The sequence below is a fragment of the Coffea arabica genome, chromosome 2c, assembly GCF_036785885.1.
Source record: "Coffea arabica cultivar ET-39 chromosome 2c, Coffea Arabica ET-39 HiFi, whole genome shotgun sequence".
Lineage (NCBI taxonomy): Eukaryota > Viridiplantae > Streptophyta > Magnoliopsida > Gentianales > Rubiaceae > Coffea > Coffea arabica.
This window is the reverse complement of record NC_092312.1, coordinates 6127926-6192549: the sequence shown is the minus strand read 5'-3', so window position 1 is coordinate 6192549 and position 64624 is coordinate 6127926. Positions and strand designations below refer to the sequence as shown.

The following is a 64624-nucleotide window of genomic DNA, read 5'->3' as shown; positions in this document are numbered from 1 at the left end:
TTGCCACAAAGCTATCTCTTCAGTCATAGACATACATATACATATACATATATATATATATATATATATGTATATATATATATATATGTATATGTACGTCGCTTGTGCACCGAAGAATACTACTCGGAAGGAACAAAAGAAGAATTATTGGCTATTGATTCATGATCTTTTTCCCCTTTGTTATCCAGAAATATATATGTTTATATTCTCCCCTTTATTTTAGTGGCATATAGAGGGTGGTAACGGTACCATGTGCTAAAACTTGGTCAGGGCTAAATGGTACTTTTCAATTTCCTTTTTTTGTTTTATTTTTTATTCTTGCTCTGTCTTGATAATGTAATTTCCTGGTTAGAAATCGTAGAAGCAAATGATTTTGTCCGGATTTGTCAGCTATGTGCTCCACACGGGTGCCGTTCTTGGAGCCTTAATCACATCGTTTTCTTTCTTAAACTTGAACGGGACAGCATATTATTTGATGGCTGAAACAAAATTTAAGACGACGCAGAGGGTTTCTGATAAATTTTTTTCAAATAAGAGGACATTGTTTGGATAGGAACGAATAATGTAGATCAAAAGAGTCAATAATGGGTAATTTACTTATCGGGACAAGGAGAGTTTCTTTTTGTTTTTTTTTTCCCAAAAAAAAAAAACTATCATTCAACACGCTGCCAATAAACCACTGAGCATAGTTTAGTGGCCACTAGGAAGGGATTTAACTTCCTCCTTGAGTTGTAGGTGGGAGTTCAAACCCCACCTGCAATAAAAAAAAAAAATTTAATAGCGGTGCCATAGCACTCTTTTGATTTAGTCAGGTCTGCATATCTACTAGCCCCTACATACAAGTTTCCTTGGACTCTCCCTCCCCTATAGATTAGGATAGAATAGATTGTATAATTGTTATCGTTCTCAGAAAATCTGGCTGCCAATAGCAACCTTTTTTTTATTTAATTTATTAGTGGAAAGACTTCCCAGTGGCAAAGTCAACTCAATTGGTTCAGGCTTGAAAGTGGGAAACCGTATTGCAACCCATTTTGTGTTTGGGTTCGGTCCAACAAACTTAAATACAGCCCAATTTGTGAGCTGCATTGACTCTAAATATCAAAATTTGACCTGGCCCAATGGCCAGTATTACCAAGGCGTATTCGACACCCAATTAACACTTTCTTGTCTTAGGTTTTTGAAGCCGGTAAGGACATTAATTAGCATATGGGATCTGCCAAGTTCCATTTTCTACAAGTTTGTCTTTTGGTGTAATTGTGTTGAAAAATGGTGTGACAAAAGTTTAAATGTGATGCAATTAAGTTGGAAAATGATGTAACAATTTTGAAAATTTTAATTTATCCCACCGTGGAGTAGAATGAAACTTGTGAGGCTACGAATCCAATTCATTAGGTAAACGTGAAGTTCTTAATTTGACTAATAAGTCCTCTATTTTGCCATTTTCTCCTTTTAAGACCTTTAATTTCCCTTTAAATCCAAAAGGAAGGAAGAGATAGTATATTCTTTCCAACGTTCATTATATCGAAGCTCTTATTTAGCATTGTTTACTTCATGGCACTGTTTGAGTTAGGGGTGGGCAAAATTATCTGCTGATCTGAAAACTCGTCATATTCGATCCAATTTGATTAGAAAATTAGGATACCAGATTTGTATTATTTGATCAGGTACCTATTAAGATGCGGGGCGAGTTAGAGTCACATAATTAAAAATTCGCGGGGTACCCGACCCGCCCAGCACATATATATATTTATTTATTTTTATACACATACTATAAAATAATAATTTAGAGTTAAATAAGTAATTTCATTGAACAAATTGCATCACAAATATGAGAGACTATAGTTTATTTACAAGATTCATTTGTAGAGGTCATAATCTTATGTTTTATTGGAAAGAGTTTAATTAAGTGGAACATATATTTTAAAAAATGTGCTACTTATTACAAACTTTTATTGATTTTGAATTCTTTTAATTTTTTTCCTTTATCTTATATTCTCTTCGCATGCTTGTTCCTTGCTGGGAGACTTTTTTGGAGAAATTTTTTTTTTATTAAATCTTAGATGAATGTATAAAATATAAAATTAAATTAGTATAAATTATTTTTTTAAAAAATTAAATAATAAATGGGGCGGGACGGGTATTCGTTGATCCGATCCTATTTTATAACTGGGTATCCACTGATATGCAGGATGAGTAAAGGTCAGAAAATGATTGACCCGCAAGATGTGAGTCGGATCAGTCAAATGATGGATGGAATGGGTATCCGAACTGCACACACCCCTAGTTTGAGTGTCTTTGTGCATTGCTAAGACCAAAAATTAAGGCTCCGTTTGATAACACTGAACCTGAATTTTGAATTCTGAATACTGAAATAATTAATTTGCTGAATTTTAAGCACTGAAAAGAGATATATGAATGTCTGAATCTTAATACTGAATCTATTTATACTGTTTGATAAATATTCATAACTTAATGCTTAATAAGCTAAATTGTACAATTTTACCCTTCTATCTTTTAATCCAAAAAGGAAATAGAACCTATGATTTAATTAACTTAAAATTGTTAAGTATGAAAATGACAATAATTGTGAAGAGCAATGTATACAATGACAATGTTTCTTTGTGTGGAAAAAGGGTATGGTTTCATCGTTTTGAGAATGGGAAAACGAACTTTTAATACTCCAAAAGCACGTTCAATTACATTTCTCAATCTTGCATGTGCTTGATTAAAGCGTTCTCCTTTTGATCTTGGACGAGAAGCATTTCGAAAATCAGACAACCAATATCTAATATTTCGATATGGTGTCATAAAGCCACGTGTGTGTGGATAAGCTACATCACATAAATAATATTTATCTGCACAAAAAAAATATATATATCAAAATATAAATGTTTGTGGATGAAAATTACTGCAAAAAAATACTATTGTTAAAAAAATTTTAAATAGAGAATATCAGATTGTTTTGTTTAATTAGATAAGGATTTTGAATAGGGAATATTAGGTTGTTTAATTAGATAAGAATTTTGAAAGTAATTAACAAACAGGGATATATTTGGTAGATAAGATAAAGTAGTTGAAGTAAATCTCTTGATTCTTATCAAATTAAGCATTCAGCTACGATTCTTGTGCTGAAAAAAATACATACAAATTCAGCACCACTTAATAAGTTCAGCAGGTGAATTTTTATTTATCAAACATCCATAAATGAATTCAGTTTCAGCACTTTTTTATGTTATCAAACAGGCACTAATACTGTAACAGGGTGGTTAGTGCCTCCACCCTCCATGGAGTCTATCAGGGAAAACTGTACTCATTTAATGTCAGTTAATGTTGGAAAGTAATCAAAACAAGAAGTATACAATCAAGTGATCAGCTGGTTTGATTTATTCATGAAATTCGAAGTGACAAAGGAATCTGACCTAAAACTGGCTTTTTCTTGTGCTTCTTCCTCCTCCAAATTGCATTTCCTCTGAGAGACTATCAATGTTTGCTCCAAACCCCCCCCCCCCCCCCCCCAAAAACAAAAACAAAAAAAAAAGCTTTTCCTCCAGTATTTTTCTCGTTAGTGCCACGGACAAAAATAACCCAACCCATGAATTTAATCTCATTCCGCTTTTTCTCATTTTACCTAATGCTTCACTGACAGGCAATTGGATAAGATTCACGGGTAGAAGTACCTGTGTATGCGCCGTAAAATCAATAGTATAGAGAGTGCCAATAAAAATTCGCGACCCAAAAAGAAAAAACTTTGTTTTTATGTGCATATAATAACACAATGACACAAATGTCTCTTTCCTCTTGTGGTTCCCTCCCACTTCATTAAACTTAATGCTTTAAAATCAGTCAGAAAGCCAGAAACAGATAAAGCTAAAGCTATGTTATGATGGGTAGAATAGAAACGATTATCAGTATTCTGGGAGAACACGCTCTCTTGTTCTGCAATACACTGCTAGAGTCAAGGAACTATCAGTCCAGCTTTAATTCGTTCCCTCATCCAGTATTTATTAGGGGAAAAAGAACTTGCTATAAATGTATTTTTATGATCTCAGAGTGCTAATGTCGCCAGGTCTGCTTTTCAAATGTGACAACTAGTTCAAGAATGGACTCAAAGACAGAATGAGAGGCAGGCGTCTAGAAGACGGACAAGGGCGGCTAGCAAGCCTACCATAGCATGCGGAATTGTGCATATGATGAACTCATGATAGGGAGAGACACTTACATCGTTAAACTCGAAAGTGGAAATGGCTCCTCTCCACCATCCCATGTTATACTTTTGTTCCTTCCATCCATCTTAGTACTCGTGCATTTATGCCAACTTTCCATTTAAAGACCCAAGAAAACTTTGCCCTTGAGAAGACTTCAAAAAAACATTTTATTTTTTTTTAATGTGTTGATAACTCAAGGAAAATGACTTTAATCTTTCCTTTCAACTATCTTCTGTTTGGCTGTTTCTCTCTGTGTTCCACCACAGAAGAGAGGAATGGACGAAGCTGTTTGCGGCTTTTGGGTGCGCTGGTAGATGAGTAGGTGGCCGTCATTCCAATGACCACCGACCCATGATACACATCGCTTGAGTGGCAAACAGCCAACCAAGGGAACCATTTACTAGCAATTAAAGTACTATATATATATGCATGATGATGCAGAAAAAAGAAATATCTACATGCGTCTAAAACGATTCCTCAATGAATCATGCAGGCCATATGAAATATATATACAAGCTGAAAGACTTGAGCCCAGAAAAAAGATAACAAACTAATACTGTCAGAATATCAGATTCGCTTGAGCGAGCTAAATTTTGAGAAGGATTCTCAAGAAAAAGAATGAGGGAAGATATGATATGTCAAGCTGGATGGATGAAAAGATTGGAGAAAAGTTCTTCACCTAGTTCATGATTAGTCTTCTACGACATAATACTCCAAAATCTTGTCCACCCTTTTTCTACTTTCGAGCAAGCATTGTCGAACCAAGTCATTATTGTAGAATAAAGGGGTTCTTGTACTTTGTCTGAGATACATTAGTATTAATTAGGACAACTAATTGGCAATCATTTCACACTTACAGAGGTTAAACATATAAATATGGCATCACACTGTCAAATTCTTCGAGATTAACTGGATAAGCCACTTTAATTAAAGACACAGATCAGGAAAGTTTACCCATTTTGCGAATGAAAATGCTGCCCACAAAGGAGACCTAAAAGAAATTACTTTTCAGGTAAAGTCTGGAATGTCTCTTAGCCATAATCAAACAAACGTGTATAACCCTATTGGGCTGTGATTATAAAGCTTTCAGCTCACCCCTGCATCGAGTTAATCAAAACCATTTGAAAGCTGAAAAAAGAAAAAGAAAAATACAGATAGAAAAGCTTACGACAATGACGGGAATGGGCTCTTCTTGTGGAGCATGCAAGTTCTTGAGAAGAAGGTGCACAATAGAATGTGTGTTTGCTCCTTATTTCGGTTACGAACAAGCAGCTAGTCATTTTGAAGCAGTGCATAGGGTGTTTGGAGCTAGCAACGTCTCCAAGTTATTGCTAAATCTTCCAGTTCAAAACCGCGCTGAAGCTGCTATAACCATATCCTATGAAGCCCTGGCCAGAATGCAGGATCCCATATATGGTTGTGTTGCTCACATCTTTGCGCTCGAACAGCAGGTTGTTGTACTTTTTATGCACATTCATTTTTTAACTCGTACTGATTAATAGAGGCCAATAGATTATACCTCTTTATGGATGGATACCTAAATTAATAAGATTTTACATCATTCAGGTGGCCTGCCTGAAAGAGGAGATCGAAATGATTGAGACTCAAATGGCTAGTCTAGCAGTGGATGTCACGTCTAGCTGTGAAAGCTATAATGTCGCAGACTACTCAAATCCTGAGATAGCCTTTGGGTGTGATCAGTACATGAATCTAGCGAATTTCATAAATCAACAACAGATGGAACTGGACCCAATTACATACACAGAAGTTAAAGCTTGTGATGACAGCCAAATGATGGTACAGTTCCCTCCGGGAAATGGATGGGAGGATGCTATTTCCCAGCTCTCTTCTTCCAACTCGAACTTATCGGAGCCACTCTTTCAGGAATTTACGCAATCTATATATGAGCAATGCCTATGGCCAGAGTATTGCAGCACCTTAAACTGACGCCCCATGTCACGTTAAATTAAATAGTAGAGCCCTCCTCCTACCACGACACAATTTTGGGCCTAACAGTACGGCCTATAGTCCTACTATGACTCTCCCGGGTGAACCTCAATCATCAACGTATATGCATTTTATATGGAAACTCTCATGAATTATATAATTCAAGAATCTAGAATCTTTGTACACAAAATTTTGCCACACACGATCACACCACCCCTTTGGATATGTCATCATCCTATTATGATTTTGATTTCTACTTGTGAAAAGATCTATATTCCATGGCAAATTTCTCTTCAATGTTGCTTTCAAGTTTTTGATGGTGAATAAATTCTCAATTGGGGGCCAGTTATGGTCAAATCTGTAGCATTTAAGGCAAAGGACTCTAAAGCACTCGTGATAAAAGAGGGCAAGGAGAAGGGTAGAATAGATTGTGTTGTCAAGAACACGCCTTTAGATCCCTGTTGTTTGCTTTGTATAGTCCCAAATTTTTGGGTTAGGATTTCGGTCAAAGTCCAATGAATGGTTGCTTGCTAAAAATATTTCCAAAATTTGGTGATGGAGTGGTGGGAAAGAAGGACAATTACATAGCTTACCATTTTTTGATGTCCGAAGCCCAAAAGGTTGCAAAGGGAGTGATTAGTTGTTTTCGACAAGAAAACTAAGGTGATTTTTACCTTTACCTAATTCCATCATTTTTTATAATCTCGATCCACCCTTTTGCCTTTTCCCAAGCTAACAATTTTGACCATTTTATTTTAGATATAAAACCAAACAATAAATTTCAACTATATGTTTAAAAAAAAAGGGGAGGGGGGCCAGGGAAGTTGGCGATTTCTTTATGGTAGATTATTTGGGATAATATATTAAAAAAATAAATACAATAACACTTTTTTAATGTGATATACATGAGACAAAAATGTGATCACAAAATATATTAATGATGAAATAAATAAAATTTTACAAATAATCTACCATCCAAACAAATGTTTAAGGACCTTTAACCAAATCATCTTGCTTACGCTCTGCTCTGTCCTGGCAATTGGAAGAAAGGAAAACTGTTGAGATTTTCAGCGACAAATAATTGAAATGGCTTCTTCGATCACGCAAATGGCTCCCCATGACCATAGTTCTATAACCACGGTGACAGCAACGTTATCTTGAGCCACTGCAATGGCTGCTGGAGATAATAGCCAATAGCCGACCATCACCGATGACAAAGTCTTCATAACTGACGTGGAGTTGAGCTAATTTGCACCAATACAATCACCGATTTCAAATGGTAGATAGGGATATTGAGCCTAATTCAACATTTGACCTATTGTTAGGTCAGAATAGAGAAGACGGAGGACATAGAGAATCCACAACCACCTCTCATCTACCGTGGCTAGAAACAAAGGTACCAAACCAAGAACACGCATCTAGCGTCTTGGCATTCTATCTCTCCCTTTCAAGAAACTATCCACGACTAATTACGACATCTTTGGTGCTTACGCCACAGAGAAATTGCATCTGCAAATGATGACTGTCGCCATTTTCCTTTTCTTTGGTGCGGTCTTCGGAGCTAGCAATTCATGTTAAGCCAGCGCACACGGACAAAGAGCCTGGTCCCCGAATGGAATCATACGCTGTGCCCTACAATGTTGTTCAACCTACAAAAATGATCTAAAATATTTGTCAAAGTAGGGGTTAACCGATCCAGTCCGGCAGCATAAACCTCCGACAAGGGAAAGTGTGAATTCTACAAGCATGCAACCCAGCATGGATCCTAAACTGGTTAGATCACACATATGACAACATGTTAATGGGTCCATGCAGACATTTAACCACTAGCTAACATCTTGAAATCATGGCCATTAGAGATTATGAAAATGAAATGTTTACCAACAAGAATTAGATCAAGAAAACCCTAGACTTGATGATGCAACGCAGTTGGTGACACTGAATAACAAAACTTATGGATACAATGCACAAGCAAAATCATTTTATAGCAGCTTACAAATTACTGTCCCTACAAAACATGCAACACCCCGTGAAGAAAAGAAAAGGTCATAGAGCACCTGAAGTATATAAGCCTGAAATGTGTGAATACATTTTCTTCTTTTAACACTAGGAAAAAGGAATATAAGCATATTCCAACAGACACATCTAAGCTTGCCTGGAAAATTGAGTCGCAGACCACGGTTCTCAGCAGTTCTGAAACAGGAAACTCAATCAAGATTAACTAAAAAATCTATCTTGCTGCTGATATCCCACTTCATATTTTTATGTTCTGCTAATTGATTCAGATATTTTAATGACGTTCTGAGAAGTTCACAGCAGCAACAGTTTCACGGACACAGAAAAATCAGTGTTCAGCCTAAACAAATTATGGATGAAACAGTAGGAGAAATTCAAAGATAGAATGCTCATGCCAATTCGAGTTTTCCCTCAAAGTAAATCCTGCGGAAAAGATAAGGTAAACAATAAGCTGAAGAGAATCTAGCATGCATTCTAAGAGAAAACAAGCTGTCTCTTTAATCTTCTCTTTTTCCTTTTCTTTCTCTTTTTCTTTCAAGTCTCATCTTATTAACTCTAGACAAAATGTAATACATACTCAGAATCAGAAGTTCCCAGTCATTTTAGAGGAATAAGGAGAATCATCGATGAATAAAGAGAATCAAAGAATAAAATCGATCAGCTAGCAATCTTTTCAACTTACAACAAAGTGCATAACTTACACTTTCTTAAAGAAAATTTACATGGATAACCAACTATTAGATAGTTTTTATATGCCGCTAAATACCAACAGAGGAATCTTAATACCATGCCCCCGAATAGCATCCATGCGTACAAGCTGTAAACACAAGTTTCCCGATCCAAACTCCAAGCAGCTTTGCTTTGTACTTTAGACTATATCAAATCAAAGAACATGCAAGTTGATCACAAAATTTATTTGCACAAGGCACAATATTTGACCACCCCCAGACAAACACACAAAAAATAAAAAATAAAAATAAAAATAATTCTGGAATTTTAACCTTCAAAAGGTTTTCTAGAGCATTAACTAGGGCTGATTACTTGTAAAGTGTCATTAGCGCTGATTACTTGTAAAGAGCCACCATTTTGCTCACCTTATAAGCCAAAAGTTTCCAAGTAATCTGAAGTATTGGTTCTTTGTTTGCATAAAGCCATAAGAGAACGTATATCTAAATCTGGTCACTTTGGTACTTTATCTGCTACACTAGAGGGCTGGAGGACATAAAAAACTGCTAAGACAAAAATATTTTATACATAGCTAAAAAATTTCCCTGTCTATACTTCTATGTGGCATGGATAGTAATTACCACACTTTCTGTGAACCTATACAGATGATGGTTGTGACTCCTCTCTATCAAGTTTTTTTTTTCCTTTTCTCCTTTTTGGGGTCTTGGTACGGGCATAAATCACGTGAATTGAATAATATGTCTCCTTTGGGCTAATGACTACCACTAATGCATTAAAACTTGGTGGGGTGGGTCTCCCACCAATTTGACACATTAAAGTGGCTTTGCTCAAAAAATCCAGGCGGGTGCATAGTGCACCCGTCTGATCCAATGGTGGTTCACTCCCCTCCGGATTACCCTGAGACCTCTTTAGATCCTCCCCCTCCCCCCTAGTGTAGGATAATCTATCGTATTGACAAAAATATATATATGTCTCCTTTAAAGTATTATTAGAAAAGAAGCATCATGATTAGGGTTGTAAATGAGTCAAGTTTTAATCCAATTGAATCAAGTTCGACTCAAATTTACAAAGATCGAACTCAAATTGATGACCTTTCAATGTAAAACTCGAGTTTGACCTTAAATTCAAGTCTAGTTAAGCTCAAGTTCGAGCCTGCTCAAGTTTTAAAAAATAAAAAAAAATTATTATTTTTAAAAATGAATAAAATAATCATTTTTCTTAATAAATAATAAAATATTAAAGATATACATGTAATTTCACTATTAAAATAATATATGTGTATTCGAGCCAGCTCACGAGTCGACAAGCTAAGTTTCTCTATGCTTGGCTCGAGTTCGATGACTTGGTCGACTCGAATTTGACTTGAACTCAATGTTGACTAAGCTCAAGTCGCTTTAACCGAGCCGCCTTGTGAACTTGATTCGTTTGTAGCAGTAGTCATGACGTCAAGAATGAACACATGCTATCACTATTAGTAGTCATGACGTCAAGAATGAACACATGCTATCACTATTAAGATGGGAGGAAACTCAATGAAATAGGAGGACACAGCAACCAATGATATATTGCAACCTAGATAGGACGAAATGTTGCTAAGAACGTGACCTCTTTCAAACTTATTTGCTGCCCAGACACAAACATATAAAGAAGGGTCCAAGAATTATGTATTTGTGGATAAGGGGTTTGCTAATACACTAAACATGCTCAGAATGTACTCTAAGACGTGCATATGCTGGTGAGTGCGTGCACATATATTCAAACACATACATATATGTAATGTGCAACCTGCATAGTACGCCCTCCTTCACGCATCTCCTATTCAACAGAGTACACACAAACAAAGAAAACTGTCTGTTCATGCCAACAAGTATGCTGCAGCATTGATGTATAAACTTTGCAAGAAAAAAATAGTACCTAAAGTTCATGTCCGTGAATAATTGACTTTTATCTGAAATGAGTTATATTTTAGTTGAATATGTTATGATTTTCTCCCTATACAAAGAAGAGTACATTGTGATATTAAATCACATGGTGAATTATGAAATTTATTAGACAAGAGATACTAGACACTTAGCACTATAGGTGTCAAGCAAGTATTTATCAAGTTGAGAGTCAATGTTAACAACATTGGGAAAGTTACGCTTCAGGTTTAAGAATGTTGGTGCTTCATTAGGATATATGAGATCCATAAGCCAGCACTGAGTTCAACATAGGTGAACCATATGATTAGGAAGAACACTAGGAAAGAAGTCCTCCTCCCCATCTTTTGCACCAAGCATACAACAATCATTTTCAACCTCAAGTCAGCAATTGCTAGCTCAATGGAAGCATAGACTTTGAGTTTATGCAAGAGAAGACAACCTTGATCCTACTACTAAGCGGATTACATAGACATATTCCACTACTGCAGCAAAATCAAAATGTTTCCTATTCTTTGCACCCAACACTTTAATTGCTAATACTAATTAGCCAAGCTTAACTCCTTTTTTTTTTTTACCCCTTTTGCCAAAGTGGATTCGTATTATATGGAATTTTATCATTTGATGGTCTAAGTTTTTGTTTTCGAAAGTTAATGGAAAACCAAGAACAAGTAGACATATAATCTGCACTAGGTTAAAGCTAGACGGACGTGTATAAAGCGTCTGAATTGCAATTGTGGTTGCTTACCTAAAAATGGAAAAAAGAAGAAATGGCAAGATGATGTATAAGAACTATTACACTATTAGATTGTTTGCTGTGTGAGAACAAATAAAGGAACATTTTAACCTAATTTACTCCACTCCCCCCTCAACACCCCCCCCCCCAACACTCACAACAACAAAAAAATTAAAAGAGAAACCCATGCACACAATTAATGAACACTTGTAGCCAACCATATTTCATGTAATAAACGCACATAATTATAGGGCTAATTGATTGTAATTGAGAAACCACCCATTCTAAACGAGTGCACAAACACACTCAATAGCACTGGCAAATTAACTCACACACTAACTAGACAAACTTGTTTATGAGGTTTTTGACATATCAAAGAAAATTGTCAAACACAATACTCCAACATTTGTTTCTTAATATCATCCTTGATAAACATGGTACATGAACATGAGTTAATTGCTTGGAATAGTTAACAGGTCCTAAAATTTTCCCATTTAGTGATGCTCAATTTGGAGACGGTAGAGATGAAATCAAACAAAATTTCTGAACCAAGTTGGCAGAAAAAAAAAAATAAAATTAAGATCAATCCTAAGCTCAATTATGTTAAAGCATGCAACCTAAAAGGAACCACCTTTTCCAGCCAATTGAGTTGAGAAATGACAGATTCATGAAGAATGCAGATGAACTAAACCATCTCTCTCTCACACACACACACACGGTGACAAACACAGTAAAGTTACAATAAAGTTATCAAGCATTCAACTACACCAGCTATTTTATTGAAGAAATCATTGTTTTTATTAAAAGATTCGAATTAAAGAAGAGTAGTACTTCTTCGAAGTACTTGTGAAAGATTAGTAACATACTTACGTTACCATATTTCATGGACAACATTTCTATGCCAGCATCTCCACCACCTGTCTAACCCCTGAATAAGCCATTCACTAAAGGAAAAGATGAATTAAATAGTTATTGCTCAAAGAAGAGAATGGAACTTATAAAAACAAAAGTTACATTCATTAAATACAAAAGCATCCATCAACCTAAATATCCAATTGGAAAATGCGATTCACAAGGAATACAAAAGGGTCAAGTAAAAACTAACCTTGCTACTACTTCCTAAGTTTACGAGACCTAGAGCTCGAGAACAAACAAGTGACTAGTAAGTATAGTTCATCTACCACTTTTCATTTGACCTTAATAAGATGGTGGGGGGCGAGGAGGAGGAGTCCAAAAGACCTCGTGACCCATTTGGCCATTGGGAAGCATATTAGGTGGTAGATTGAATAAAGGCATAGAGGATGCAGGATCAGCCATACCATGAGATTGAGAAGCTGAAGAAGCACCAGTGATAGTTCCAGTATTAACTCCTGATGCTGCCTGCAATTGAATCCCTTCACCGGCTGGTTCCTCCTCCAGAGGTAACCTCTCATAAGTTGCATTTGTAAACGTTGCAGCTATAACCATTACCGGCCCAGATGCCATCAAGGGACCAACAACTGTTCCACCAACAACTTGCCCTTGACCGCCCGCTAAGTACACTGTCAAACCAGTAGCTCCAGGAGGGGAAGGAGCAGGCAAGAATGCACCTGATAAAGACAATATCTCGAATCTCCCGTGAAGGGTTATCACCCCACCAGGTGCAGCCGGTTGCCGCAGAGTCACATTCGTCACAATACCACTTCCACTCAAAACCGAGACGCCCCGATGGCGCCGTTGGGCAAAGGCAGCAATGCACTCAGCAACATCATTCCCACTGCTTATTTCCAACACATGACTTCGGAGAGCATTAGGACTTTCTTTTGTTATCACAATGGGCGGCTTTGGCTTGTTTTTCGAGCCGGGTGGTCTGCCTCTAGGTCGCCTTCCAGAACTTCCACCGCCGCTACCCGGCTCAGAGATTTCAAGTGCTCCGGGATTTTCCTCAGCTTCGGGCTCATTTTCCCGGCTATCTTCTTCATCAGGGTTTTGGGAGGTTGGGTTAGGGTTGGGGTTATTGTTGCTTCCGCTGCTGTTAGTGGCAGTGGTATTGGTGGTGGTGGTGGTGGTTGTTGTAGTGTTATCCAAGAAGTCTTGGTCTCTCCTTTGCTGTCCAAGCCTGTTTAGCCCAGCAGCATTCTCATCTTCTGCAGTAGCACTGTTTCTTAGGTGAAGAGAAGGAGATGGAGTCGATGGTGATACTAACGGATTCATAGCCACGTTTCCAGCCCACCACCTGTTCGCCATGCTTCGTTCTTCAGGGAGAAAGATTTTCTAACTAGTCAAGAATGCGGTCGGAGCCCAAGATAACGCTTTTTTCTTTATCAAGAAACGGAACTGAGCTAAGCTAGCTGCTAACACTTGCTTGACCTTCTTGTTCTCTTCCACAATGTATTAACAAACAAACAGCCAAAATTGCTTTTTGGATTGGCCGCATCCGTTACATCGGTCTACTAGTGGAAATGAAAAATAGCAAATAGCAAATGGTTTCTTCTTTGCCTTGCTTTTTTTTTTTTTGGATGTGCAAATACGAGATCTAATAAATACACCCCTAAATCCAACAGAGAAACTCCAAAAGCGTATGTTGGACCAAACTTCTTGTACCCAAAAACGGAAAATCACCCGGCCCCAACCAACCACAAAACCAGCTACCCAATACTCTTTTGCCTTCTTCCTCAATTCCCAGTTCTCACCCGCACTCAATACCTCTCTTTCTTTGCTTCTCTTTCTAGGATAAACCCTATCCAACAATATCTTAACCTCAACTCTCAATTCCAATAGGAAAACCCAGATCTGCCGTAGCTTCTCACAAAATACCCACAAAGCCCAGCTGCCAAAAACTCAAGAACGCAAGCGGAGATCTAAACAAAAGAGGAATTTGTTGCCTCCACCGGCAGCTCAACAATAGACTGTGAAAGTGTCAAACACTTTGCATTAAGCTACAGTTTAAAAAGTTGAAAGAAACCACGCACCTAGAATAGATTAACAGTATAAGTACTGAACTAATCAGTAGTATATGGTGTTTGCGTGTGTACATGGTACTGAGTGCTAGCAACTTTTGCTTCTGAATTCTGAGTTGTTCTGAAGAAGAGCAGAAAGAGAGAAAGAAAGGAAGAAAGAAGGGAAGAGTCTTAGGAATTAGGAGCACCTCAGTTGGCACGTACGTTAGGCTTAGGTTTTTGGTACTGAGGTTACCTTTCCCTTTCCTAAGCTTTCCTTAGCTGTTATGACTAATAATGTGGTACTGGTAGTACTAGAAGTACTAGTAAAGGTTTGGTGTCTATCTGGGTCGGTCTATCTGATCTGATGATGCTTGAGGGGGTTAGCTTCTTCTGCTGCCTTGCTCCCGTTCTGCCCCGTGGTTGTACGTGTTTGCAGAGAGTGACGCTGGTGCGTTAAGCGGCTGAATACCGTATTGGGACTCGTATAAGTAGCTTGACAAATATCACTCTGTTGTACAATATACTACCCGTTTCCGGCCTCCTCTCTAATACTATCTTAAATACTCTATCCCCACCCCACCGCACCACGCCCTTTTTTGGCGGTTTTGCAGTGAGTGGTTTTCTCGCTGTCCCCTCCGCAATAAACGGTTTGTTGGACCGTCAAGTTTGACGAGGGCTCAAGTTCCAATTCCCTGCGCTCAGTTCTAACGCAGGCTCTTTGACCGTAAAATAGAGATTTGCACCACCCCGGAATATTACCGAATTATCACTGTCCCGTTTGGAAGGTTAGTTTTTTAAGTATTTGTATAAAATTTTACTGTAGATCGCTGTAAAAATTATAAAAAAATTTTTATGAGATGAAAAAACTTTTTTTTCTTTTTCTTTTATTTTTTTCTTTTTCTTTTTTTTTCTTTCTTTTTTCTTTTCCTTCCTCCCTTCCTGCTTCTTCTCTCTTCCCCTTTCCCTTCCCCCGTTCCATCTCCCCAAACTGCCAGCAGAAGCAGCAACTTTCTTTCTTTTTTTTTTTTTTTGCTTTTTTTCTCTCCCCCTCTCTTGCCCGCCACTCCCTCCTTCGCCCGCCTCTGCAAAAGAAGACCGGCACCTAAAAGGGGCGTGGCTTGACTTGACTCCTACCTGTTGTGAAATATGAAGGTGGAAAAGATAAGGTTGGGCTATGGTAGGGCCGGGTTGGAGCCCGAGAAGAATGGTGGGGGAGAGGGAGAGGGAGAAAAAAAAAGAGAGGATCAAAATCGGGCAAAGGGGGAGGATGGCAATGGAGGAAGAGGGGAAGAGGAAGAAAGGGGAAAAAAAAAAGAATGGCACCGGAAGAGGTAATCGGCGCCGGAACCAGCGGCGGAGGTGGTGGCTGGCGACAGAGGTGGTGGTGGGTTGGGGTGGGGAAGGAAGAAGAAGAAAAGAGGAAGGGAATTTTCTTTTTTTTTTTTTGTATTTTGAATATTTTAAAGTGTGTAGGTTAAAAACTTTGATTAGTTTTTGGGGTTTCTGTAGTAAAAGTTGTTAAAAAACTAATATTATACAAACTTGCCTAAAAACTAAGGTTCCAAATAAGGGCCACTTTGTCAGTTGAAAATTTGGGATTTCACTCAATTGTTATGTTATTTTTGGATTCTTATTTTTAAGAGTTTTTTTAGAAAAAAATATAATATAGAGATTTAATGTATGTGAGGTAAAAAGTTGATTAAAAAATGTGTTTACGAATTATTAAAAAAATTTATTGTGTTTACAAAGAAAATGTAAAAAAAAATTGTGAAAAACCACAATTCAAAATAATATCAAAAATCTCATTTGAGGTTTCTCCTAATATTACTTGACACTCCTAAAATTTTAAAAACATCACTTATCTACTCTCGAAATTGTAAAAAGTCTATATTAACCCTTATTTGATACATAATTCACATATCCAATAAATAGATCTCAAAATTAAAAACATAAATAAAAGTCACTTTCTTTTCTCTTTTTTTTTCCAACATTCTCTCCTACTCATTTTTTGGATGACTATGCAATATATTATTGATAAATTATAATAATTTGAATTTTGTTTTTTTTTTATTTTTATGATTGTGATAGAGTAAGATATGATTTATTTGCTTATTTTGAGTTGATTATTATAATTATTGGTACAATTTAAATGTTTGGACATTGGTTCAGAAGAAGTTGGAAAAAATATAATGTTTATAAGAATTTGATTTTGAGCATATAGAGTTAAATTAGTACAAGTATACTTCTTTACAAATATCTTTTTATTTTTCATATTTATATTTTTATGGGTTATAGCATTGTGATGTGGTAGTACTACTAGAGATTATTTTTTAAGTGATAGCTTTCTTGAATTAAACAAAGTGGTTTAGGAATATTTTTATTTAGCAAGTAAATGGGGTAGTTTAGGGTTTTTAAATATTAGTGTAACAAAAGTAAGAGAAATAAATGATATTTTTAAAATTTTAAAAGTACTAAATGATATTAAGAGAAATCTCAATTGAGGTTTCCAATATTATCCCATTTATTTGATGGCATTGTATAAAGATAATGTGGATGTGGATTGCAATTTATATTCTCTTCGGAACCTCATGATCACCTCGATGTGTATATATATATAGACACACACATACAAGACATCTAAAGTTTGACCTTGTTTTCAATATTTTTTTAATTGATGGGTATTAGTTTTAATTAAGGACATAAATCTTACCTTCTAATTTTAACAAAGTGCACTTAAGTTATAGCGTTCTAACTTAACACACACAACGATAATAATAAGTGTGTTTGGACAGGAGATAAAAGCATTTGATGTCAAAATTAATGCTAATAAATACTAAAAAAAAAAAATCTTAATTACGAGCGTCGAAAAGCTATACACAACACCGGAAATTTGTGAATAAACAATCGAGTTTCATTAAATACGGTTGCTTTTCGATTGAGTGATGATATGTAGCTTCTTTCCGAGTAGATTATTTTCACGACATCTAGATTAAGATGAAAAATAGAAAATGACATCAATTCTATATGCGAGAAAGGAGATTATTTGAAACAACACTATAGTACTTTTTATTATATGATATATTTAAGACAAAAAAGTGTTTAAAAATAAAAAAAATATTTAAAAATTAATATACATGATGCATGCAAAAAAAAATTTACAAATGAAATGATATACAAACTATATGATTGTCAAAAATTGATAGGTAGTGAGTGCATATGCATTACTCCAACCGAACCACAAAAAAATGTTCCTTTGATCTAACGCGAAAAAGTTAACAACTCACTAGCCTATCACAAAACTTGACACTGTAGTCCAGCACTAAGAAGAGTAAATAATTCACCAGTTCATCACTCAGATAGTCTTTTACCTTATTGGTCCTTTTTATTTTATTTTATTTTTTTGGGAAAAGGACTTAGGTAGAATTGAATTGATTGGAGGACACAGCCACTTAAGGAGCGCTTAGAGTCCAATGGTTGGATTTGGAGTCATCTCGAACCAAAAAATAAAAATAATAAATGCATTTCTTCTTTAGCAAAAAAGGTTCAAGAAACATTTAAATCCCCCTTCCTTTCTTCCTTTCCCCTCTGTTTTCTAAAGCAAGGGCTCCTGTTATTATTATATATTATTATCCAAATAATTTGGAGGTTAGAAGGAATTTTCAAACCGGAACGAAGGTTTGACCAGACACGTCAACGTCAGTCTTTCCGGGAGACAGGTGGCATAATATGATTGGGTTTTCTTTGGTTGGAGAAGAGTGGGAGAAGAGCAGCGTACTTAAAAAATAAAAAAGAATTAAAACATGATGTTTATGAATGAAAAATAATAATATAATAAAAAATGAGACAGAGAGTGGCATAGGGTGTGGGACAGAAGATCCGTTGCGACTTAAAACCCATGGTCCTAAGTCACCTCTTGGTATTTGGTAAAAGGCTGCGGCAGGAGTCAGGAGTACCGCGCGCGAGCGCACCACAGACGCTCGCACTCTCGCTGGAGACAAATCGGTCAAATCCCTATCTCCATCTCTATCTCGAAATGGAAAAAAGAAAAAGAATGCAAGAAATGGGGGGACTGCAGGAAGTGAGTGTGGGGTAACGTGCGCACGAGGCCCTGAGGGGGGAAACCAAGCAAGCAAATGGTAATTCGGACAATGGGCAAAGGAGCAAAGGAAGAAGGTGGGGCGGGGAAGCGAGGGGCTGGTAATGGAAACACGTCACTGTTTCCGACTCCCGACAAAAGTATCTAATGCCAAGGCTCTCTCTGGAATCAAATCTGTATGGATGGATGGAGTAGTCTGCAATTGTGCGACATCTCATCTCTGATCTCTCTCTCTCTCTCTCTCTGCCCCATTCACCTAGCCTGCATTATTAACTCCGAGTAGGATGCTAGTAGCCGAGTCGCACTTCCCTGCCGCTCTTTTCTTACAGTAGTATTAGTGCCAGTATACGTCTTTTTAGTTTTTACTGCTGCATGTTTTTACTGATACTCGCGTTCATCTGGCATCACAGACGGTTTTCGGCAACCGCTTCTTTGTTCAATGGTAGCATTATTTGAATAAGTTACATTTTATTATTATTTATTTATATAATTTAAAACTCCCAGTCTCATTTTGATACGTTTATTTTCCTTTTTCATCGATTTCAAATTATAGTATATTTTTCAACTGAAAAATATAGTTAATTTATAACACCTCTCAAATGCCCTTATCTTATTTAATATAGATTATTTTTTATTATAACTTAAATTATTTAATATAAAACTAATTAATCATACTCCATTTGATATAAGGGTATTTTAGGAAGATAGTTAACTAGATTTATTCTTCCAACAAAACTAACTAGCTTTTTTTAAATAATATGAAAAAAAAAAACTAAACCTATCAAAATAGGAGGAGGGAGTGATAGAATTATAACACTCAATTACTATTTATGTAGGTCTCCTACGTGTTAATTACATTTTTTGATAGGAAACTTAATAATTATTCTCTTGTTTGTTGTAATGCCTCAACAAGATCCAAATTGATTAATTTTTTTTGTTTTAGTTCGTGGTTGTGATTTATTGTTTCTGAGTGAATTTTAACAAATCTATTCGTGGAATTTGTGACGTTAATATACAGAACGTGATTAGGAGCAACCCATGGCAACTGACGTACATCTGCACCGTGCTTTATTCTGATTCCTTAGACCCCCAACACAGCTGCTAAACACTAGTGTTTGACACGTCCTAATGTTTATGCTCTTGCGAGTCCCTCGGCGCTTTCGGTGATGTAGGATCGGGTGGCTCGACCCGAGCTCGTAAACTACTTGATCAATGGCTCGATTTGAGCTCATTTTGCTCGAGATCGAGCTACTTAAAAGTACTATCAAGTCGATTTTGAGTTTAAACATAGGTACTCGAAAGTTCAACAAATTATACTGACAATTGCATTAAATAAATACACATATGCATGAGATAACAAATACAAGCTTGACATTGTTCAAATTTAGTGTTTGAACTCAATAAAGTTCGTCATTGTTTGCGAACCTTATTGAGTTAAGCTCAAATACTTTTGCAACTTTCTCGAATCGAGCTCAAATTTAAACCCCTTGACTCTATCAAACTCAACTAACACTCATACCCGTCAAGTTCGAACTCGAGTATGGTATTACTCCAACTTGACTTGACTCAATAGTACCCCTGCTTTCATTCTTCTCCTACGCTTGGATTTTACGACGCCAAGGGCTCCTCGTTTCACAATCAATGCTTGAACGAAAGCTCAATTTCAATAATCCCGGCCATCGTCAATTACGATTCATCACTTCTCTGATGAATGAACCACATTATAGTTTTTCTTAATTAAACAAGATAATGTTTGCTGTTGTGAATCTGGAGTAGGACTGTAATCGAGTCGAATCGAGCACGAGTATCGCTATACTCGAGCTCAACTCGACAGCAGAGATATATTACTCGAGCTCGAGCGATTAGTAGAAATAGAGTTCGGACTCGAAATCGAAAAATTGCTCGAAAACTCGAGATCGATTCGATTTTCTTGTGAGTATGATCGAGCTGAAGTCAAGTATTCGAGCTCGAGATCCTTGTCCACTTCCATAATTGTAGAATATAACTCTTCATGCAAAATAGATTGATGCAAGCCCAATTTCCTGATTTAGATCAGGCTATTAGCAATTGAAACAAGTTGGAACATTCGTAATTCGTCACAAGAAATGTCCATAAACTGTTGTAGAAACTAGAAAGTAGAAGTCATAAATTGAGGAGGAAGAAGGAATTAAGAAAAGCCAATTTTGTTTTTTACCTCTCAAGTTATTTTTTTCCTTGTGAAATGACTATATGGCCTATAAATATTTTAAAGTTATAGCCAACATTTTGGTAATTTAGACAACTCCAAGCATAAAAGAGTAAAATTGTAATAACTAAATACATAATTTTTAATTAATTAATTTGTGCTCGTCAAGGCTCGACGAGCCATCGAGTTTGACAAATTAATACTCAAACTCGGCTTGATATATTAACAAGCTCGACTCGCACTCGGTCAAGCGTTTGACCGAGCTATTCGCGAGCACCTAATTTGGGGTAACCATCTTGCCTCTTTGTAAAAGCAAGGATTTTTTCTCTAAACTAGTATAAAAGATATGGTAGGAAGAGAAGCACCCACTACGTTTTGTTGATGTATTTTTACTTTCAAAGGTAATATGTATATTTTGGAATTGCAGACTACGACATCTTTTTTTTTTTTTTTTTGTTTTTTGGTAGGCGATTACGACGACACTCATTCAAAGGTAAAAGAGGCCAATTTACAAATTAAAGAAAGTATCTTTTATTAAAAGTTGCGTCATAGTATATTTTAGATGCCATTTGCAAGTAGCATCCCATCGTTCCAAGAAAACATATTTATCTCCAATTTATACAATTGTACACTTGCAATTTTTGAATGACACAAGAAGTTTTATGTGAATGGAAATGAAATTTCCAATAGGGCATCGTGCAATTTTGGATTGGAGAGTTGATATTGGGAAGACAAGATAGTCGCCGAGAGAGCAGTAACTACATTTAATCTAAATAGTCTCTAGCAACGTAATTGTTCAAGTCATTCCGTCTAAATAAACTAATATAGTGAAGCAAGTTAGAGCTTCGACAAGTTATTCCAACAGTTTAAAATATTTATAATGCTTACATTTTAATTCTATCTAAACGCTGAAATTGTTTCTTTAGCTTTTGAAGTTCTATAAATGCATCAGACAGTTTGATTGTAAGTCTTGATCTCCAAGAAGAAGACACATTGGCATTGTTATACTATGTGGAGTAAACATACTACGTTATCACATTTAATAATATTACACGGTCAATGTTTGTTGTATTATTTTTGCAGGGACTTATTTTTTAAGATGATGAAGACTTTATTAGAGAACATAAGTTGATATGATTCACGACTAATGTGATCAACATAACTTTTTTCATATGGTAAACTATTTTATTTTAATATTTTCTAAATTAATAATAAGTTTGAATGCATGTCACATATATAAAATTTAAATTGAGATTAATTGTTATGCATTCGAACCTATTAATGTATACATAGTTAGTGCTAAGAAATATAAATTCAATTCTTTTTTGCTTAATTATCAGCTAATTATGCTTCTTATGATGCCATCAAATTGAAAAATAAAATAAAAATTATACATAGTGCAATTTCTTTTAGTTTAGGACAAAATTTTTTAAAAAAAATACCTTCTGCTAGTTAAGTCCTGGTTCCCCGCAGTGGTTAAAAAAAAGGACATCAATGTACTGATAGGAAAATTGTTAAACCAGCGCGAAATTAAAACATGCCCCCGCTATTATCCGCCAGGTGACAAATGACAGGACTGTAATCATTTGTTTATTACCGGTTTAAGAAAAGAATTATCAAGTCATGGACGAGACAGAACCGATGTTTCATAGTTATTTCAACGCGGTTGTTAGACAGTAGTCTATATCGTAAAGGACTCGGAAACGGTGCATCCAAGTTGGTGGCGTTTAGCTGGAGGATGTCGTATACGTGGAAGTTATGCGTGTTTCGTTATGGGAATAAAAAAAAAAAAAAAAAAAAACGATATGTGATACTTATTCTCGAGTAGGCACCGTCTGAGTTGGTAATACTTCAGTCTAACCTCTTTAGATCTTTCTCCTCATAACATGGAGTAGGAATACGTGTAAAATAAAATTTATTATATAAAAAAATACTTATTCTCGAGTATGTGCTAATCTAAGGAATTTATTCTATAGTTATTAAAATCAGTCCGGAAAGAAACACGATCAAAAAGGTAGGTCAACGAGTCACTGATTCAACCAACAAGTCACTAATATATTTAAATATTATATTTCATAATTTTTTATATAAGATATATGATATAAATTGTAATAAACAATGTCATGGTGAATGCTCATTTAATTTATGCGAATGCTCATTTAATTTAATTTGCTATAGAATAATTAATTCATATAAGAGTCAATAAAATATAAATTTATTTAGTAATCCATCAAACTTCAAGTGTAAAATCTTTTATGTGTTTAGTGTAATTATCTAGTTTTTTTACAAATTTAAAGTGCAAAAAATTATTAAAAATAAATTTTGCCTTTAAAATGAATTATGTAATATGTTATTTTTGAAATCCATTTTATAATTTATAGAGTTTGGGGAGTCATTAGTTTTTATTAAAAGATTTCAAGTAAAATTGTTTTAGATATATTTAAAAAAAATAGAATTGACAAAACATTTGGATATTATAAAAAAAAAACTACTCTATTAATGTATGACAAAGTGACTTGGTGGTTAGTATATTCTGACACATACCAAAAGTTCAAAGTTCGAATCCTAGCAAAGCTAATTAAATTTTTTTCACAAAACCTAGTTTGTGGACAAAATCAGCTGGGTTCCGATGTTGAACTGTCGAATCATTGATTAGTCAACAATTTATGCTCAATCGATTTAATTAGAAATCCAATCCGATTCAATTACCGATTCGCTGGGTTTCGATGTTGAACTGCCGAATCATTGATTAGTCAACAATTTATGCTCAATCGATTTAATTAGAAATCCAATCCGATTCAATTACCGATTCATTGGATTGATAGGTTTGACCGCCAAGTCGTGTCGAATTTAATAACTATAACTTATTCTCGAGTGGGTGCTAATTTTTAGAAAGGCAATGCAAAGGTAGTGTGCATATGATTATCTAGCATCTGGCAAGAATACAAACTTTCGAGTTGCTATCTCAGTGTGTTAAGCAAACTTTTTTTGTATCTAGAAGTTTTGTACAAAGAACATGTCACCTAATAAGTGCAGATAGGGTATATACGTGCAATTTAGTTTTTTTTTAAAGTGATTTAGTTTCAAACTCTAGTCATCTGTATCTCTAAACATGGCTTAAGTAGCATTGAATCATAGAAGTTCCTAGTGGTCTTAGGTTTTAATTACGGAATTCTAGAGGCTTAAAATTTATGCTTAGAAAAAGTACCCTTTTATGCTACAGTAGCATGCATTAGTAAACTAATAAGATGTCACACAAAAAGTTGGTTCCTTGATTAGGAAAAATATAACTAACTACCTTTAGAGTAGCTGACGATCAAGAAGAGCCTTAGTGTCCCTTGACTTGCATTCATTTCCAGGATTTTCTAGATGTTTCACTAATGAGTGCAAAGGCACTCGTTTCATCCAGTGGATCAATTCCCTTGATCTAGATTTTCCCTTGGCCTATTTGGAACCATTCTCTCCTCTTTAATATAGAATAGAAGTAGGAGTAGAATAAAAAGATTTATTGTATTGACAAAAAAAGAAAAAAAGGGTAAAGTATAGATGAGTGCAAATGCTCGGCGGTAATCAAATGTAAACCGCTTTCACTGGTTCATCGTGTTGTTTGGTGGGTTTGATTTCCCGCCTGATGTAATCTTCGCTCTAATGGCGTAAATGTGCAAACAAAACTACGCATTTTGATGTCAATTTTTTTTTTTTAAATGAAACGAAACAAACAATAGCGCACAAGTTTTTTGCCTGGAAAAAAAACCACTAACGTAACTATGGACAACTATTAAAATGTTATGGGTGCAAAAAAAAAAAAGAAGAAAAAGGGTAGTACTCCGATATTTATTGACCAAGTAAATAGTAAGAAAAGTTTAGTAGTATACCAAAATAAATTAAGCGCGCAGGGATTATCCACATGTGATGTGAGTCCATTTCTGGATCAGAAGCAATGGCAGTTGTGAACGTCTGCTTGTCTTCCAAACTCCTTCCAAAGCCCAAACTTGACAATCCGCTTCCCAGTCAGCAGCATTTTTGCTTCCCGTCTCTTTCTCTTCCCTTCAATTGCACTGCCACTAGGCCACAGGTACGCTACATTTTCCGGTGAATTCATCTCAAAAAGTACACAAGACTACAATTTGATTAACTTGGCCAATTTTATTTCCACACATTACAGCGTCCCGTGAATCATCAGTCTCAAGCTCCTCAGAATCCTCTGCTTTGCTTGGGAGAATCAATATCCAGGGCAAGCTTTCTCGCCCTTCTCTCTGCTTCCCTCTTCTTTGCATCCGACCCTGCTTTAGCATTCAAGGTAACCAAAAATACAATTTAGCCCGCAATTATTTTAGCGTTTATTGTGATTCTAAATTGTGGGTTTTTTTTTTTGGAATGATTAATGATTTTTTTTTTTTTTTTTTGGTTACATAATCTGGGGAGAAAAGGGTGGAGGTCCTTACGGTGCAGAAGTTACCAGGGGACAAGATCTCTCTGGGAAAGATTTTAGTGGGAAGAGTTTGGTCAAGCAAGATTTTAAAACTGTACGTGGAATTGAAACTCGTCCACTTCTCTATGCATTTAGATTAAGTATGCTGCATACCTTTTTTCTTTTCTTTTTTTTTTTGGTTGGGGTATTCAATCCTGGATAAGTCGCGTGGCGTCATGTGAATTCTGTTGAACAGTCAATACTTAGGCAAACCAAATTCAAAGGCGCAGCATTAGTAGGAGCTAGCTTCTTTGATGCTGATTTAACAGGTATATCCTCTACTGAAATGTCATTTGCTTTTCTAGTATGGAAACACAGAATTTTTTATCTAAAGTAGCAGACATAGGGAGTATCTGGGATAGTAAATTCGATTACTGAAATGCTTGATGATGAACCGCCTGCCACCGATTCCACTACAGCAAAAGACTACAATTGTAACTTACAAGAAAAGTGTAAACTAAAAGCACCTAGGGCAAACTACTTACTTTGTTCTTGATGTGGACAAACCAATTAGTGTAGCAATTGCCATTCTAAGTTTTCATTTCTAAACTGGCACCTAACGTGTGAGATTTAGGTTCCAAAAATGGAGCTCAGTGATGGTCACTGAAGGGAATAACTCGAAAATCAAAATGATTATGCAAAACTGCTTTACTAATGTACTTTGGCAGCTACACAAATCTAAAGCCCTGGTTTAGATAGAGCATGCTATATTACTTCATCTGACATTCTGATCGTGAAGCTTTTGTCTATTCAAAACAAAATCTTGGTTTCTGCTTTATATGTATTCAGGTGCTGATCTATCTGATGCTGATCTTAGAGGAGCTGACTTCTCTTTAGCAAATGTGACCAAGGTAATGAATTTTGCTTCATGTCATACATAGATTTCATGCTTTTGGAGTTGTGTTGATTTTGTTGCCATAAAAAAATTCACTGTGTCTATTCATCATTTGCCATTAGTCCATGTTTGTAACGAGCAAGGTGCTACACTGCATATTCAGTTGAGGTGCTTTTTTCTTGGGGGAATATAGGATGTTCATCTTCTGAATAATTGGATGTTTTCTGTGGCCAATGCCCTTATGCTTCCAAAAAAAAAAATCAAGATGGGAATGTATGAGTACCTGACCAGTCCACATTGAGTAGCAAGCTAACATGCAGTCAAACTAGAAGCTTAATTTATTCTAGTCCATGGAGAAGAGTTGGGTACAAAAGATACCACCTCTTTACTCGCCAAAATATGATGGTGCTCATAAAAAGAATTTAAGACCAACAAGGGAATGGCTGTGTTTGGTTGGAAGTTCTTTTAACTATTTCAGATGTCCAGATGCTGTTTGATGGTATCGTCAACATTCTGGATTTCAGTGCATGTTTGATTGTAATAGATTCTGTTCAAGAAATTATGGCTGTCTTTCCATCCACATAGCCTTTGAGCATGCTTTTATAGCTGTTGAACTGGATTTGGAGCTTACATAACTAATTACACTTGGGAGCTGTAACGTACTAGTTGTGATTCTTAAGTTTTTTTTACCTTGTAATTGACTTCCATCTCCGGTGTGACTGTCACTTTCTGCAGGCAAATTTGAGCAATGCAAACTTGGAAGGCGCACTTGCTACCGGGAATACATCTTTCAGAGGGTCAATTATAACTGGCGCAGGTAAGAAGACCTAACTTTTAATTTTATACTTACAATTGCCATGATGCATCATTTACCATACTGTTATAAATTTCAGGTGTCGGATAGTTAGATATAACTTTGCAGGGAATTCAAAACAGGAGCAAACAAGTAACTAACTGTGACATGTACAGAGAATAGAAAAACGCTTGGTGCCCTCACTTGGCCCATGTTTCCTATTTTCTGTCTGCGATGATCTTCTATTCACTTGTTTCTTGATCTTTGTGACAAAACAACGAGAAACGACTTATAATCACGATATGGACTTGATTATACTGATTAGATATTCCTTCACATTTGGTATTGAGACGGCTACTGGGTCTTGGAAATGATTTCAACCCCATGGAACCTAGGAATGCTGCATTCGGGGAGAGTTGGGTTGGGTGGAAAGGTGGAAAGAATTGAAAGTAAGAGATTTTAAATTCAAATCCTCTCACTTACCCAAAAAGAGGGGTAAATGCTGCCTAAATTATTCAAATTGTGACTCATAAGCATGCTAGTAATATGTTTCTTGAGAGAGGGATAAATTAAAACAAAAAAAAAAGTTGCTGATATAGAGCATTTTGTAATTGCAGATTTTACGGATGTTCCTCTCCGGGATGATCAACGAGAATACCTTTGCAAGGTTGCAGGCGGGTAATGTGGTTACTGTGAGTCCTGATACATTTTTTTTCATGTATTTTCACTTCGTCTGAAGACTTTTTACCATCAGAGTGAACCCAACCACCGGTAATGCAACAAGAGACACATTGTTCTGCAACTAGCACCGTATCCCAAAAAGATTGTGCAAGGAGCGAGGCGTGGGTGAAGGCTTTATGAATTACCAGCAACCATTGACATTTTTGCAGCAAGATTTTTTCGCAAGGACTTTATGAATCCATAAGAGTGGCAAATTCTCTATTCGACCGCCTGAAAGAGGAATGAATTTTCTAAGACTTTTGATTTGTATAGTGAAGGCTCAAAACTCTTCTGATCTTTCCCTTCGTTTCTCCTTCAGTCGGAGCTCAAGAGTCAACTTATTCTCGTGTACATTCTATGAACAGAATTGATCGGTTCATTAGCATCGCTTTCCATAATCTTCGTATTGTTGGATTTTCCGTGATGAGAGAATTTTTTTTTCATCCAATCAAAAGGATGGCTAGACCTTGCATTTTACTCTGTTGAATAGTTACCACAAAGTAACAAAAAGTTTCAATCTTCTACGCTATTTAATTATTAGAGAGCCAACTTTACACGATCCCCAGCACCAATAAATTGCTTTCAAGATAAACATCTATTGAAAGCTACGATACGACAGGGGAAAAAAACAAAGAAAAGGGTATTCTATGACCAAAACCTCAGGGGGTAATGGACTCTTGTTGATTACATCTTCTAATCAACACCTTTAGAGTGCCGTCCTTGGAGCTTTTGATTTCACAGCATCGCCTACGGGGGCTCTGCACAAGCATTCACAGACCACGAGATATATCATCCAAAAAACATATAATCACCAAAAAGAAGCAACTTTTTTGGTCGTATAACATGGATCAAGAGATGACCTCTCTCGTAGCTGTTTAAAAGGCAATTTAGAAGAGGCATAAGCAAGAATAACACTACCAAATTTCAATATTTACAAATTAAAATTGACAGCCGTCTCATACTTCAATTGCCTAATGCTTGCGTATAGGTATAGCCAACCTCTCAAAAGCAATTGCACAAGAAGTAAAAACAATTAGGACACTTTATGCAAGTAAAATGCTGGATATAGAATAATCACCAAAGCATTTTGGAAAATAGCGCGGCCGGAACTTTCAATTAATTTGTGATGCTCAACATTTTTTAAGTTATGAAACAAGACAGGAAATGCCACGCCTAGCAAAGTCTGGTTCAAGACTTTATCCAACTTCTGGGATTCTGGCTTTTTGGTTCAATCAATTATCAGTGTCCTACTTTGTGCGAAGACATACCTTCAGAGTCTTAGTGGCGGCTAATATGCATATTAAAATGGTTAAGCGACGGGAAAAATATGGAACGAACCTTCCATTCTTTTTGGTCCATTTTCAATGCTGAGACGAGAACTCTCTCAATACCCACTGCATGGCCCTGGTGTCCTCCCCTACAATTCTCAGGCTCAGCAATGGACCTCCTGTAACTAGTGAGAGTCCCACCGTTGCCATCTTCGCCTATCCCCTCTATGTAATATACAGCCGGGCGTTCACAAGGGTCAGGATTCACAGGACGTGTATTGAAAATAAAGGGTCCATTGCTCCAACTCCGCCATGTCCGGAACGTCTGCAATGGTTTCTCCAAGTCTCCAGCTATCAATAATGAAGGGTATATCTGCGCAGCGTAGCCCCATGAGATAGACACAGACCATTTATACCACCCATGGTAGCAAAATGACTGCTGCATTATCTGGGCTGGGTCCATATGGTATGCTTGGATGAGGTTTTCCAGCGACTCATGCTGCGTCAGATTTGGAAACAATGGTTTCACATGGTCAAGGTGGTGGAGCGACACAAGGGGTACCATAGGATGTGCTGCCAGAAGACCAAATAGGTCACCTCGAATATCAATCTGAAAGTTTTAATGCCATAAGCATAAGCAGAAGTTTGATTGTACTTTTTTTCACATGAAAGTAACATGATTGATTTTTTTTTCTTTTTCTTTTGGCAAAATGATGTTAAGAGTAATAATACCAAACAAGAATTAAGGACCAAAAAAATCATCTACAGGTTGGCATCTCGAACCATAACTTCAAATAGAAATGGCAAGTGCGAGTTGACTGCATTCAATTTGAAAAGTCGTAGTCTAATATATAAGATGACTGGACTAATTGTCACATGTTCTAGCATATTACATTTTGTCCAGCACTTTCGTTGCCTGGGGCTGAAGTGTTACACTTGAACATAAATTTTCTTTCTTTGTTTCTTTGCGTAGTTAAAACTTAAAAGGTACGCCTGACTTCATAATGGTAGACCAAGAACCATCAATTGGGTGGAGACATTGAAAAACGATATAATGGCCTTCTCTACAGTTTGTTGCTGTCCTTGGCAATAATTTTTCTTTTCTTCCCCCCCAAAACCCCACCAAAGAGAAGAAAAGGGAAGGCATGGACGGATTGGCTTGTGGGAATTAAGGGCAAAGAGCCATTTTTAGATACAGATCATCATGTTCCCTTCCTATTTCACATTTCTATTACATCTCTTATTGAGCTTCTGAAATAAGCAAAACATAACCAAGGATATATACCTCGTTATATCGACTCCTTTGTCATACATCTTTGAAAAAGGAGGGGGGGGGGAACGAAAATCTTAATGACATGAATTGTAATCTTTAATTGCATATTCTAGAATTAAAAGATTGTTCAGGGAGTAGGAGGAAGACGAATCTAGATCTTTTCCTAAGCATAGTGGGAAGTGGATACCATGGCAACAACCAACAAGAACATAAAAGACCTTGGCAATCACATGAAGTGGCCTATGCTTACATCGTTTTCCAAGTAGAATCTTGAAGACGAGAAAAAGGCTTGAAGGACAAGCGCATACGTGGCCCAATATCTACATCTTAATGGTAATCACAAATCACAAGGTACGGTCAAATTAAATGGTGGTGAATTCCGCTAAGTAAGAACACACATCATAATCTATTTAAAAGAAAATGTGCCTAGTCAACAAATAATAATCAAGATAAACCGATTTCTTTCTTCAATGAAAACCTCAGACTCTAGCAGGATTGTAATACTAGAGATAATCCTTCAATTTGACCAAAGTGCTATTAGGTAGCTTTATTAACTATATGTTCTTCCTTTTAAGTACTGGGCTGCTCACAAGTCCTTTATTTTAGTAGTAGCCGCCCAAGCTAGTGTGCTGAAAAACTACTGGGGATGCAAGAACACGTGTCTATATTCTATAACATATGTACTGAACCGAAAAAAAAAAAAAAAAACTTTTATGAAACGTACCGTCTTAATTTTGTCAGATAAAATGTTGTGTTAAATTTTAAGTGTATAATTATACAAAAAAAATATGTATCGAGAGACCCATATCCATATTCTTTTGAACTTTTATCCAACCCAACTGAAGCATTTTTCTGCATTCAACTCTACCGAGGGGCTATTCTCATTTGACTATTTCACTTGATTTTATATTGTACTGTTTGGATTATGAGTTTTTTTGCTATTGTAATTTTATTGCATATTTAGATTTTAGATATTTCATAGTAGAAAAAGAAAAAGCTACAATCAAAATTTTATCTAGAGAAGTTTTACTCCATAATTACTACAATCCACCAACATTTGAAAAATCGACAGCACATGAGGACACACCTACATGCAATTAATCACCGGGCCACGTTGCACCAAGACCAGACCCTACACAGTATAAAATAAGGTTAATTTTTCTACAGTAAATTTTTCTACAATAGCAAACTAGGGCCTGTTTGGTAAATAAATTTTTGTTTATGTTTGTCTGCTACAAGTTTTTTAATAACATTTAGTCATAGTAAACTCAAAAAACTTCTCAAAATTTTTAAACTATACATTTCAAAATATCCAAAAATTTACACGTTTCAAAAATTTTTCCTACAACTTTTACAGCAAAGTTTCACCCAAACACCCAAAACAAACTTATTTGCCAAATGGGGATTACAGGCACTACTTTTAAAACATCGGTTCACCATCCAACTATGGAAGAAGGACAAATGTACAAATGCAAACTTATGGGAAGATGTTCACCCACAAAGCAGTTCACCTAAACTACATTGACCTGAAGAAAAGACTTCCAAATCGGTCAGCATTTCTTAAAGTCGTGAATGAATACGACGTCATTGACCTAGGACTAAGCTGCTATTTTTTTTTTTTTTTTTTAAAATGCTTCAGCTGGTTTTTTTTTTTTTTTTTTTTCCACTTAAATTGAAGTGCACAAAATTTCAGACGCCACAAAAACAAGAAAAAATCCGACATCGACGCAACGCTAATTCAAACAACACAAGAACTTGTTACCATACGATAGATATTGGTGCTGCGCATTGATTCCTCTAAAGTTAGCACTATAATGGATGCATCATCAAAATACTTCACAGCGTACCTGGTGGAACCCACGCTCTCTAGTGAGGGAGACACCTAGCTCTTTAATACATGCCCACACCCGCTCATCAGAGCCGTAGAAATTGTAGTACCTATCAAGACAACCGTCCATTACTCTAACCAACTCCGCCGCTAACGGATAACTTATTGCAATTCCTCCGCCACCAAAAGCCATATCATAGGAATGAGTGGTGTCTTGCTCTACGCTCTCCGAATTCCCACCAACATAATACATCTGACGGTGATCGTACTTGGCTAACACCGTAACTAAGTTGTCCGGGAAAAACACCGTATCGTCGTCTCCCATCACGAACCACCTCACATCCGGTAACCCGACCCGGAAAGAATCCACCACGATCCTGGAGAGCCTGACTGCTGATTGCGAGCTTGTGTACCTGAACCGGGTCCAGTCGGAGGAGACCCGATACGGAGGGGAGTTCTCGGGCCACTGTGTGTCCGCGTCGGGTTCCTTATCTAACCAAACGAACCCGCGTGTGACGCTATCCTGCCACCACAGCGCTGAATAGTGGCTCCGATCGTTCCACGTCGAGGTCGACCCGCCGATGCCGAACACGATGTGGGTTATGTTGGTCGGGCTGGAAATAGGGCCTTCCTCGGTGTTACAGGCTGTTCTGGAGATGTTGTCAGTCGGGTTCGGGCATTCGGGGCAGATAAACCAGGGAGGTTGACTTGTGAAGACCGAGTAAACAAGCAACGCAGCGGAGACGAAGAGGAAAGCCAAAATGCCACCTTTTACGGAAGTGGTTAAGAAATCGTTGCGCTGATTGGAAACGATGAACGGTTTGAACGGGTTCAAGGTTTCCTGACCGGATTTCTCCCGGCTCTGAGACATTGATGATGGCATCAAAATTCAAAAGAAAAAAATCCGGAACTTTTTTCTGCAGTGAAAAAAGTTGCAGTTCCTCGTTTGTTGAAAAAAAAAAAAAAAAAAGTTGCAGTTCCTGCATGAAATGATGGGTTGTTCTGTCGAAAATTATATGCCTTCTAGGAATATGGCAATAAAGCGCAGTGTGTGTTTTTCACCGTGTACGGGAGTTGTGGGGTGAGAAGTTCGAATGGCAAGCGGAAAGCCAGGGCAGGGAAGGCTTTGAAGATCTAAATGGAGGACTGAGATCATAGCATGTGGCCGCAGCCTTGGTGCGGCGATACGTGTTGGGTGCCCAATGGGTTATGAAAGGAGACAGGAATTTACTTCGGTTTCCTGTTTTTCCTTGCAGATTTTGAAATATATCCTTGAGGCGACTGTGTATGTCCCTTGCAGTACGGTCATCGGTCAAAGACTTAAGAGCAAAGACATTTATTAAGACCAACCTCTCAATGAGGAAAAAAAAGACGAAAAATTAAAAAGGGAAAGGGCAAAAAGTACGATAATGAAATGGTGTGGAATTTAGATTGCTCGAACCGTGGTAGGGGTTAGAACAAGCAAGCCAAGTCAACTATATTATCCATACTGTAAGGCTTATGTCAAGTTACAACAAATTGTACAACAACAAATATCTACATTTCAAAATTTGAGGGATGTAGATAAATCTTATCTTCAATAACGTCAATCAAGGTAATGCACAAATCGTTGTTGCGATTCAGTAGTTATTGAATATTGGAGTAATCACAGGGCATCTATTAAAGCTCGAATGCTTAACTATGAAATAAATTGGCCATCTCTTGATGAAAAATTTTATGTAGATTTAGAGCAACTATTACTACTAGCCATGTTTAGTAAGTTTTTTCCTAACTAATGAAAGAACTCCACGTTGACACATAAGAGTCTCAATTGATTTCATTTAACGTATCAAATTGACCCCACTTAGAATGTGAATTAACAAGTGAGATCCTTGTGTGTTTGCGTGAAATTTTTCTATTGATTCTATACCAATTATTATGTATGTTTAGAAATTATTTTGAACTAACATGAAACTTCATATCATTCAATGCCAAGAGTATCGCTAATAGCTCCTGTGTCATCAAAACCAACAAAAATCATAACGAGGCTTACTACTATTTTTTTTTTATTTTATAGAAAAGCATAAAGTTTTATTAAGATGGAATAAGGTCCGCCTGAATGAATTGCGGACAATACAAAAGATGGAGGTGAATGTCTCCATAAATAGTCATCCATGACAATACAAGCATTCCTAGTAAAGCTATAGGCTGCACCATTCAAATAACGTGGTATCCATATGGCTTTCCACTTGGTGAAAATTTGCAGAAGTTGCAAGGCATCGTCAGTCAATACGCCACATGCTGAATCATCAGAGTCATATTGCTAAGCATTTTTGTAATCTTTAGATTGTCACCCTCAAGAGCAACGTGACCATAGCCTGATTCAACCAGCAATTTAGTTGCAAACTTCGCCGCATAAGTTTCGATCACATCCGGGTCTAACATACCAGGAATCTTCTTAGACAATCCAGCTATGAAGTCACCTGCGCCATCACGCACCACCGCCCTAATAAGCCGAGAAGCCTTCTGATGGAAAAATGGCCCCATCAAAATTTGCTTTGACAAAATCCATTTGAGGTTTTTTCCACTGAGTTTGTGTGGCTTGGTGTTGCATAGAAGTTATTAAGCCATGCATTGGATTTGAAATAGCTTCACGATATTGGTGTACATATAGTTTATAAAAAAAGAAACCAAACTAAGGGGCTCTCTATACGAAGGTAACTCCATTGCTATTGTTCTAAAGATTCCACAACATTATAGCCACCAATTCCATGTCTTTTCTTGATGGACAAGAGGCACAAACAGTTGCAGGTGCAATCGTTTGTGCCGGTTGTATTTATTTTTCATAGTGCGTAACTTCCATTGCACACGATGTAACTTACTTTGCACACGACGTAATTTTACAACACTTTTTTGTGGATCCCACACATGACGTGAAAATCGAGTTACATACTGTAATTTGAGCCGCACAAAATTTTGAGGTCACGTCGTGGCCGCGAACCTTCAGGAACGATTGTCAGTTCCTGCCCCATTTCCTTTCTTGATAGATGATTTTCTTGATTAGGGAGCCAGATTGTGGCTTGCTGAGCGGCATCCAAATGAACTTTTGTAGATAAATGGCTGAGTGCCCATGATTGAATGGCTACTGGACAAAAAAGGAAGATGTGATTCATGTCGTCAGATGGAGCGTGACAAACACCACAAGATGCAACGAGGCTTGCTACTATGATAACCCAAACATATGTAGCTTTGAAATCAAGCAAGAAATGCCTACATAACTTGCTTTGGAATTTTTTAATAAGTGCTCTGGAATGCTCACTAATTCACTCAAACTACACATAATTTATTATTTAAATGCACACTCGTAATTAATTGTCCATATATTTAGTTACTTTTTTCAATTTAGTTTCACTTTTTCCAATATATTAACACTTGAAACATCTTAACAAGAACATTCTTTAACACATTATTGTTATGTGAATGCATACATTGACAATTAACTCTCCTTTTGTATTTAGATAATTTTCTAAATTAGTTTCTCTCTTTCTAAAAAATTAACATAAAAAACTATGTTCCAATGATTTGCATTTAGGTACTAGTTGGATTTGAGGGAATAGGAGGGAGAGGAAAGGATAGGATTTGGAAGGTTTTTTTTTTTTTTTTTTGGATTCAATTTTGAGGTAAGAAAGGAAAGAATAAGAAGGGAAACGATACAATTGTTTTGTTCTAGTATGGTTTCAGTCCAAAAAGTTGGCAAAAACAGAGGGATAAGGTATCAAATTTAATAAAATCATTTAAATTTGTTTAAAAAGCTTTTTTCCTTTCATTTTTAATTGAGCGATAGATTTTTTTCCCCCTTGCTCAACCTAAACAAAATTTAGTATTTCCTTTCATTTTCTTTTATATTTAAATCAAACAAGATGGATGGAAATCATTTCCCTCTGCTCTACTCTCCTTATAAATTAGAACATGTCTCTGAAATCATTAGTCACTTTCTTTTTCTACTAGTGCATTTTCCTTTCTTTTCCTTTCCTTTGTTCCAATCCAAATGGTGCCGTAGGTACTGTTGGGTGCTAGGATGATGCTAAAAGCATTGCTGATTGTATACCCATTGAGTTACGTGGCTTTCCAATGGACCCAATGCCATAGGACCGTATAGACTGCAGTACGAATACCTAAGACCTCTTTAGCTGTTGGGCTATTCTTAAAATCAAATAAATAAGTTTTTTTTTTTTGGGGGGTGAAGGGACATAGGTCTTAAAAGTTCATCTCTAAAAGTGGGCCTGCTGAGAAATGCCTGACCAGTTCTGTTACTCGGGTTCGTTGGAGCAATACAAAAGTTGGGGCAGTTTGGCAAGTGGATTTTTACCCAAATTTGTCTTCTATCAATTTTTTATCAACTTTAACTACAATAATATAAAAAAAATCGCAAAGTTTTTGACTTATACACTTCTAAATATCCAAAATACAAAAAAAAAAAAAAAATTCCCTTCTCCTTTTATTCTTCTTTCTCCCCCACACCAACCCATCACTACTTCCGTCGCCAGTCACCATCTCCCCCGCCCGTTTTGATGCTGATCACCTATTCCGGTGCATGTCTTTTTTTTTTTTCTCTTTCTCCCTCTCCCCTCTCCTTTCCCCGCCATCCTCTCCATTTGCCCGATTTGATCCTCCCCTTTTTTTTTTCTTTCTCCTTCTCCCTCTCCTCCTTTGCTCCGCTTTCCCCTCTAGCCAATCTAATCGCGAGACCAAATTGCACCGTGGAGAGGGAAGGGAGGAGAGGGAAAATTGCAAAAAAAAAAAAAATTTTCTATTACTACTTTGTCTGGTAAGGGAAGGATAGAAGAGGGGAGGAGAGGGTGAGAGAAAAAGCAAAAAAAAAAAAAACACTTTTGTTACTGCTTCATCTAGCAGGGGGGACAGAGAGTTGGCTGGCGAGGGAAGGGGAGAGGGAAAAAAGGGGTGGCGGGGGAGGGAGTAGGAGAGGTGGCGGGGAGGAGAGGGGGAGAGAGAAAAAGCCAAAAAAAAAATCTTTTGCTGCTTCATCTAGCAGGTTTTTTGAGAGAGGGAATGGGGAAGGGAGAAGAGGAAGAGAGGAAAGGAAAGGAAAAATTTTTTTTTTTTATTTTATAAAAAAATTTCTATAACTTTTACAGTAAGTTATAGTAAAATTTTATATAAACATAAAAAAAACTAACTTGCCAGACAGGACCGTTGTTTCGACAAGCTTAGAGGTTTCTCTGGGTTGATGTTTTGTGGCTAGTTTGTTTGCAGTTGCTTCCGTGCTTCTAATGTCATCAATTAATAGCAGTGTTTTGTCGCAGAATTTTTACTGGTTTCAATTTTTTGGCCATTCTAGCCTCCGTCGGTAGATGGGCTAGTTATGTCGGTATGGGAAATATCTTCTAACTTCTCAGATGCTGGTACTGCTCCTATTTCACTTGGAAGCTGGAATCCATGCGAGATTCAAAAATGACTCCTTCGCTCGACAAACTTGGGGTGTGTTTGGATAGCAATTTATTTGGAAAACTCGTTTGTTATGAACATGTACCCCCAATAAGTTTTTTTTTTAAAAAAAAAAAAAAACCAATTTTCACTTCACCTCATATGTGTCACTTCACAAAAGTTTTATAACGTATTATTCTGCCAAATTCTTCAAATAATATCAAATCAAAACAGACAGCATGTTGAAGAAATGGACTACTACCACAAAACTTCTTGAACGTTGGACTGTAATGTTTGGGCTTCCCTCGGTACGCTATCCGCCAAGAGTTAGAGCTCTGGGTTGCATCTTTGGGAGTTGGGACTAAAATGGGTAGAAGTACCTGTGAATTGTGATGGGGCCTCGAGATTCAACAGTGCGATCAATGTATAACCTGTCCATGACAAGCATCCTGTAAAAAGCCAATCCAAAAAGAAAAATTCAAGACACGGTAGGGTTCGACCCCTCTTGGTCTGTCCACTAATGGTGAGGCTGAGACAAGAAATTTTTAAAAAACTGAAGCAATGTTTGAGGCCCAAACAAAAGATCAGAAGGACATGTGCAAGCTATGAACAGTGTCATGGTCGGTGCCCAATACTAAACCAATTACAAGCCTAAATTGGTTCATATGTTTTAATTTGAAAGAAAAATCGTTCAAAATCTCATTTACATTTGATTAGATGATTTTTTTCATCTTTCACTTTTAAAATATTAAATTTATTTCCTTTACAAATTTAAGTTAACAAAATTTGATACCAATTTAAGTTTTCAACAACTTTTTAGCTGAAAATACCACGTGACCTGTATGCATTCATTTTTTACGTAAAAAAAATGTCAGATCCCACTTTTTTAGTGAAAAAATGAATATATTATATTAGACTTCACTTTTTTAGGGGAAAAAATGAAAAGTATCAGCTTAGATCACACTTTTTTAGGGATAAAAATAAATATGAATCAAGTTATTTGTTTAACTATAAATAGGATTTAATCTTTTTGTTCCTAAGAATTAGAGGTGTCAAATAAAATCATTTAATTAATTTTACCCATACCCGCCCATTAATAACTGAATATGGGTACATTAAATTTTTATATATGGGTATAATTGGGTAACCCATTTAACTTACATTCCCAAACTTCTTTGTATTCTCAGTTTTTCACCGTCAATCTTCTTCTCCTTCCCACCAGCAAGCCCACTGTTTCCCCCCCCTCTTCCTCCAGTGTTTGATTCCCCTCTCCCTTCTCCCTGTCTCTGCTTAATAGAAGGTTTTTGCCCTTCCATGTCCAATTCCTGAGCTGATTGATGGATAACTTTTCTAATGCCATTAGATCCTGGAAACGCCACTTATATTTTTTAGCTCTAGTTTTTTTCCCTTCATTTGATACCATTGCATTTCTTTGCTTAATGTTTACAGGAATCTAAATATTGTGAGAAAAGTTGAAAAGCTTTGGGAGCTTGAGGTACAAGAATTAGAATCAATCTTCAATTTTGTTTGGATGGAATTGTTGGCATAGTATTTGGACGTGGGAGGAGAGAGACAGAGCATTTGCTGCAGATCCTGCACCTCGGATGCAGTTGGTGGTATCTGTAGCATTGTGGAGTCTACAGGTAAGGCTTTCCTGCTTAAATTTGTGGTGGGATGCATACTTATTGGCTGTAGTAATATTTGAATAGGATCTTAATTTTGCTGGTTCTATGACAACTCTACTGGAAAAGTTTTACTTGTATGCATTCGTCTCTTTGCAATCTGTGAAGCTGTTTGTTATTATTGTTCCCAGTAATTGCAAATTTGGAAAACTTCCAGTGCCTAGTAATTTCTTTTTAGTCTATTCGTAACAAATTTGTTCAGCACTACTGGTAACAATTTCTTGAAGGCTACAAAATCTGCAATGACGAGGACAAGATTGGTTGGCCATAGTTTTTCAAAATTTACATGACGCTAAACTGAGGTCTAAGGATCCAGCCATGTTCTTTTTCTATAACAGGAATCTTGTTAAGTAGCATATTCTTTAAATTTTTTCTATAACATGTATCTTGTTATTGGGCATGTAATTTTTTTTAATTTTTAATAAAAATGTTGTTGGAAACGGGATAGAAAAGCATAGAAAATTAACATGATAGAAAAGCATAATATCTCGTATATAATATCATTGACAGTAGTATTTTAGGTTCAATTTGATGCATTGTTTAGGGGAAAGTTTCTGGTATAAATTTGCTTCATGTCAATTAAGCCACACATAACACATAAAAAGGTGGATCATATACACCTGAAATCCTCTTTTTCTATGTAATTTGGTTTATGTGAACGGTGGCATATGTCATAATCTACCCATATCCTTGTAAAGGGTATATTTGGCTTGGATATGTTTTAGGTTCTCGATATTGTTGTAGTGCTAGAGTTTGAGCTACAATGTGGAATGGAATTTTGTGGCTTGTGTCTTGTGTATTACTCAGCCTTTGTTGTTATGACATGGTTATATTTGTGCCTAGTTATCTGGAAAATGGAAAGATGCTGATTTTGTTTGCATGATCAGGCTTAAATTAGTTCTAGCAACCTTGGCAGGATGCTGATACTGATGCACTGAATGCAGCAGCATCACTGTTGTAAGGTTCTCCCATTAGAAAGAGTCAAAAAGCTAAAAAACCAAAGTGGCAAGGAACTTATTAAAGTGCTGAAAATTGGAAGTTGTTGAAACTTGGGCTTGGCTATCAAGTCATTGAAACTGGCAAGTGCAGTCAGCACAATTAAGTCTGAGAGGGCAGGGCAGGACAAGTTATATGTAAGGCTGAGAGTCTTAGAGAGGAAAACATCAGATGAGGTGTACAAAGTTGGTAGTATAGATAACAGAAATGCTATCCCTTCATGATCCAACAGATAAGTTGTCAGAGCACATTCAGGAACAATGTTCTTATACAAGCCATAAGCCTACCAATACAGATGAGTTGATCCAAGGTTCTTCAAAGCGTTCGAGACAGCTCACGTCATTGATTTGGAAGGAATTTGATATATTGTATGTTGAACCAGATGGTTCACAAAGAGCACAATGTAAATAGTGCAAGCGTGATTATGCATGTGGTGGAACAACCGGAACAAGCAACTTATGGCGTCATCTTTCAAATTGTACTAAGCGTGGACAATCTGATTTTGAAGAACGGTCTCCAATTGACCAAGGAATTTATCGGGAAAAGATGGGTATTGCTACTGTGAAGCATAACCATCCTTATAGACTAGTGGAGCAAGAAGCATAACCATCCTTAAGAAGCTGTATTCTTTTGATTATGAAGAACGTGCTAAGGAAGTTCGGGATAAATTTTATTTACTATTCGAGGAGTATGAGAATACTTTTGATGGTGATTTGCTAGATGGATCAATAGCAGGCTGCTCTGGTGGTGATTTGGGCAATGACAATGATGATTTTGCTGAATTTGAGAGTCAACAACATGCAAACAAGAGGAATAAGTCACAAGTAGACTCTTATTTGGATGATACTCGACTCCTTTCAACTCAAGAATTGGATGTTCTCAATTTTTGGAAAGAAAACAAAAATCGGTACCCTATTCTTTCTTTGATGGCACGGGATATTTTAAGTATTCCTATCACTATAGTGGCCTCGGAATCAGCTTTCAGTATTGGTGGTAGAATTGTGGGTAAATTTCGTACTTCGCTCCTACCAGAAAATGTGGAGGTCTTGTTATGTACTAGGGACTGGTTATATGGAGTAACAAGTATGTTATACTTAACCTTTTTGTGCACATGATCTTGTATTTTACTTCTTTAGTCACTTATTGAACTTTACTTTTGATTTCAGCTTCTGAAGATGAAGAAGATAGAGAAAGACTGAGTATTGACTTTGCACCATTAGTTGCTAAACTTACTAACCTTCATGTTAGCAGATTCCAACAATGAGCTGGAGGAGTTTTATGCTATGCTATGTAGTTGTACAAAGCTTGTGCTTGTTAAGTATCTTGATAGAGTAGCTAGTTGTGGGAATTCAAGTAGCTATTGTTTATTCTGGTACTGAAGGTTGGCAAGAAGTTTTGGCTATGTAACCTTTCACTGTTCTATCAGTTATTTCTATTTATTGAAAATTTATCTTTGTTTGTATGCTAAATGAAGTGATTGCTAATCCTTATCAGGATTTTTAACTATTTTTTATGTTAACTAATTTTGTTTTATTTATTATATTTATTTGTTGATTTTGTCTTATCGCTTTATTTCCTCATAATTTATTAATTTGATCATTTTTAGCATCACTAATTTATGACAAATTTTAGTCTCCTTTCTTACCTTTTCAAAATGAAATTTTAAATTTATACACGAAAAAATTCTAGGGGTTCAAAGTTTTGGATTAAATTTTTATGTTAACTTTCATATTATTTAGTCCAAATTTTTAGATTCTCATTGTTCAATTATTAAATAATATGTAATTTTGCGACATAGCACGAGGATGAAAAAAATTGATAATTAGACTTATTTGGCATAATAAGTAAATATTTAAAATTAATGATGGGTGTAAAATGGTATAAATTGATAATTTAGTTTGCAAAATGAATTAATATGAGTTTGTAAAAAATTAGAATAAATGGATTATAAATGGATAATTGAGTTACCCAACTCATTTTTTGACTAACCCATTTATACCCATCTAATTAAATGGATATAAATGAGTTGACTCACTTATACCCATTACCCATTTTACCCAACCCAAACCCGCCCAAATCACCCATTTTGCCACCTCTAAGAATATAACCACATGTGGCTCATGTAATGAATTCATGGTAAAAAGTGGTTAAAAATCTAGATTAGAATTAAATTTTATTGATTTAATTTTGTAAGAGATGTAAAGTTTCTATTTTAAAAGTAAATGACAAAAAATTTTATTTAGCGATATATGAGGGAACAATTTTCTTAATTTAAATTTAGAAGGAGCCCACAAGTTTAGGAAAACTTGTTTCATAGATTAGTAGACAAATTTGTTAGGCCAATCTTCTGCAAAGAGAAAATAGAATATATAGGATAGAATACTTTCTTTTTTATTATTACTTTTTTTTTAACAACGTGCTTGATGTCACTTGGAATACTCAATCAATCTAGAGAATGAGGATTACACACCAAGATCACTTCAACATAGCAGTTCAGAAAAGCAATAGCGTAGCCCGTGCTACAAAATTGGAAAAAATCATAGAGAGGTTCAAACATTTCATAAATGCTTATATTGGTAAATCATCGACAAATTATTTTATTTTCCGTACTTTTGATGGAATACTAGATTTCTGAATAAGTGTTTCCAACTGCAACGGGTTGGTCACAACCATCTTAGCCCTTCCTCCCACGCACTCATGCCTAAAAGAAGAAGAAGAAAAACAGGAAGGAGGAGAAGAAGTACTGTATCAAGGATGTATTTGCAGCAGCGACCTAGGGTAGCCCCAAAACGCCCCACGAGATACCGGCCCAAGATAGAAACGGAAGGGGAAAGAGGGGATTTACTTTTCACGTTAGATTAGATCAAATGAATTGTAAAAATTAGAAATCAGACCTACTAGTCCCCGAAATCGTTGTGATGAATGGTTATTTTGGATGCAATGAATTTCATCAAGTTGCAAAGCATGTCTTTGCCACAATGTACAGCTAAATTGTTTACGTAGTAGTAGTCATATACTGCGTGGAAAGCTTTCAAAATCCATACTTCAAAAAAACATCTGATTCATACAAATCTTGTATTTTACCTCTGAATCGAGTTCTTGAATTTGAATCCTTCTAAACGTTGATTAATAAATTGGGATCATGTGCACCTAAAGTTTGATTTATACTGCTACGTCCAGAGTTACAATCACCCCTGGTTTTGCAATTAATTGCATGATTCAAGTTCAAGATATTACTCCGTTTATGCTGACGGCTTTTCGCTTTTCAGTGTTCACCTGAATCCTGCCACCGGGATGATAGTAAATAATAAGCCAAACTAGAAGACATTTCAGGCAATTCTAACAATGTCTTCTAGTTTGGCTTATTATTTTTTGGATTTTCTTCTATGGCCTACACACGTAAAGTAAAACGAAATGAGTTTTTCTCTTTCTTTCTTTTTCCAGCATTATTGGACTAGGCTTGCAAACGAACCGAGTCGAATCGAGTTTTGGGCTAATCGAATCGAGTCTCGACTAAATTTTATCAAGCTCGAGCTCGACGAGCCAACAATTTAAAGTTCGAGCTCGAGCTCGACAAAAATAAAAAATAATCATTTTATTTTTTAAAAAAATAAATAAAATAATATTTTTTTCTTAATAAATAATAAAATATTAAGAATATTTATGTAATTTTACAATTAAAATAAGAAAATAAAAAATATATATATACTTAAAATAAAAAAATAAAAATATTATATATATATATATATATATATATATATATATATATATATATATACTCGAGCTCGCGAGTCGGCTCACAAGCTAACGAGTTTAATATTTTGAGCTCGAATTCGAGCTCGATTTCGATTCAAGCCGCTCGCGAGCGGTTCGATTCGTTTGCAACCCTAGATTGGACTAAGTGAAGCACGCTTATTGTTATAATTATTACACCATTATTGTTTTCTCTGGAATGATTAAGCTTCGTAGCGCAGATTAAATGAATGTTGCTGTTCTGTAACTATTTGCCTCACTTTTTTTTTCTTTTTCTTTTTTCTTTTTGAAAGGATCTCAGTGTAGATAACTTGTTTTACATTCGGCAATCCTTGATTGGTCTGAAGTGAGCTGATTTCTGTCTCTATTGACCTTTCACACTGGTAATTGCACCATATATACCAAAATTAATTTAACCAACTATTGTGCATGTAGCAGTATGCAGGACTGGGTATTCTTCCGTTTACTCCTCCGCTTAAACGCTAATTCTCTTCTTTTTCTTTTGCTCCTTTTGCCAAGATGGACTTGGGAATATAACTACTACTCGATGAAGCTAGACTAGTTAACATTTTTTCAAGTTAAATAACTATGGTTTCTCAAATATATTGCAGTTGAAGTTTGAGAGAAAAAAAAAAAAAAAAAACTATGGTTTCTCAATTTTCCTTGAAGAAACGAGTATATGGACTCTCGTTTATCTATAGCCATGTATGAACATAAATGGGTATGGGAAGTACACTAGTTGCTTCTAAGATGCATGGAGGCGAATGAAACCTTTTGGCAACAAAAAGAGACACCACATTGGCTAATATTAGGTGATTACTTAATGTCTCAATTAATTAAGGCTACCAGAAGTATTCCGTTATGCGTCCAGTTTGGATCCTTGCCAATTGGAAACAATTTGTAAGATGTGGTTGTGACTATAATATTACAACGTAAAGAAAAAGGATCAAATAAATGATAGGCAACAGTACAGCAAACCTAATCATCGACCCCACTTCCGAATACTTAACAAGATGGAGCATAAAAATATTACTAAAAACAAACGACAAATTGAAAGAAATACCCTCCATTTTGAATATGGATATGATCGTCACGAATGAGGATAACTGAGTCACTTCCAAGTCTATCAAATACCTGATCTATCTTTGACGTAGTTACTGCTAGTTGACAATTTGTAATCCTCAGAAATTCAATTCCTTATGCACATCCAAGTCTTCTTCTTACATTTCTGTACAGACACGCGGTTATTTCTTTCTTCTTTACTTGCAAGTCGAGGCAAGCATATTGTCAAAACAATCTAATGTTTCATATTGCAGATATGTCAGCTTACTTTTCTTTTCTTTTTTTTTTTTTGTGGGTGGGGGGGGGTGGTGGCGGGGGTGCACAGTTTATGGCTCTCCAGATTATCCAAATGGTATAGTAGTAGCAAATAATTCAGTCGTCCATAATATGTAAACAAAGCAGTACTCCTCAATCATTTAAGCGAAAGAGAAATGAGTGCATGTGAATTTTGAAATTGGTCTGCTTGTTGTTGGTTGTGGAATATGTATTGTCCCACTGTGTGTGTGAATATGCCCATGAATGCATCAGGAGGAACGAAGAATCATGCACTTTGGAACAGTTTTATTTTGCTGACATCGTAAAGAATATACATACAAAACAAGTACTCCAATTAAACATATTTCAATCAGCTTTTAGTTACCTTGATCAGAATTTAATTATTGAACCTAACATCTTAACGAGAGTGTCATGTCATATATATGTACGTGATGTTGCATCAACCTTTGCCCGGTCTTAGTTTATTAATCAGTCGGCAAGATCACAGCAAATTAAGAAGTTATCTTAGTATATTTAATTTACTCAGTTAATAATTCTCCTCAAAAGCGTTTCTTGGTCATTTTGTTCTTGTCTACTAATCAAACCATTCTCTTTTTTCTCTCCTTCGCTTTCACAACAAGTTGCGAATAAAGACGTTGATAAAATCTACAGAGGTCAGACAATTTTGGAGAGCTTTATATATATATATATATGTTTTCTCCATAAATAACTAAAGAGTCAGTCTTTGGTAGTCAATGATTGAATTAATTACGCAGCTGCTGCTTGTCTCCTCCCATAAAATTTTATAAGGTTTTGGAATTGAAGGTTGCTTCTAACTTTGAGCGAAAAGAATCATTTTCTGCAAGTTGTTTTCAAGACTTTAATAGCCTTAACATTAATATTGTAATATGGTGGATACGTTCACGGTAGTAATTTATATAGCCCCACAATCAGATAAGTGTGGAAGTTGAAGAAGCTACAGAAGCAACATAGAGCCCTACAATAATGCTACCAAATATCAGACCAAAGAAACAACCCTTATGCTACTACAGAACCAAGAATTAGTTCCAGTGTTCTCTGCTTTACTCTAATGATAAGGTAATTATATAAGGTGCATCAGCAACTTTTGTGCGCCCTAAGAATTCAGGCAGGCCAGTCATTACACTGATCTTGGCTTTCATGTCAGCGGATACTGAGAGATTTCCTCATGTCCTCATAGATATGTTGCAAGCTATTTGCCTTTGTTATCATGAGCACATACAAAATGCACTTTTTTGGAACTAAAAAGAGCAAAAAAGAATTCAATTACATCCTGAATTGTTTTTCCTTTTCTTGTTCTGGCGAAAGGGAAGGAAGAGGCAGCCATGGATGATAGATCCATCATGATAATGCAAGCATTACCAAAATTATGCATTACTAAAGAGACATAGGAAATATTAGCAAGTAATTTGTGAGATATTGCATGTATGCGCACATATCATAGTCTTATACTCCTAGCTAGATGCATTTTTCTTAATTCGTTATTTGACTTTTAAATTGACGTGATCTCGAAGGAAGGACTCGAAAGATTCTATGGACATTCACTACACAAATAAAAGGGATAGTAAATTCAAGAGAGCAGATGAGGCTCAACCTATCGTAACTATCTGTTTTTTCATTTGTTTATTCACACATGCACCGAGCACAATCAATTGAATGATCCAAGCATTTGGACTCGTAATTAGTCAAATGATTAGTGTCGTGGATGTTTGGGTCTTGGAGAAAATCACATACATGTATGAACGAACACATTGTAATTACTTTCCATTCTTTGTCTCTTATAGATGGCGCTCACAAATGGATTTCTTCCCATTTCTTATAAAAATCCATTTGAGTGCACGACTGACCGGTTAATTGGTTTTGTCTTTCTAATGTCAGAGAAGTTAACCAATATATGAGTTCAAAGACTCTAGATGATCAATTGCACCTGTAAACATCCATCAACTAATTAGAAGGTTTTTAATTGATATTATACTGCATGAACTTGAATTATACGACAGTTGCACTAGCTGACCCATGTCGGACCCTCAAAGCAAAGGACTTGCTAAAAAAGTCATTATAAAACAGACAAAATAATTGTGTAGAAAATCAGGAAAAGCCAATGGTATAACCACACTGAAGGATCCAAAATTCCAAAGAGAGCTGTTCCTCCTATACCTTCCAAAACCAGTTACTGATAGAACATGACTTTTTCACTCTCCTCGTAGATTCTTTAGTTGCTTTCATGCATTCAATTTGGACCTAGAAATGCCTTTCCTCCTACTCCTTCTAGCTCCATTTATATACGACTACCTGTTTCCTTCCCCACTCCATCTCAAAAGTAGTCTTCCATCTCCATTCTCTGGTAATCCCACAGCAAACTAAGCCCATAATATACGGTTGATCAAGAACTTCTATTCTGGAGCAAGACATGCAGTATATGATGTGGATGAAAAGCAAACAACTGTTGAATTCACGCTTTCAATCATCCATGGGTTCATTCAACACATCATCATCATCATGGGAAGAACAAGCTTTTGCCGAAGATGCTGCTGGTCCTCTTGGAGGATTTGTATGGCCTCCAAGATCATATTCCTGCACTTTTTGTAGAAGAGAGTTTAGGTCAGCTCAAGCACTAGGTGGTCATATGAACGTCCACAGGAGGGATAGAGCTAGACTTAAGCAATCTCTTTGCAGTGATCAAACTCCCTCCTCCGCTCCCGAAATCCAACAGTCACTTCAAGCTGGCGATTCCTCCTCGCCTTTTTCATCTGTCTCTAGGGCTTCGGCCACCGTAATTTCTCAAGAGACTTCCAGTGAAGAAGCTTACGCCTCTCCTTTTTCTTCTTCTATCACAAAGGAGCAACAGCGACTGTTTCCTTATTTATCTTCTCCAGATTCCAGAAATGGAATTAGAAAAGGTGCAAGGAAAGAAGAACTTCTTGTGCTGGATCGTCGTGATCATGCTGCTGTCGAAACAAATTTATCTGTGGGAATTAATTCCCATAACACACAGGGAAGTTCTGTTCATAATGAAGAGATGGCAATTAACTCCAAGAGACTTAGAAGTAATGCATCATTTCCGGTGTACCACAAACCGTGTTCAAGTGATAGATTTCCTTTCCAATATGAGATGTTAAGGATGAAGATGTCCGGGGCCAGCTCAATTGAGGACATAGATCTGGAGCTCAGGCTAGGTGATCCACCAGCTGTGAAATAAATAGACTGCTTTTAACTAATACTAGAAACAAATGTTAACTGTTCTAGCTAGTTCAAGAAGTTGAATTGATCTAGTTGATCAGTAGAAGCTCTTCCCTTTGTAGTTTTATGATTATGTTGCAATGACAATTTCAACTTGCTAATCGTGGTGGTCTATGTTCGCTCCCCTTTCAATGATATGCAAATGCTTCGTGCGGCTGTGGAGCGAAGCGAATACCGAATATACTTAAAATCATATATTTCTTAAGGCAGATTGTATTGGATATGATCCTTCCAGGGATCAGTCCATGGATCAAACCCGTGCATCCTCAAATCTGAAAACTTTCCTGGCCCTGAGACAACTACTTGACGTACTAAAATTCTATTCAGTTGCCCACGGATGCTTAAACTAAATTTATCTAGTTTCTAATTGGTCATCAAAATCAAAAGAATTTGCTCATCGGATCGAATTGTAATCAGGACTATTATTATTTGGTGCGAATGGAACATTTTTAGTTTACTTCTTTTTTTTTTTTTTTTGCTTTTTTAAAGATACTTTTACGTATTTTAATCCTCCTCATGTACGCACCTCGCATATTAATTTGATTTTGTTTATTCGTCATCTTCTGGCTCGAGTGCACCATTTTGGTTCACAAGTGCGAAAGAAAGATGGAAGCAACGTGGAGAATGTTAAGTTCTCTATGGGGTATTAGGCTATTTGCTTTAAAAACTGACAGTTGCTGACCTTAAAAAAAAAAAAAAAAAACTTACTGACAGTTAATCACATCGAATTGGATAGTAATGAGTAAATGGACTATAATTTAATTTAAGATTGGCAATTTGTCGTAATTTTCTGGACAACACCTTGCTATATTTATGTATATATATATATATATATACATCCCAATCTTGTCTATTGTAAACCACCAGAAAGATCGCTGCCCGAAGAGAATCAATGGAATAAAGTATTGTTGCATGGATGCATGGATCCAGTAGCTTAAAATTTTTATATAAGGTACCGTATCATATTTTAAATCGTTGGCTACATTTTCTCATCCTTCGTCTTTACACTTTGTATTATGATATCTAATGCCAAGGAACATGTGCAAGGTATAGTAGTGTCCAACCCTCAACACCAAAACCCTATCACGTACCCCTATATGTTCTTGATTCAAGAAATTCTCTAACCCTAAACTCGGTAGCCGCTAAAACATGTAGGCACAGTTGGTACCGAAGGTTCTTGCAGATTACACGGTAACTGCTCATGCAGCACACTTTTCCCTGCAATTGTTTTTCAATGCGCTTTTTACATTCTCTGCAAGGATAATTGATCGAACATAACTCCTCCTTTTTTTCAAAAAAAAAAAAAATTGTTTTTCACTTAAAGGGTCCTCCATAGATATCGAGAATTAGCTATATATGGAGGGAATTGATGTTAGCCAACAAATGTGATTCTTTTTATGGTTAATATGGTTAACAGAGACAAGTTTTCATTCTTTTGAGGCAATTCTAGACTATTGGGATTTCTGTTTTGTACCTCAGAGAATTTGGTGGGTGCAAGCGGTACAGAACAGGTCTTTTAAGTACGTGAAAAGGAACCATTGCTGATTCGGGATTGATAGTTGGGCGTGGATTTATGGCCGTCGCCGTCTGTGCAATAACTGGTCTTTTATGAAGACGGGTTTTGTGAGTTGCGTTTTACTGGAACAGTTCAACAACTAGCGAGCTCTCTGACGATTTCTATTGAGGTTTTAAGGGTGTTGTGACAGAGTCAGACTTGCACATGGGGATTCAAATGTCTATTTCTGCGTAGCTATCAGGAATTTCAAAATTCTTTCGCAGCAATAAATATCATAACAAGTTTGAAGCCATCGGGGTACAAAACAATAATACTCGATGATGCAGATTTATTTACATTTCAGCACAATTTAATCTTCTCTCTCTCTCTGGCTCGAACGAAACGAAACAAAAAATTCCTACCTACACGACTACAGCAGGAGAAATGGTGCAGATTGCATCGTAGTCTAGGGCTATTCATGAATCGAATCGCTCGCGAATCGATCGCGAGAGGCTCGAATACGAGTTCGACTCGAGTTCGGTCAATATTAAGTTGAACTCGAGGTCAAAAACATTAAACCCACTTGCGAGCTAGATTATATATATATATATATATATTTATTTATTTATTTATTTATTTATTTATTTATTTTAATAGTAAAATTACATATATATTTCTAATATTTTATTATTTGTTAAAAATTATATTATTTTATTTTAAAAATAAAATTTTTATTTTTTATTTTTTAAAAATAAAATATTTCTTACTTTTTATTTTTTAAAAATAAAATATTTCTTATTTTTAAATTTTTTAAACTCAAGTTCAACTCGAATTTAAGTCGAGCTTGAGCTTGAACTTGATATTTTGAGCTCGTCGAGTTTGAAATCGGGTTCGAGTTTCATAAAATAAATTGGAGACTCAACTCGATTAGACCAAAACTCGACTCGACTCGTTTGCACCCCTATTGGTGGTGCACGAATAACAAAAGAAACCATCCAAACTTTCTTTTACCCAAAAAAAAAAAAAAAGAAAAGGAAATCTATATGATTTCGATCTAGTTGAGGCCTTTAAAATAATTAAAAAGAAAAAAAATAAAGGTTTTCCCAAGTTGACGAGTGACCTTGAACTTCAAGTGTCAATTTGATGAGGTCGAGATGATCATGAATTCGGCATTTTCTTCTTAGATCTCCTTGAGAGAACTGTTGCGGTCAGGTGCTTGATAAATTGGTTCGTGTCTTAAAAATTTTAGCAGCGGATCGATTTTCAAACCATGACATCAACCAAGAAACACCCATAATTCAACAATGGCTTATCTTACATGCATGCTATTCCATGTAATTACACACATATCGTAGATGCTTCAACTTTCAAAAGCTAGGCGTTCTTTAAGTTAATTCCAGTGCTAAAGACAGCAGGAGTGGGGAACCATTTCTTGGCAATGGTGATGATTTGATGTACCTACTTATCTTGAACACTCCCCCCCCCCCCCCAGCACACACACACACAACCAAAACACGACAAAAATAGATAAATAAAAAAGTGAATGGGACTTTGCCATAAAGATACGCGAGTACAAGGATTTTTCCATATGGGAAGTAAGCTGGATCTTAAGGTGTTAGACAGAGCTAAATGGTTTACTGTATAACAAATTGTATTAATTTCACTTTGTCCTCTTCAATTATACCTAAATTTTTATTTTGGTTCTTAAGCTAAGAGTTTGAAACTTTAATTTCAAGAGTATAAAATTTGTCTTATTTAAATAAAATCTATCCCACTTTAATTTCTATAGTATAAATTTAGTTCATAAAGTGGGATATATTTTAATTTCTATAGTATAAATACTTAAGCGAGATGGATATTATATTTTAAAAATTAAAGTGAAATATATTTTATACTTTAACAACTAAATTTTCCCGTTTTAAAGTTTATAAACCAAATATGAATTCGCGTATAGTTGAAAGATGCAAAACGAAATTAATCTATGACAAACTGGTGCGTACTTCTTTACGGGGAAATTATTTGCCTTGATGGTCATAATCAAATTACTCAGATAGTTACATACTTAAAACTTTGTCTGGGTGATTGAATTTTCCACAGAAACTTCAAGCCCGGTAGCCGTGAAAGCTATTTAAAAAAATTAATATAGATAGGTAAGAAGCAAGTTGGGTCACAAGTCGCACCTAAGATGATTTTTAAATGCCCCTACGAGTAAACAATGACCGCTAATTTGTTCCACTAGCGGTCTGAACTTACAGAAACAATTATACAAGCGTGATTGAACATTCTAACATTCTTTATATATGGGTTAATCGCACTTTATCCGCTTTACTTATGGGTCATTTCTTAATTTATCCTTCAATGTTTATTTTTTCACAGTTTGCCCCAAAGACTAACAGTCAACCCTAATAAAGATAAACAGAATAATAAAAAGATAGTAATATCCTTAAGAAAATAATGAACAAAATATCCATATCTCTAGATTTATAAAAGGGATAAAGAAAAGTTTCTAAAATTACCCTGGAATAATGGATGAGGGAAATTTCCCTCCATCTGGCACATGGGACAAAAAAAAAAAAAGAAATTCGGAAGACAAAAGGTAGGGAATCATTGTCGGTCATCTTTTCTTTCTTCTCTATCAGCCACTTTTTCCTCCATCTTTTCTCTCTCCTCTATCTACCCATGAAAAGTGCCCGCATGCATGACGGTTCTGAATAAAAAGAAAATATAGCTGTCTAAAACTCTTTTTGACTTATTCATGTATAGAGCAAAATTAAAGACAATAATAACAGATTATTAATGGAAAATTCTTATATTGTAATTTGAGCAGCAGTAAAATCTTCTTCCCGGATTTTCAAGTGCCCAAGAGGTGCACAATGGTGCCTCTTTACCACATCCACACATTTTTTTAGGGTGATCTTTCAATGTTATTTGAAGCACTTTGTGACATTTTTATGATATTTTTGGTTAACAAAGAAAAATTTTAGGAGCTATTGGATCTGTTGAAATGAAAGAGAAAAAATAGGCTGCAACTGGATGGAAGCATGAAAGACAAAAAAAATTGGCTAAAAAGCATCAGACACCCATTTTTATAACTCATTAAGGAACATTTTAGTCAGCCAAAACAAACGGCTCCCTTCCAATGGCAATTTCGGCATCTTGAAGTTTTTAACAGTGCAATTGCTGAGTTAGACTGACGAAGGGGGTAAACTGTGAAAAAATAAACATTGGGGGGTAAATTGAGAAATGACCCATACTTAAAGGGGATAAAGTGCAATTAACCCTTTATATATATATATATATATATATATATATATATTTGTTTGGAGGGCCAGTTCCTGCAAAAGTTTTCGGACCTTGGCCTTTGATACACTAAACGACGTTTCAACAAGCAAATCAAATGGGCTCCAGAGTATCACCAAAAGATTTTCTAAAACCCAAATGTAGCCGGTCCCATTTTTTATCTACTTGTAAATTTTGAGGCCTATTAGTCTCTTTTGGCAATGGGCCGTTGTGTGAAGGGAAATATTACGATGCCCTTTGTTGATGTTCGTGACAATAATAGAGGTCATGCTTCTCATTTGTTCTTAAAATGACTACTATTTTTACCCAAAAATAATAATAAATGACTACTGTTGCTCTTCAGATTTGATTTCACGTTAATTTAGCATCCACAAATATTTGGTGTCAACGGATAATATATATACACACACATACATATCAATCAATAATGCATTCAAAATTATAAAATACCTTTATTTGCGCTCAGTGATACAGAGGATTGTTTACAGTAAATTAGAGGAAGTCCTTTTTTTTATGCAATGATTTGTAATTGTTAAGATTGTTCAAAGTAAACTATAGATAGTCCTTTCTTATACATATAAAGTATAAGAGAGTGATTTATTCTTGATTTACATGTTAATTGCTTTTCCTTTTTTCTTGGGAATGTTTTTAAGTGGATAAACACAAATGGGATCAAATATTTCCGAGTTTTACACATAAAAAAAAATTATACTAGCAGAGTTTTTTTTTTTTCAATAGCGTAATTGCTAGCAAACTCTAATTCTCGCCGCAGAGGCAGGAGTGGCAAAGGTTAGGCCTAAAAGTTGAAACATCAATTTTGAATCAATAACTAGGACCGAACATCAATTAAAATCAAGACAAATAATATCAAGATGGGAAACGACGTGGCTTGACTCAGACGAGGCTAACTCCCACGTTACCATATCCCTTGCAAAAAAGGTATGTATTCACGGTCGGTTTGGTTTATGGAATGACATAGAATTAAATTAATTATTTCGTATCATTCTATATTTGGTTACATTTTATACATATGATGACACGTCCTATATAATCGAATTAATCCCCTATTCATGGGATAAAATAATCCCATGGAATAGATGGTATTAGTCATCTAGTGATAACTAACATATAGGATAAAAATAAAATTTTAGACTAATTTATCCTTGCAAGAATACAATTTTATATTCTTGTAATTATATAGCCTTTACTCCCACATTATAATATAATATGAATGAACAAATTTGCCCTTACTACCAATATAGCAATATTTGGACTAATTTACCCTTATGAATGATTCAAATTCATACTGACTATTATATAAACATACTCTCACGTAATAATATGATAATAAATGGACTAATTAGCCCCTACTAATTATATTAAAACTTTTTGACTAATTTGTCCCCATTAATTATTTTAAAAATTTTGACTTACCCCTATTAATTAATTTAAAATTTTTTACTAATATGTCATACTAACATCATAATAGAAGGACTATATTGCCCTTGGACTAAATTCAACTCATTTAAAGCTCTTAAATGTGTTAATTTTAATTGATTTAACCCTAATTTACTCAAAACTCAACTCATTATTTAATTGGATTTCAAATTTTTGTTCAAAAACTTGGTCAAAATGTATTTTTAAGGGCCTGAATGGGTTAAGTTCGAATGAATACAAATTTTTTTAGATCAAAACTCTTGATCTACTTTACAATTCTAAAGTTTCAAACTACTCTATTTTAATAAAATTTATAATATTAAAATTTTATTAAATTATTTTATTAAAAATATTAATTTATTTTATTAAAAAGAATCTATAAATTAAAGAATGCTTTGGTCATTAAAATAATAATCCTACCTCATCCAATCTACAACCAAACATAGTATAGGATTATTTACCAACATATTCTAAACCAGAACCAAGCAAATACTACATAATTTGAATTATTTATCCAAAGATGACTCAACCTAGGATTAATAATCTGAGGACGAGACATGCTATCTCATCTAGTCCGTGGACCAAACAGATCCTTAGTGTACTCGTTGCAGCATAGCATGAATAGTCGGATCAAACCGTTGCCTGGTTTGTTCTGCTTGGTCTAGTTCCTCTGTTGGATATGTTTTCCTAATGAATCAGCAAGTCACCTGCTTGATTTAAAAGATGGTCCATATGATTATAGAAGTATGTGACTATTGTAGACATCATTGAATGATAATTAGCCGTATAACAAGGAGCCCAAATATTTTGATCTTTCGCTTGCATCATAAATACATTTCCCAACCCATCTTTTTATATTTTCAATCACCTTTTTTATTTCACATACATCACATCACAAAAAGTGTTACAGTAATTATTCCAAATAATATTTCAAATAATACTCTATCCAAACAAACCAAATTCAAGAGTCTTTTTAATTATTATTTTAACCCTTTAAACATGAGCTATCACTTAAATTAGAATATAATCTCAATAATCAGGATGCTGTTATTTACAGAAGACAAGAATCTAATCTCGAATGAATTTTGAAATGATATGAAGGGAATCAAGTATAGAAAAAGAGCTGGGTGGTGAAACCAAAAAAGTTAATCAGAAGGCTTCACCGGTAATTATGTGCTCTAATTTAGCACCCACCAGAAGTAACTATTTTGAGGTGGAATGTTAGGTTAGGCTTCGTTGTGTGTCTAAAATGGTAAACAAAAAGAAGTTGCTTTCATCCAACAAACAAGCCGTCCCTGGGCCTACCCAATTGATCACGGAACTCGACGTGACCAACGACACAGAAAATTCCATTAAAATCGTTAATTTTTCTTTTTTTTTTTGAAACAACAATCATTCCTTTTTCTTAAAAAAATCCATTAAAATCATTCCTTTTTTTGTTAAAAAAATTCCATTAAAGTCATTCATTTTCTTAAAAAAAAAGGAAAAAATTTGCTAGCTCGTTAACATAAAGGTCTAAATCTTGGGAGAGGATTAAATTAGATGATAAAATAGAAGAAATTGTAAGTAAAAATTTTTAAATTTTTAAATTTTTATTTATTAAAAAAAAGTATAAATCTCGCTTTTTTTTCTTCTTTACGAGCAAATTATTATTATTTATTTTTAGCAAGAGGAGAACCTTCTCCTAAATCCACCCGAAAGAGAGGAGTGTATTTTTCAGTTTTCACGCATAAAGAGTTAGGAGGGGCTAAAGTTATTAGCAGAGTAGCGTGTTTTGACTTTTAGGTGTTACGCCAACATTTCACACACGAAGGGTAAGATTTCCCAAATGATAAGCGGTGTAAAGATCATTTGGAAAGTAAATTATTTGAGATAATTTTATGAAAAAATATTATAAAATTTTTTTAATGTGATGGATGTGAAATTAAAAGTTAATTAAAAAATATATTAATAATACAAATAGATTAGTGCTTTTAAATAAATAAGGTGTAAATAGCATGCATTCCAAACTCACTGCTGATATACAATCTAATTTCACATACTGATTTTTTTTCCTGAGGGCAATTATGTCTAAGAAAAGACAGCTAATTATTTTCTAATTGGTTTAATTACAATAAAAATACAGCTTCTCCGTTCCTCTTCTAATTTAGAAATCTGTATCCAAAAAGAAGTAGTACACGAACGCTAGTCTAGGCGAGCGTCCAGCCTGCTGAGAGATTAGTTAGCAGCAGAGGCAGGAATGGCGAAGGTTGCAGAGAGCAGCAGCAGCTCAAGATGGTCTCTTGCAGGCAAGACCGCTCTTGTAACTGGAGGCACTCGCGGAATTGGGTCTGCTTTTTTAATTTCCGGGTTTTCATTTCATTTTAATTAGGCTCCGATTGATTTTATGACAAAACTCTGCAGGTTTGCCGTGGTGGAGGAACTGGCTGAATTGGGTGCGACTATACACACGTGTTCAAGAAATGCAGCACAGCTGAATGAACGCTTACAAGAATGGGCTTCCAAAGGGCTTAAGGTTACTGGGTCAGTTTGTGATGTATCTTCCAGGGAACTAAGGGAGCAGCTCATGCAAAAAGTTTCGTCTGTTTTCGACGGCAAACTTAATATTCTTGTAAGTATCCATAATCATGTCAAGTCCCGTCTCGTATTCCGTATTTGTGTTTTCGATGGATGCAATTGTCTAGTCATTCTGTTTTATCTTTAAAGTCCGCATATCATGAAAATTTCCCCCATTTCTGTTCTTGTAAAAATTTCCTTCCTGAGATGAGATGGGGGTGAGAGTTCTAAGTTGACTAGATGAGCCATATGAACTCACTTGACCACTGGAGTCAACATTATATCATTCTGATTGAAGGTGAAAAGTTCTGCTAGAATGTGGCAACTCATCAAGATTTTATTTTTTCAAAATTGGCTGAATGATCAAATGATAGTTTACGTAAATGCTCTCTCGTAATTTTTTTGTTGGCTTTTTCTTTTTTGGGGGGGGGGGGGGGGGGGGAGTGGAGAGGTTCCGGTGGTTTTACTTTTGCTATTGATGTAGAACTTTATCGAGTCACTTTGCCTTTTGGGAAGAGGACCTAAGAAACTAGTCATCACGTTACTTGCTTAGTTGTATGAAAACAGGATGGACATTAACACTCTCTGAAATCTCGTGGTTTGTACTTTGTTTGTTCAAATCATCTCAATTTTGCATGCCATACCTTTCAAGAGTCAAAGATGGGGGAATATGGAATATGCATGTTCTAATTATTCTGCATTGGAAGCACTATGAATAGTTTGTTTGGTTAAGCAGGTACCTAAACGTGTGGGATCACCCAGCACATCAGAAGATCACGTTTTAGCTGCTTTGAACATCTGCCTTTGAAATTCATTCTTTCTATCATAGACACCGAAGCACTTAATTATAACTGAATGAATCGCTAATGTTTCTAGAATAATATATTTAAACAGAAAGTGTCATGCATCAGTTTGATGACATTTTTGCTTTTTTTGGCCTGACTGATCTTTCAGAAAAAAAAATTTGCTTGCTGTGGCACCAGAGAACAATTCTTTAAATTTTTTCCGTATGTTAATGATTGTAGAATGCCAAGTAGCTGTTACTTACAACAATGATTCATTCAACACATTGGAACTTATTAGAATTTCTATATTCTCCTGATTATAGATAAATAATGTTGGGACAAACATCAGGAAGCCAACCACTGATTATATCCCTGAGGAATATTCTAGGATCATGGCTACCAACTTAGAATCCGCATACCATCTGTCTCAACTTGCTTATCCTCTGCTAAAAGCTTCTGGAGTTGGAAGCACTGTTTTTGTTTCCTCTATTTCTGGTTTGGTGCACTCATCTTCAGGATCTATTTATGGAGCAGCTAAAGGTAACTAGTTCCTGTTATAGTTCTTCCTTTCTTCTTAACAAAATCTTATTTAAATGTATATGACATACTTTTGCTTTGCATTTGCTGCTTACAGGTGCAATGAATCAACTTACAAGGAATTTGGCCTGCGAGTGGGCAAAAGACAATATTCGAGTTAATTGTGTTGCACCCTGGTATATCAGGACACCACTTGTGGAAAATGTAATATTCACCTTAATGATCTTATATTCCTTAATCTTTTCATTACCATAATAGCATATTCAGTTACCAAATTAAACAGAAGTCTAGGTTGGAAGTTTATCTAGAACTTCCCCAGGTTGATCTTTTTGGAAATTGATACTTCATTTGATCTTTGTGGAAATTGATACACAACGAAGCCTAACCTAACATTCTAACTCAAATAGTTACTTTTTGTGCATGTTTTGGTTGAACTTGTACCTAACATTCTAAATCAAATAGTAACTCATTAATGGTGACTCTCAAAGTTTTGCATAACATCCGTATTCTGCTCGTTTAGACTACACATTGTTGTGCCTCCCCCCCCCCTTCTTCTTGAAGTTTCATTTCAGTCTATACCTAACCATTTGTCTCTTGCTGATAGAACTCTGTTACATGTGGGTATTAGTTGGGTGAAATTTGGATGTGTACCATCATAGAAAAACAATTAGCAAGTAATCCTTAAAACTTGTGATTGTTTACCACTTTTATTACTACCTCATGATCAGTCATGATCCTCTTTTTGATGAACCATGCTATAATTATCAAAAGTTTGTCCGTTTATTAGTCTATCTATACAAAGACATTCACACACAAGCACATACACGCACTCTCTGTCTCATATACATGCACTATCCTAAATCAACTGTTTTATCAAGTTTTTTGGGCAGGAAAATGCATACGAATGACTTTTGTATTGTAGAAATTGGACATGCTTATCACTATCATAATCTTGTTCTGGAACTTGTAAAGCTAGTCTGAGTTAATGGAAGTTTCTGACTCCTGTAATTGTGTTTTTCTTGGCAGTTGCTCAGTAATAAAGAGTTTCTGGATATGGTAATATCTAGAACTCCTCTTCAACGCCCTGGGGAACCGAAGGAAGTCTCATCCTTGGTAGCTTACTTCTGTCTTCCTGCTGCTTCATACATCACCGGGCAGGTCGTTGCTGTTGACGGAGGAATGACCGTCTTTGGGTTCGGATTACCAGAAAGTTCCAATTTCTCTTTATGATGCAACCTATGGAAATTTGCTCTCTTTTTCACTTTTATGCTTTGATATTCAAATCTTCCTAATGTTCTTTCTTTCGTGTTGTGCTCTAATTTGCTAAACAAAACAAAAAACGGCAGTATTGTGCCTCTAGTTGGATGAGGGAAAAACTCTAGTTGCTTCACAAACTTATCTTCTTGATTTGAGAACTTCTGTGGCTTGTGGTGACTTTACACCTTTATCTTTGTTATCATATCTAAGCTGCTGGCTCCTGTTTTAGACGCACTACAGTTCAAAGGGGATGGCTTCCTGTCTACGTGGGAAATATCTGTTTGTGACAACTGAATTAAGTTTAGCTTTAAAGGGTGTCAATAGCCAAGCACGGACACGGTATTTTCTTTGGTTTGTGTTGAAGTTGAAATCCCATTCTCAGCCCAGTTTTATTCATTTTATTCGGGGCGTTCATTCAGTCTGGGGCTTGTACCAAAATTTAAGAAACACAAAAACACTCTCTATTGCAGCATAAGCACGTTGCTGTAGATAGGCTGCATGAACTGGAGAGCATTGATCAATGGAAACAAATTTTCGCTTCTGACTTGGGCATTTTGTGCTCATGATCAACTTATTTATGGCAAGGAAAGGCAACAGAAAATGTTTATTTATGTGTTTGGTGGGGTTTTGAGGGGGCTGGGATGCAGCTTGGCCCCCAGGATTCAGAAACCCTCCTAAAAATTTAAAAATTTTGTCTAAACCCATCTAAAAATTGGACTTCGCCCCCTAAGAATTTAGAAGTCCTTTTTATCTCCTATTCAAATATTGCAATTCTTCAAATATGTCCCTAAAAATATTAAATTTTGCCCCAAAAGTGTCTCAAAGAAAATATAAGGTTGCCCCACCAAGTGTACTTCTTTAATTTAGTCTTGCCTCCTCAAATAATCTGAAGTTTTGGTTTTGCCAGTGATTCAATGTAATTCAATGAGATGAATGCAAACAAAAGGGACACTCAAAGATGCGAGTCTAGGCCTCTCGTAGGGGTGCAAACGAACCGAGTCGAATCGAGTTTTGGTCTAATCGAGTCGAACTTTCAATTAATTTTATGAAACTCGAATTCGACGAGTTCAAAATATCAAACTAGACTCAAATTCAAGTCAATCTTGAGTTCGAGATTGAGTTTTAAAAAAAATAATTATTATTATTTTATATTTTTTTTTAAAAATAATTATTTTATTTTTAAAAATAAATAAAATAATAATTTGTCTTATTAAATTATATATATATATATATATATAATCGATATTCGCGAGCCAACGAACTTAATGTTTTTTGAGATCAAACTCAGTATATCCGATCGCGAGCTGCTCGATTCGTTTTCAGTCCTACCTCTCTGCTTTGTCAAGAACTTGTTTATGTTTACGTCCATGGCCACAATATGTCGTCTTACACAATTTTCATAACTTGTCTTGTTAACTGAGCATATGGACGCCAAAAAGGTACAATGTTCTTTTCTTCCCAGTGAAGGCCAGAGTCAGAGATGTTCCAACGTCCCAATCGAACGATGCTCATGACTTGTGACAAAGGGACACGTCTTACTATGAGTTTCTATGCTTGATTTCGTGTATAGTTTGGAATGAAAGAATAACTAAAACAAAAAGCTTATGAAGAGGGAGGGGAACGAATTGAACATCTCCCGGTAACCTTAACCTTAGAAGGTGAAAGCAGGTAATTACAATAATGTCATCGCGTGACCTTAATAGAAAATCAAGGGATCAAATTGTTAAACATCATGCTCTTAATGGTCAGATGAAGGTTGGACAAATATTGATCATCAACGCGTTATCTGAAACTTTGAATACTCGTTTATGTAATTAAAGAAATTGGACTTGTCTGTTTAAAGTCAAGAAGAATAGGAATTGACCCTAGCACTCCAAATGAAAATGCTGGAGCACTGAAATGAATAATATTGAGTTATTCCGCGCACATTATAGCAAAATTTTTATAGGAAAATAAGAATGAAAGCAAAAATTAATTTCACAGAATATTACGTTCCAAAAATTTTGAGACCGTTGGTTTTTTTTTTTTTTTTTTTTTGCCAAGTACATGAACAATGTTCCCAAGAACGATATTTTTAGCTTAATGAGATAAAACAGAATATTGTATTTCCTCCTTAAATTTCTTTCAGGTCGCTCTTTCGGTAAACTCCTATGTTTGTTCTAATTGAGTGTGTGTGTTATTTCTGTTGCTAAAAAAAAAAAAAAAAAAGTACATGATGTGTCGACTCTCTTTGATACTCAAGTTTTTAGTGTGATGAATTTTTGAGCTTTCTTTTTTCTCTTTTCCTTTTGATTGTTGCTGATGTGGGTAAATTATTTGAAAATATTAGTTTGTCCCCATTTTTTTCTCTTACTACTATTAGTCGCTTATGTTGAGTTTTAAAAAAAGAAATATGTCTAGTTGGTATAATAACACTAAAAAAAAATTAATGGTTAGACATTTTTTGAATTGATGATTAGAAGTGCCTCATTTAGATTTTCCTTATATTGGCCTATGAAATTAACACATTTATTGATTTTTTTTGGATCCAATAATTCAAAGAAAAGACTAAAATGGAATTTGACAAAAAATATTTATTTTTAAAAATTATTGCATGAGTTTGGGAATAGGCTAATTTACTTACACGGGATCACTTGGGAATAGGCTAATTTTTCCATCTCTAGTTTGGGTTAAACCGGTAGCAGTTTGAGTTTGGAAGTTAGCGGTTCACCGGTAACTAGTAAGTTGAGTGAAAATATCTAGTGTACCAGTAAAATAAAAGGCTAAAAAAATATATATCGGGTGGGGTCCAAAGAAAATCACACTTCAATAATCAACTCAAAAGGGTTCGGTTGGTGAGTGGTTTCCAATGCCAACCCGGCCTTGGCATCTGGGGCTGGGGACTGTGACGGACAACCGCCAACTGCCACGTATTGTGCGCCCCCTCCCATCCATTGTCCGCGTTTGCGTTGCATGCTGGGCTTTCGCCACATCTCGACACGTATTATACCGTCCCAAAAGTTGCTCTACACTTTACACCATCTATCCATGCCATATTTTTAAAAGCAACAAAATTCTTTTATTATATCGAACTAACAAAACTGAGTGGGGACAACAGAATGGTCCAGGAGTACAATTATCCGCTCTTTCGCAGGTTACGGGCTCCGTAATGGTCCTGACTTCGGGGCAAAAAAAAAAAAAAAAGAGTAAAGGTTAGAGATTATGAATCAAGGTCATTAATTGCACATGATATAGTTTTATGAGCTTTTCTAACATTTGTCCTATGGACACTCGCATGTTCAATAGAAACTCATTGATAATAAGAGTAAATAGGGTATTATTTGAAATATTATTTGGAATAATTACTGTAGCATTTTTTGTGATGTAATGTATGTGAGATAAAAAGGTGGTTGGGAATATAAAAAGGTGGGTTGAAAAATGTGTTTATGATGCAAGCGAAATATTATTTGGGATAAGTTTTGTATCCAAACACTCCCATTATATATATTGATAATGTATATATTATCACCGCTTGATTCATTATATATCTGTAAAAGTTGAATTTTAAATTCAAAATTTGGATAGTTGTCATTCATCCAACGCTGATAATGTATACGTTGTCAGTGTAGAAAAAATTAATTCTAATAATAATGTTCATCTTTTGCAAGAACTATACACGTGTACTTTTGATTGATAATTAAAGATAGTTTAACTATATTGACGAGGGTGAATATCTGCTAGAAAAAAAATCCATCGTTAATATGGGTTTAGAGTGTTAATTTGTTTTAAAAAATTAAACTAAATTGGGTAAATTTAATGCAAAGGGAGTATATAAGAGTATATATATATATATATATATATATGCATATACTCTAAATTATAAGTTGAGTTTAAATTGAGTGGACTAAATTATAAGTAGTGGGACAAGGGGCATGAACGACCGTTGCTGACGGTTTTGATCATTTTCAACGGCGCGTAATCTTTGTTGCATATGATGTAATTTTATTTGCATAACGTGTAATTTTAGTATAAAATTTTGCTTATTTTAGTACAAAATTTTGCAGGTTTTATACACATTATGTAAATCGATATACAACTAGTGACGTGGATCGCATTTTTTTTTTTTTTTCCAAAATCTGCCCCTTTTGAGTTAAACAGGAATTATTGTAGCAGCTGTTTTCTGAGTCATGTGGCATTGCCGCTCCTGTATTAATCTCGAGCGGAAGAGCTATTGCATGCCAGCTAGTGCTTCCCAACGTGGCGACTGCGGAGTGGACAGAATTATTGTAGCAAAAAGAAAGATTCTTGGGTCCCAACAAATCGCCGTACAATCCAACCTCGTCCCGCGATTATAGACGACTTGAGCAATGATAATAATTAAACACGGCCCTACGCCCGTCATTTTTTTGTTTTTCGTTTTTTCTGATCCATTTGTCTAAATTTTGCCGGGCCTCCTAAGTTCTAATCATAGTTATTAAACCCAACCCGGGAGGGAGTCCGGTGAACGAGATGGGTCAACGGGTTACTGGTTCAACCAGTGGGTGGGTGGTTGAACCGGTGGATCACTAAATATATTTAAATATTATATTTTATAATTTTAAATATAAGATATATGATATAAATTATAATAAATAATGTCATAGCAAATGCTCATATAATTTAATTTGCTATAAAAAATTAATTCATATAAGAAACAATAAAATATAAAGTTATTTAGTAATACACCAAACTTCAAGTATAAAATTTTATCTATGTTTAGTGTAATTATCTAACTTATTTATAAATTTTAAGTGCAAAAAATTATTAAAAATAATATATGTTTTTAAAATGAATTATGTAACATGTTAATTTTTAAGTCCATTTCATAAGTTTGGGATCATAAATTATTATTAAAAGATTTCAAATTAATTTGTTTTAGAGAAATAAA

The 64624-nt window shown here is 35.6% G+C and overlaps 6 protein-coding genes and 1 long non-coding RNA gene across 14 annotated transcripts; 5 read left to right on the top strand and 2 right to left on the bottom strand.

Moving 5' to 3' along the window:
• Positions 1–5344: 5344 nt before the first annotated feature.
• Positions 5345–6472, top strand: LOC113721393 (LOB domain-containing protein 33-like). The gene is made up of 2 exons (XM_027245546.2): positions 5345–5656; positions 5772–6472. Exons 1-2 carry the CDS (start codon positions 5378–5380, stop codon positions 6150–6152), a joined length of 660 nt encoding a protein of 219 aa, XP_027101347.1. The 5' UTR covers positions 5345–5377; the 3' UTR covers positions 6153–6472.
• A 586-nt stretch (positions 6473–7058) lies between these two features.
• On the bottom strand, positions 7059–15131 carry LOC113725439 (AT-hook motif nuclear-localized protein 15). Of its 5 annotated transcripts, none has more exons than XR_011838847.1 (3): positions 12830–15131; positions 12377–12454; positions 7059–7801 (listed from the first exon to the last, which is right to left on the bottom strand). XR_011838847.1 is itself a non-coding variant. In XM_072073901.1 (2 exons), exons 1-2 carry the CDS (start codon positions 13734–13736, stop codon positions 12432–12434), a joined length of 930 nt encoding a protein of 309 aa, XP_071930002.1. In that variant the 5' UTR covers positions 13737–15131; the 3' UTR covers positions 7059–12431. The 5 variants fall into 5 exon arrangements, 3 of the variants coding, with proteins under 3 accessions (XP_071930002.1, XP_027104387.1, XP_027104385.1); XR_003457338.2 differs by having other exon boundaries at positions 12381–12454; XM_072073901.1 differs by having other exon boundaries at positions 7059–12454.
• A 9460-nt stretch (positions 15132–24591) lies between these two features.
• On the top strand, positions 24592–27929 carry LOC113725438 (thylakoid lumenal 15 kDa protein 1, chloroplastic). 3 transcript variants are annotated; one of them, XM_072073899.1, is made up of 8 exons: positions 24592–24787; positions 24878–25012; positions 25143–25238; positions 25380–25452; positions 25973–26034; positions 26754–26835; positions 27429–27485; positions 27566–27768. In XM_072073899.1, exons 1-8 carry the CDS (start codon positions 24653–24655, stop codon positions 27568–27570), a joined length of 645 nt encoding a protein of 214 aa, XP_071930000.1. In that variant the 5' UTR covers positions 24592–24652; the 3' UTR covers positions 27571–27768. The 3 variants fall into 3 exon arrangements, with proteins under 3 accessions (XP_071930000.1, XP_071930001.1, XP_027104384.1); XM_027248583.2 differs by having other exon boundaries at positions 24593–24787; positions 27429–27489; positions 27566–27929; XM_072073900.1 differs by lacking the exons at positions 27429–27485; positions 27566–27768 and adding an exon at positions 26912–27132.
• Positions 27930–28032: 103 nt separating this feature from the next.
• On the bottom strand, positions 28033–32998 carry LOC113725437 (uncharacterized). Its single transcript, XM_027248582.2, has 3 exons — positions 31920–32998; positions 28870–29409; positions 28033–28289 (listed from the first exon to the last, which is right to left on the bottom strand). Exons 1-3 carry the CDS (start codon positions 32781–32783, stop codon positions 28191–28193), a joined length of 1503 nt encoding a protein of 500 aa, XP_027104383.1. The 5' UTR covers positions 32784–32998; the 3' UTR covers positions 28033–28190.
• Positions 32999–38491: 5493 nt separating this feature from the next.
• On the top strand, positions 38492–41508 carry LOC113725436 (uncharacterized). Of its 2 annotated transcripts, XR_011838846.1 has the most exons (4): positions 38492–38624; positions 38774–38967; positions 39894–41085; positions 41169–41508. It is a non-coding gene; the product is annotated as an uncharacterized lncRNA (long non-coding RNA). The 2 variants fall into 2 exon arrangements; XR_003457336.2 differs by having other exon boundaries at positions 38774–41085.
• A 5777-nt stretch (positions 41509–47285) lies between these two features.
• Positions 47286–48452, top strand: LOC113723772 (probable transcriptional regulator RABBIT EARS). The gene has a single exon (XM_027246748.2). The coding sequence runs from the start codon at positions 47522–47524 to the stop codon at positions 48308–48310; it is 789 nt and encodes a 262-aa protein (XP_027102549.1). The 5' UTR covers positions 47286–47521; the 3' UTR covers positions 48311–48452.
• Positions 48453–56720: 8268 nt separating this feature from the next.
• Positions 56721–59952, top strand: LOC113725435 (tropinone reductase homolog At5g06060). The gene is made up of 5 exons (XM_027248580.2): positions 56721–56911; positions 56987–57194; positions 58248–58464; positions 58559–58665; positions 59488–59952. The coding sequence occupies exons 1-5, from the start codon at positions 56823–56825 to the stop codon at positions 59689–59691; spliced, it is 825 nt and encodes a 274-aa protein (XP_027104381.1). The 5' UTR covers positions 56721–56822; the 3' UTR covers positions 59692–59952.
• The last annotated feature ends 4672 nt before the right edge of the window (positions 59953–64624 follow it).

Coding starts and splice junctions, on each gene's coding strand:
- LOC113721393 (XM_027245546.2), top strand. CDS start 5,378: ATGACGGGAATGGGCTCTTCTTGTGGAGCATGCAAGTTCTTGAGAAGA. Junction 5,657..5,771: donor TCTTTGCGCTCGAACAGCAG/GTTGTTGTACTT, acceptor TACATCATTCAG/GTGGCCTGCCTGAAAGAGGA.
- LOC113725439 (XM_027248584.2), bottom strand. CDS start 13,736: ATGGCGAACAGGTGGTGGGCTGGAAACGTGGCTATGAATCCGTTAGTA.
- LOC113725438 (XM_027248583.2), top strand. CDS start 24,653: ATGGCAGTTGTGAACGTCTGCTTGTCTTCCAAACTCCTTCCAAAGCCC. Junction 25,013..25,142: donor ACCCTGCTTTAGCATTCAAG/GTAACCAAAAAT, acceptor TGGGGAGAAAAG/GGTGGAGGTCCTTACGGTGC. Junction 26,836..27,428: donor GTCAATTATAACTGGCGCAG/GTAAGAAGACCT, acceptor TTGTAATTGCAG/ATTTTACGGATGTTCCTCTC.
- LOC113725437 (XM_027248582.2), bottom strand. CDS start 32,783: ATGCCATCATCAATGTCTCAGAGCCGGGAGAAATCCGGTCAGGAAACC. Junction 29,410..31,919: donor GAGAGCGTGGGTTCCACCAG/GTACGCTGTGAA, acceptor TAAAACTTTCAG/ATTGATATTCGAGGTGACCT. Junction 28,290..28,869: donor TGGACCAAAAAGAATGGAAG/GTTCGTTCCATA, acceptor ATGCTTGTGCAG/AGCCCCCGTAGGCGATGCTG.
- LOC113723772 (XM_027246748.2), top strand. CDS start 47,522: ATGCAGTATATGATGTGGATGAAAAGCAAACAACTGTTGAATTCACGC.
- LOC113725435 (XM_027248580.2), top strand. CDS start 56,823: ATGGCGAAGGTTGCAGAGAGCAGCAGCAGCTCAAGATGGTCTCTTGCA. Junction 57,195..58,247: donor ACGGCAAACTTAATATTCTT/GTAAGTATCCAT, acceptor TCCTGATTATAG/ATAAATAATGTTGGGACAAA. Junction 58,666..59,487: donor GGACACCACTTGTGGAAAAT/GTAATATTCACC, acceptor TTTTCTTGGCAG/TTGCTCAGTAATAAAGAGTT.